We start from the raw sequence: 71681 nt of genomic DNA, 5'->3' as shown, positions 1-71681 counted from the left end.
CGACAATCCAAACTTGACAAGTCATAATCAATGATCTTCAGTATGGCTATGGCACAATATGTACTTGCCAAATGACTGCAATTGAGATTTTCCACCTACAGGTGGAAATAAGTGATCAACAAATAATCCTGAAAGAAACAAGAGGAACTCTGTCAATGTATGTTAGGTCTATTCAAGCTAACATACAGAAGTCTCTGCCGATTGAAATTGAGAACTTCTAGAACCGTTGAATCCATAGAATTGTCCTGTAGAAATTCATACATATGAAAACAAAATTCACAATATAAAGAACCATTTTCCTCAACAAACAGATCAATACACATACCATTTGTCAACTCTGCTTCATTTCTTGGATGATTTTGAAAGGATAAAACCCAACTAGCTACACATTTCTTGTCAACCTAAATAACAAACATGGTCAGCTTTCAAGAAACCCAAACTAAAAACATAAACTTTGAAAGGGACAAACCCCACTAATTACTGATTCTTCCTAAATATAAATGACAATCATTGTCAACTAAATAAAGTGGCTAGATTTGACAAAATATCAATTCAAATTCAAGTTATAAACAGATTAGTAAAACTAGTGGCGATGACTGAGAAAGGAAAAGCGATGGGGAAGGAATATTATGTACACGGTCGAGGGCACCAAGCATACTGAGGCCGGAGATGGTGAAGTAGGCGAGAGTGAGGCGATTGATCTCTTGATCCTCGTAAGGAGACGGCAATATGTGGTACATCATCTGGAGGAACTCTATGTGCAGATCCCGATCGAATTGTTGAACTGGGTCTGAATCACATCGATGACTAGGATTGGTTTTCATGTTCATGTTCGGATTCAAGATCAACTAATTCTATGTTCGAGGAGTTGCCTGAGCGTAATTGGAATTGTGTGCGTATAATGTATGACTGAGAGAGTAACTGCTACCAGTTTTGTCTGAGCTTTAGGTCATTTGTTTTATTTCGGTGGTTTATTTAAAATATATATATATATATAATAAAATTATTCCTATTAAATCATTTACTTTATTAATTAAAATATATATTTCTTATTTTTATGTATTGAATTTTTTATATTATTTTTTAAAAATAAAATTCTAAAAATATTTTAAATTTTGACGTAGAGTAGATCTTAGTGTCACATTATGAAACTCGACGACCCCGACCCGTGTGACACTATGCTAGATCGACTCAAATTCTAGCTAGTAAATATTTTTAGGGAATGCAAGAAGAACTTAAAGAGTTTGAGAATAAGAATTGTATTGACTGATTACTTGGTGTTTACAAATTAATACATTTAAAATATTTATAAAGAGTTAATTATAACTACTACATTCATGATATAGCCGACTACCATATTAATGATATAATGTTTCAATAGTAGGCTTAGACGATTGGGGCTCCCTTAAACTAGAAAGATTAGCGCGCACTATGAGGTCAAAACTTTAATGAACCTCGACTCCCTTGAATGAACCGTGACACCAATGGGCCGTAACACTAGACTCAATTTCATCCTATCATATAACAAAAATATAGGGAAAAATTTATTTTATTTAGATATTAATTTATATGAAATAATATTTTGAAATATACTTTAATTAAGTATATATTAATAAATTTAATAATATTTATATGTAAAACCTTACTAAAGTGGTTCAATAAAAAGAGTCGACCTACCTAAGAGACTAATATGTTACGAGCTCGATTCTTATCTAAAACGTTTAAAATAAACGCGGATGATTCATGTGTTTCTAAAGATGGGAACAACACTCAATAGCCCATCTTTAGTACTAGTTTAATTTTTAAAACAATCTTATCACTAGCGTTTGTAGTCCAACGGTTAGGATAATTGCCTTCCAAGCAATAGACCCGGGTTCGACTCCCGGCAGACGCATCTCATTTTTTGTTTTTTCTATAATTAATGCTATAAAATAAGCCCAATGTTTCAAAATCCTTAGGCCCACTGGCTCGCTCTATGGGCCGTTAGTACACCAAAGTCAGGTCCTAGAGAGCCCAAGCTCGAGGCATCCCCTATTTCTATAACTTTTTTAAAAAAAATAATTTTCTTTTTAAGGTTTGATCTTTTGACAAATAATTAGTTTGAAATAATAGTTAACTAGGTTAAATATTTTTGTTATTATTTAACATTTAAATATTACAAAAATAAATTAATTACAAAAAAATAATAAAACTTGATTAGGGTAGTTCTATTAAGTAAGAGATGACACTATAATGATAAAGCCAAACAAAAGAGCATACTCCCAACGACATCTCAACTATAATTTTATTTTTTAAATACTAAATATTTGTTGGTCACCAACTTTACTCTAAAACAATCCATTCTTTACTAATATAATAATAATTATATATATTAAACAATCTTTATTAGCATCTACACACTAGAAACACTTTTCAACTGCATTTTAAGCAATTTTAAATTATTTTTTTTATAAATATTTTATTTTATCACATCATTATCATTCTAATAATTAAATTATTCATTTTTATCAACTAAAATATTATTATTTTATTTTTAATACTAAAAAATATTTTAATAATTAAATAAATTAAAATTTCAAATAATTTATTATTTTTTTCTAACAAACTATTTTTAAAAACTCAAAAAACTTAGATCAAGCTTAGGGTGTTTTAGTTTCGTTTCAAACAACTCACTTAAATCTTTAATATGGTATTTAATAAAAATGGAACTTAAAAACTGATTAATAAAGTAATTGAAATAATTATAAGTTAAGAGTTTATTATTAAATCTTTCTATCAATGTAATGCAACGATGATAAATATACCTAACTAGAATTTTGTAAGGTTGGTTTTAAGTGTTCCCTTGTCAATTATATATAGGCCCTTTAATTTTGGACATTTTAATCACACAAATTCAAAAATAAGATAAAATGATGAAACACCATGATTTGGTCTAGTCATTGTCAACATGCATATCCCAATGCCAAAAATAAACACTCCGTAGACCGTATATGAGTGTTAAATAGTACGGTTTGAAGTTTGAACCATATATTCAGTCATTAATGGGTGAGACCGTCTCAAACGTATTGATTATTCATAAAAAAAAATATTATAAAATAAATCATTGAACTAATTATTCTTTTTTGAAAATGGTTGATTTTATTAAAAAAATATATATATTATAACAATTGTTTAATAAAAATAACATAAGATCGTGCTATAAATGTTGAAAATATTGATTATCTCTTTCACCGATTTCATCAACTTTCTATAAGGATTTAAAAATTAAACTAATTAGTCTTAAATAAAATTGAACATATATAATTCAAGTTAACTCTAAATAGTTGATAAATTTGAAAAAGTTAGCACGAGACTTGTAGTTATGGTCTTGTTTTAATTTAATGTATTTTTAATGAAAAATAAATTTAAAAATTTTGAGATCTTAATCAAGATTTTTGTCAATTTAATTTACCTAGAGTTATGATTATTTGTAACCAAGAAAGTTAATTAGAACATGATGATGAAATGGAGGTGACCCTATAATCTTGTTTATGTAACTTTTACTAAAATTATTTTATTTATTAATTTGTTCCACCACAAATTATGATATTCCAACAAAAATAATGAATTGTAATGTGTTAAATTTGATTTATTTAAATAATAATTTAAATTAATAAAACATTATTTCAATACCTTTTAATACATTACATTACATAATTTATTAAATAAGATGTCATTTATTTTATTATTAAATATTAATTCTTTTTAAATATTTATCCAAAAATATCCAACTCTCAAATCATCACTGACCATTATTATTTTTCTCTCATATTTAAAAATAAATAAAAACTCAAATTAAAAACATGACCATAATTTTTATATTAAAATAAAATAATAATAATTGAATGTTACATCAAAATTAAATTATTAAAGAAGTTGTTATCCATCCCAAATTGATCAAATCAAATGAGAGATAGAGGTCTTAATCAACGATAGCATGAACGAAATAATTTGTCGATAAACGAATTAATTAATTAATTAATTAAATAAAGATTAATTAATATGTGGTTTAGAGGGAGAGAGAATTAGTCGGTTAGGTAGAACACGAAAACCAAACATACCACATGGAAACATGTCCCCACTCATGTCTATCCTAAATTCCCAATTGCTTTCTCTAGAATTTTTTAACACACAAAAAAAAATTAATATATATATTTTAAATATATTTAGCACGTATTTAGATTACCAAACAAAATAAACTAATTATATATAGGTATCCTCTCAAATTTATAAATTTATTTTTACTGATATACATGAATACTATGATCCAGACCGGATATAGGTAAGCCTTTCGAGCCCACAACTCCACAACCTGGTTAGACAACTCATCCTCTAACGCAGTCTATTTAATAAAATAAATTAAGATAACATAATATACATTAGGATGGAAAATAATAATGTATATTTGGTTTACTTCAAATCTAAAATTAAAAAATTAGGGCAGCAAATTTTTTTTTTATAGGCATTAATATTGATGACGATGTGGTAACTAGTTAGTAAGCTACTACCACCTTATTAACTAGGTTTGAAACTATACAAATAATATAATTTTTAATAATAATTTTTAAATTTACACTCATATATATATATATATATATATATATATATATATATATATATATATATATTTATATATGGTTTTCTTATGGCTTCCAGATGAAGGTAGATGAGATGCAGATTGCAGACATCCAGGCCCCCCCATATGATAATAAAATAAAAACTCCAATTCACTAGTCAAAAGAGAAAAGGAAAGGTAAGAAAATAACAAATTAATTCTTGAAAATATTTATAACTCAGTTCTCAGTAGTACCATCACCACCAATCCATGACATTTTATTAATAATTTATTGAATAGGTGGTGTGACTATTTATTGAATAATAAATGTAAGCTCACTGAGGACCAAAATAATCGTCTGGGCTATCTGTCACTTTGTCAACAATACTGAAGTAGAGAAAGACATAACGTGGGAAAACACACTTTTGCCACAATTAAATCTTTTTATTTTAAAAAAATAACCCATTTCAAATTAACTATAAAAAAAAGTAAAAATAAAGAGTGTTAATGGCAGGCAAGTTCTGAGGTTAATTATTAATTAATTATTAGATTAAACTGTAATTTGTAGTGGAGCGCATACAAATAATTCACGTTTAGGCAGACAATTAATCAGATTGACAGCATTAATTAACTACTAAATTGTAGCTGGATTTCTCGGGAATAGTTGCTAGTGGCGTGGCTAATTTCATTAATTATTAATTAATTACTAATTAAGGTTGTAATAATATTTATAAAAATAGAATCATCATGTGTATTTAAGACAAAGATTACAGATCGATGTGTCCGTACTTTGTCTAGCTGGCTGCCTTGCTGGCTTGCAACTTCAGTCTGACTCATATCTGACGACTATACAAGCATGCTACATGATTCAGCTAACTTTTTTATTTTTTTTTTAAAAATAAATTAATCCAATATATTTGTTTAAGTCCTAACGGAAACTAATTAACAACCCAAGACCTTGAAAAAAAAAATCAATATATTTTTTTTAATATTTATGTTTTTTATTTTAAAATTTCTATGTGTTTATTTGAAAAATGTTATTTGATAACTATGTAAGTTATTTATGATTAAGGTAAATTAAGTTATTTGATGATTAAATTTTTAAAAGGATAATATTGTAATATAACCATTTAGAAAAAAAAAAAAAAAAACTTAAAAAAACCCAAAATATTCAAAAAAAATAAACCTTTTATGTGAAATTATTTATGGAACAATCCTTAAGATTTAATCCATAATCATTGCTATTTAATATAGGAGTAATGATAAAGGATTCATTTTTCTTTAAAATATTGGTGCATAAAATGAGCTATTCTTGTAGAACTCAATTAAAAAACAAAAAATATATAAATATGGAAAGATAATAAAATATAATTATCAATCTTGTTTTTCTTTTCTAATGTATTTTTAACCGAACGGACAAATCCAACTCATATTATGCACCTTTACTAGAAGGTCTCGAATTCAAAATACATGTTTTTAATCTCTTTAGTTTCTAAAATCAATTAATTATTTAACAAAATACTAAAAAAAAATTCTTTTATTATTATATTATATTAATACATTTTAAATATTTTTATCAAAATTATTTCATATCTCCTCAAAATCCTCACTAATAATTATTTTCAAATAACTCAGATTATAACAATAACCCCATTTCGAACAAACCCCAAATGTTGTGTCTTCTAATTAGTTATAACTATTTTTTTTAACAAATTAAGTTTATTACTTAATATAACGCAACACTTACATTTTTAAATATTTAAAAAAAAATACTTAATTACTAAAATTAAACTAAAATTGAACTTATAATTATAAATAATTTATGTTTACTTTATAAGTGAGAATAATACTATGTCACATTCTCTTTACCATTTTTTATTTTATCATTGTCTTCTATTCAATTTTTTTTATCATTTTTATATTTGTAATGTCTTCTATTTAAATTAAGCGTTTTATTAAAAATTGATTTTATTATCTAATCTACCACTATGCAATATATTTTTATTGTCTTAATTTTGACCACTATCCTCTCTTTTTTTTCAAATAAATAAATTAACTCAGTAACATATTGTTATGAACGCTTTACACAAATGTTTTAAAGATGTTCCCAACAAGCTCAATGGAAGAAAAGTAAAAAGAGATCAACTATATAAAAATAAAAAATAATTTTACCAAATATAAATGAATTAAAATCAAGTAACTGTAAGAGAAAAATATTATTTTAATTGCTTTTTTTAGATATTAGATTCACATATTATCAAATATGTTACATTCTTGAATTTAAAATATTTTTATTTAATTTATTGATAATTTATTTTTTCACACACTTAACTAATTTTAGGTAAGAAAATTTTGTAACTTAACCTAACCATGGGCTTGTTCAATTTTGGTTATTTAAATAACACAACATAATCAAATATTATTTCACTCATTTTCTCATTAATCAAATCACTAAATTAACCAAAATATTAAAATATATTTTTTTTAAATTCTTATTTTTTTCTCATTAATCAAATTACAAAATTAATTAATCAAAATACTAAAATATTATTTATTTTAAATTATTATTTTTTATTATATCATTAATACCATAAAAATATTTTTATTAAAAAAATCTTTCTCTCTTCAAAATAATCACCATCAATATTTTTAAAATAAAATAATTAACTTATGTTATTTAATTAAACACTCTAAATCAGCCCTATGTCATTTATTGACTAACCCATGCAGTATATGACAAGAGAAAATGAGCAGAATTTTATATATGTTTGTTTTATTTTTATTTTTTTTTAATAAAAGAAGCTATATAGTCATGTTTTGATCTTTTAGTTAGACACTATTTTTATCAATTAAATTATCTTAGTTGGTTAATAACGCTGGTTATTTTGTTGGGCTTAATTAATTATATATAATAATCAATTAAATTAATTAATACCTGAGTATGAATAGGCTAGGATTTGAGTATGTACAAATTAAGGAGCAATTAATATTCATGCTTGTTTGTATAAGAGATTAATTCTTCTTAATATGTTATAATAATAAGTGAATTGATGAGTTGATTAAAGATAGAGTCGGTCCAAATAGAAAAAGGCAAAAGAAAGAGACTAAACGGGAGGGAGGGAGGGAGCTAGGGTAAAAGAAGAGGAGGAAGACAAAGGAAGAGACAAAGGGCGGGAGACATCATGTCTCTACCATAGATTGATTAATTAGTTCTTCATTTAATTACCATATCATTCATACACTATTAATCGAGGCAGGCCCCATCTACCACTTATCATATATAATAAAAGAAAGAAACTCTCTGTTAATTCACTTTCATACTTTCTTAGCTTCTTCTTTATATATTACAATGTACATATATATATATGGTCCATCGATCGATCAGTCCTTCACTCTCAATCCACACCGTTCATCGAGAGAGATCTGTGTTTTTGTGGGACTTCAATGTCGTGGCTAACCCGGACACCCTATCCTCAATCCCATCCACCCACACTCATCCCTCTTATTGTTTTTTTTTTCAAAAAATCTTATGCATATAACTAGCTAGTTAGCTAGCTAACTAGTACAATAATAAAAAGGAAACAAAAACTTTTGAGTGCAAAAAAGTTTTGATTTGTGATATTCATCGTGATCTCCCACTTAAAACACATGAATTCAAATACCAATTATATACTGTTTTTACTTTTTGAAAAACAAATAATCTGATATTTTTATAAAATTGTTTCTTAAGAGATTAACTGTTAATGGGTTTATACTCATGGAAGTAAAAGTTATGTATATAATTATGATAACTTTCTATATTAATATATATAAAAAATAGATATAAGGCCTAGAAAACCCAAAAAAAATACTATTTTTTTTATTCTATGTTCTAACTTATTAAATATAGGTTGAAAACTATTTAGTTCATTTGAATGACTGTATTTCTTTCTTGGGATTATCTGGTTTATTCTATAAAGTATTGTAACATTTTATTAAAATTATAAATGTAGATATACAACTATCACATGAATTAATATTAAATAAAAATATTAGGTGAAAATAATAGTGGAATGGAGAAAGAGCACATGAAAATGGCAAGGACGGTTGAACAATGATCAAATGATGGGGCAAAGCACCAAACATGCCCCCACCTAAAATGACATTACTACCATACCATACTGCTCCTTTCTTTCTTTTATTTTTCTCTTTTATCATTAATACAAATATATATATATATATATATATATATATATATATATATATATATATATATATTCAAATTATATATACATCAAATCCATTTATTGCCACATATATATTTAATATATCATCAAAACTATTTCTTTTAAACAAAGTTGTTTTTCATAATATATATTGAGTTTTTAATAAAAATAATATATTTAATCATTTACCTAAATTATTTACCAGCATTGAGTTAGTTACCTATAAAATTTTGATATTTTGAATGATCAAATATTAGAGAGAGAAAATGTTTGTGTGTGGTGGAGATAGAAGATTAGGTGAATTAAGCAAAAATCACATCATCCTAACTAATATGTAAAATCAAAGTCCATTTGTAATGGCAACCTCCAACATGAATAATCTCATGGACCCTTTTTTTTAAATGTTTGTCCATTTTTAATATATATTTTTTAAAACTTAACATGATTATCAAACGTGACATTTGATCGATTAGATGTTGTTTGTATTGTACTTATAGTTAAGATAATGATGTTACAATGTTGAATTTGAAAAGTCATTTAAATTTTAACAATATATATTTTTAATATTAATATATTCGGGTATCAGGTAACGGGTTTGAATTTTTAACACTACTTATCCCGACCCCGAACCCAATCAGGTAACATTTTTTTCACTCTCATCTTCGATCCCGACCCCAAATCCGATTTTAAATACTCAAACTCGACAATTGGGTACTCACGGATATCGAGTATACGGGTACTCATGGTCGTTTTTCATCCTTAATTGTACATGCTCTCCTCATTACCCAAATTTTACTTATATAAATAAATGAAATATTCCCATGATTTAATTGAGATGTTTATTAGAAAAAAGTTGATTTTTTAACTATCAAATTAAAAATGAAGATATGGATAATGAGTAATGGCCTCAAATGTCAAAACTATTTCCTTTTTAAGTTAAAGCTAGATTACGTATGTAAGATAGGGTTAGCTTTCATAAATATAAAATAAATAATGAGGTATGACTATGCATAATAATATAGTTAGAAATCGATCAATCATCTTTGCCTAGCTACTAACTAGACACTCCACTTACAAAAAACAAAATGTCTACTTTTTTGGGTGGGGTTTTTATCAGACATATATATCATGTAATGTTTTAATACATTCAAGTTATTTATTTAATTAATTAATTACCATATGAATATAGTTAAATAATTAGTTGTAAAAAAAAGTAAGCAATAAAAAAAATAAGAAAAAAGGACAACTGAAACAGTGTATGCCCACATGTTATGTCCCTTCTCTCAAAGTCGGTCTTAGTCCCCCCATTTTCTTTTCTATGCACTATTCTATAATTTATTTATTTATTTATTTTGAATCCCCATAATTAAACCAACATATATGATGTTATTATTTAAATTTGATAAAAATAATATTAATGACACATGATCAAGTGGACTAAAATTCCTATATAAACACAGCCTGCTCTCAAGACAATTCCTCCCATCTTCATCTTCATCTTCATCTTCTCTCTAAACAAAAACAAGAAACTTTGAATCCAGCCATGGGATTTCCAGTTGGGTATACAGAGCTTCTACTTCCCAAGCTTCTTCTTCACACACTCTCTGTTTTGGGTTTTATAAGAACCCTAATTTCAACCATTTTTCAATCAATCGGATTTGGGGATTTCCTAAATCCAGAAGTGACATGGACAAATCGGTCGGAGGAATTCCCACCGGAGCCCCAACACAAATCTTTGTCGGCTGCCCTGATCAGGGAACTTCTTCCGGTGGTGAGATTCTCCGATCTGGAACACCCACCGGCGGCGGAGAGCTGTGCTGTCTGTTTGTACGAGTTTGATTGTTGTGACGAGATCCGACAACTGACGAACTGCCGACATATATTCCATCGGAGTTGCCTTGACCGTTGGATGGACCATGATCAACGGACATGTCCACTCTGTAGGACCCAGTTCGTGCCGGATGATATGCAGGAATCGTTTAATGAACGACTGTGGGCGGCTACCGGAGTTTCTGATTTCTACGGCGAGTATTCACCGGTTGCCGCCGGTTTGTAGCGGCGAGTGGGTAGTTGAAGATTTTAGTTTTTTTTTTTTTTTTTTTTTTTTTTGGTATGCTGGAATTGTGGAATGACAAAATAGTAGAGAGAGAGATAATAATTAAAAATATTATTAAAAATGTATATATTTGAAGAAAAATGGGAAAGAAGACAGACTAAAGTTGTATTTTAAGAAAAGAATGAAAAAGGTGCATCTACCAATCTTGTAAATACTATGAATCATGGATTTCAATTCAATGTTTTTGTTTGGATTTTTATAATGCCACTAAATCTCAAATCTCTGAAAAATGTTTTTAAGTGATCAAAATGTTGAGTAGGATAGTATCCAAAAGTTTAGATTCCCAATTCTAAATATTATTATTATTTAAGGATGAAAACTAATATAATCTTTGATTTAACATAAATTATTTTAAATGAGAATGAAATCGGTAACTTTTAGTTTATACAAATTATTTATGGCATTTAAACTAACTTATTTAGTTAATATTAATTTTTTTAAAATAAATAAAAAAAAGACAAATTAGATAGTTCATGTTATGATCATTATTATCTATCATAGGATTTCAATTTAATTTTAATTATAAATATATTAAGTTGAAGAAATAAAATTTAAATATTATAACTTAAATTTCATTTAAAATTATTATAAATTAAAATAAATTATATTACTTTCTTTTTAATAATGAGAACTAGTACGATACTCTACCGTCATTTCCCTTACTAAACTCAAAACGCTTCTAAATTGTATAAAAGTTGTGACATTTTTATATTTTAAGGCCGACTCTTACTATTAGGTTAATTATAAATGTATGATATTATTGTTAATTTAAGAACCAAACCCATGTTTTTTTTATGAATCATTTTTGAACTAGTTAGAACGAAAAAGACCTATCAATTGCATGATGATGATCATAATCAAATTAACTTACTATAAATATATAACACAAACATATATAGCCACTACAACAAGTAGAGATGGACTAATAGACCAACTCAATCAAAAACAAAATGTTTTTTTTTTTCTCACTTACACATACAGATACACACACTATGATACATTAATGTTATAAAATGGGGGCCATTAATGTTATGTTGAATATACATATAATGAAAGTTACAAAAAAAGGGGGAGGGGGGGATTATTTGAAAATGTGGGTAATTAAGTTGATGGAAACCAACAAGGCGGGGTCAGAGGAGATGGTGCGGTCTATAAATGGCGCCACCGGCCCACAAGAAGAAGAAGATCATGAATCTGTCAATCACTCACCGCTTTAATCGGATCTTGTCACTCTAATAAACCGCAAATCATCAATCATATACAAATTTCATTTTTCTTTTTTTTTCTTTCTTTAATTCAATTTATATGTTTTATAATTAAGGTCCCCATTTGTTTTTCTCTAATATATTAATAAAAAAGAGTGTGAAAGATGATATAAAGAGTGTGAAAGCTGAAAAGGGTGGTGATTAGAACATAATGATTATACTTACGGCGTTAATAATTAGTTATACTTATATGGATAGTTATGATGAGAAATTAATATTAATAAATATGACAATTCGTGTGAACTGTCTCATTGAATATGAATATGGGGACTAAATAATTAAAGTATTAATTAATTAATTACGCAATTAAATGAAAAAGGAAGCTTCTACGTTAGGACACTACCAGATGGCACCTATTAGGATGCTTCGTCTTTCTAGCATTTACATCTAATGGACCCTCCACGGCGGGGGCACATTTCTATTTTATTATTTGTGCCTTATATATATATATATATATATATATATATATATATATATATATATATATATATATTATTATTATTATTTATTTACTAAGTATACATTCTAATTACATTTTTAATATTCGTCCCAAAACTAGGCGAGGACGGTATTAGAATTAATCGTTATTTTTTAGGATCAACGAGTTCATTAATTTGTTGACTAACGTGCTTATTTTAAAACGTTTTAAGTGAAAAACGTACCTGTGGCATTCATTATCTTAAAAATGACTCGATATGTTTATTTTTTTTATGTTATACTTTCGTTTTACTTTAAAAATTTTTAGTCAATTTTAAATAGTTGAACCATTTTAAAAAAATAATAATTTACTAAGCACATCAAAACCTATTAAGTAGTTCATGTAAATAAAAAAATAGTTTGAAGAGACCAAAGTGACTAGTTCATTTTTTTTAAATTTAAAATGAATTAAATTTAAGCCTTCTATCGAAATAATTGTTATGTTTTTGTAGACTAGTTTAATTTTTATTTTAAATATAATAAAAAAAATGTATCTTTGTCAACTAGATATAATAGTAAGTTGGAATTAAAAAATATTATAAAAAATATAGGCATGTTGAGAATTTAATTTTAAGAAAATATATAAATAATTAAGACAGGCCAAATTAATGGCCAAAGTACGGACTAGCCAAAAGCAGCACGTTATGTGGGGGGCGGCGGACAAAATATAATTAGCTTGGAGATTATCCACTTAAAAAATATATTAAATAAGTTAATCAAATTATTATTATATTTATTGTATTAGTTTCAAATAATAAAAAATATGAAGCTTATACTATGAACGAATTATTGGAAAAAAATCTAATCTAAATACACAATAAATGAAGATATAAATATAAAACGGTAAAAAATAATAAATAACACAAGATATAACGAGGTTCGACAAAAAATGTCACTCGGGAAGTCGTTATTTCTATTGATTTTCCATGAAATAATGGTTCAAATAACCTTAAGTTAAAATGTCTCTATTTATAGGAGTACCTTAAAAGTCATAAAAAACTAAACAACTATTCCTAATCCTGATAAAAGTTTAAAACTCATTACAATAAAAAACTCATAAAATATGAGTCCAAAACCCAACAATCTCTATCTTGGGCGAATACAACGCTTATTGAAATGTGATAAATAAATTATAAATTCAACGATCTCCACCTTGACGAATTTCACGTGCCTTAGGAAATACACGAGTCGTACCCATCAATCTTCACCTTAACAAAAGTAAAGCCACTAATCGAGAAAGTGAAGAACTCAATTTTTGATTAGGCAACAAAGAAACTTACATACGCTGAAAGAATTGAGCTGGTCAAAAGCGTGGTAATAAGAATCATCGGTTACTAGTCGCAACAACTCGTGCTCCCGAAGAAGTTAATGAAAAAACTTGACATGCTAATGAAAAACTTTATTTGGAGAAACAACGGGAGAAGCGGGAAGAAGGTTAAGTGGACCGCACTTTGCAAACCAAAGGAAGAAGACAACATATGACTCAAGAACTATGTTGAATGGAATAAAGCGTTGACGTATAAACACCTATGGGTCATCGAGAGCAAACAAGAATCACTCTGGATCAAGTGGGTCCACACCAGGTTTATGAAACACAAATCAAACGTTTAGACAACTAAAATAAGTGAAGGTATGTAATGGTTGTTAAAGAAAATCTTTAAACTAAGAAACAACATTGCAGGACTATTTGACATTAGCTGGGGAGACAACAGAAACACAATGTTTTGGCATGATACCTGGTATGATCCCAACCGCTAATCAATAAAGAGAAATTCAGAAACGTGAGGATCATACGAGACTGCCTAGCCGCAAAGATCAGAGACATTAAGGATGAGCTATGGAATTCGCTCCTTAGGCGAATACTGGTGGGACTACGCATTCTCAAACATATCAGCAACATCCAATTCAATGAAAGAACAGACGTACACCGATGGAAAGCCGAGGAAAATAGGAAGATGATTTTAAGCAAAGTGTGAAATGCCATCCGGGAGAAAGAGAAAATAGTAGATTTGACTGATCTAGTCTGGTCATCAAAAGTCATCCCGAGACACCAATTTATCATATGCCTTGAATTTAGGAAAAGGCTAAACACAAGAGATTGGGTAAAGAAGTATATGGAGATCCTAAATACAAGTTGTCTGCTATGTGAAGGCAATGAAGAAATAACCGATCACTTATTTGGTTGTTGTCCTTTTGCATTGGATCTATGGAAGAAATTTGCCAGAAGCATGAAAATGGCTAGCCTACTTATGGAATGAAAATAGATAAAAAAAAATGGAATTCATACTTAAAGCAAAGGAGAAAAATTTCATGTCAAGTGTTTTCAAAAGCGACTTCGGTACAATAGTCTACCATATTTGGCGAGAAAGGAACGCAATGATACACTCGAAAATAAGAAGAAGTGTAGATGAGACATGGAAAAACATTGTATTTGACAACAACACAAATCTACAAGAACTTTTAATTGTTTGTGTGTTGTGTAATTTATTTACTTTTAGACTGTTTCGAACTAAATTTTCCTAGGCTTGTTTAGGAAAATACATAAACTCATTTGTTTTTTTTTCTTTATGGAAATTTTAATGAAATGACGTTAAGTTGTTTTTCCAAAAAAAAATAAAGATAACAATAAATAAGTGGGTTCAATACTTCCAATCTTCAACTTTGCTCGAGTCATTAATGAGATAACTTTTCGAACCTCCACTTCTACTCAAGAGCTCTTAGAATAATAACAATCTCCACCGTCACGTATATCGCGCCATCAAAAAATTTATGAGCCACAAATCAATCTTCACTACTCGAGTCATTCACGTGATAAATCAAAATATACATCCACTTCCGCTCAAAAACCCTTAGAAGATAAAGTCATAGAGTTTATGACACCAAGTAAATTTGGGTAACCACGCTATTTCAATGGCGAGAGACATTTAATAACTCTTCTCAATCTTTGTTCATACCCGTTGACATATGCGGAAACTAAATTAACAATTCTTTATTATGTCAAAATAATATTTATCATTTTTTGTCACAAACCGAGTGTCTTATTTTTCAAGTTCAACAATCAACTGAAACCAAAATACCGATTAGACCCAAGACAACTTTCATCGTCTACTTTTTCAAAATCAGATATCAATAAAAAACTGAGGACACCCAAAACGAACTGTCATCGTCTACTTCCTCAAAATAAGATATTGATTGAAAGCAAGAAGAACCAAGATAAAATTTTATTGCCCAATTCATAACAAATAAATTAGGCTATCACGACATCTTTTTTTTCTTCTCAAACTCTAGATCCGACAAAACATTTGTCACTCATCTTGCCTTGAATGTTGCTTACTTTTCTTTGAACAAATTAATTGTAATCTAATTTAAACACACGATAAAATATCTAATACCACTTGTTCTGATACCATTTATTGAGAAAATATCTAATTTAAACACACGATAAAAGGAGATATATAAATAAAGGGGTAAAGAATAATAAATAACACAAAATATAACGAAGTCCAGTCAACAATGTCTACATTTTTAGAGATTTGTCCATTATATTGATTTTCCATGGAAAAATGGTCCAAGTAACCATATGTTACAATTCTCTATTTATATGAGTACCTTAAAAGTCAAAACGACTAAACAACTACTCTTAAGCCCAATAAAGACCTAAAGCCCATTACAATTCTAATAAAATATGAGCCTAAAACCCAACACTGATGCAAACAACTATGAAGCTCAATAAGTTTTTGTTTTTAAATTCATCAAACTAGGATCATACATGTCAGGCAACTCCACCTATATACAAAGAAGAGTAGTAAATGGAGACGGGATCTGTTGTCCCAAAATCATGTCTCACTTGCTGTCCCAAGAGACAAAACGACATCATTTTATTATACATTTAAAAAAAATGATGCCTTAACTCCATCTCTCCACCGTTCTTCTCTTTTAGAAGATGAAACACACCTACAGTGTTACATTTTCTCCATAGTCGTTTCTTCTATTTCTTATTTTACTCATTAACTTATCTTCTTCTCACGAATCACAGCTCTAGGTTCTCCTTAAATCATTATGTACTAAATCTATTTGGGCTATCTGTGGATACAATTTTGATGGATGGATAGGATTAAGAAAAATGAGAATCGATTAGATTCAGTAAAGAAGTTAGAAAATATATATAAACCTCAAGAACGTTTTGCTTTGGGCCAGATATTGCCTTCCTAGACGATGATGGTGGCAAAGGTAAGATAGGAACCATTGATTTCGCACATAAGATGGTGATCTACATACATCTGCCACGACATCTTATTTGATTGAAAGAAGGGTCGAGAGAAATCAAATGAGATGTTGCAATTTTTAGCTTCAAAGAGAGAGAAACGGTGGAGAGATGGCGTTAAGGCATCAATTTTTTTTAAATGAATAATAAAACGACATCGTTTTGTCTCTGAGGACAGTAGATCCCATCTCTAGTAAATGAGAAGGTATACAGACACTGTCTATAAGGGTAGAATCGAACAAAACCAAATAAATATGTTAGGATCGGGATCGCCCTTGGAGGACCGGGGTCCGGTTTCTTAAGGGTGAACGCTTAACAACACAATACACACTGGTAATAGTCCGGTTAGAGACTAGAACTGCTTCTTAACACTACACAAGATGTCACAAACCTCTTCAACCGGGTTTAAGTGCGGAAGTGGTTTGTTTCAACTTGAAGCAACACACAGTTCGGTTTGGAAGGTATTTAGAAGATATCGATTTAAGGAGAAAGTCGGTTCGGTTTAGGAAGTTATTAGTTATTTCGGTTCGGTTTAGATGTTTCGGTTAAGTTTGAGTGAGTAAGCCGAAATATGAAAGTAAAGAACACGAGACAAGATTTTTATGGATGTTCGGAGTTTAATCTCCTATGTCACTCCTTTTTCTCAAACAGTGAGAAGGATATTCACTAAGGAATATTACACAACCACAACACACAATCTGAACGAGTCTTATTTACTGTTCGTCGGTTACACCACTCACAATGATGTAATACACACAAAACAAAAACACTTTCAGGAATTTCAATCACTATTTGAGGTCGTGCGTAAGATCTTTTGTAGTTACTTCTCTCTTGTATATGTTTTTCGTAATGATCTCACGCGTGTATTTCTTCGGCACCGTGAGCTTCTATTTATATGAAAAATATGACAACGGTCATAATTTTCTCTCTCCGCTGGATTGGTCATCTGAAGTCGTGCCAGTCAGGTTCAAAGGATTGTGTGCACGCTTTGTTATTTTGGACACTTGACAGTCATGCACTTAGGCCGACTTGCATTTTGGACACATGGCATACATGCACCAGGTCTGCCGCCTGAATCAGATGTTGCTTGTAGAGTTAGATAAACAGTTCATCATTGTTTTCGTTGCATACTTATGATCCAGATCTTTTCTTCTTGTATATTTTCGAGAAATCTTTATATCATCATATTACGTCATCTTCTCAGATTCATCACTTTTCAAAGTTTTCCGTTGAACTTTATGATCTTCAATAAAGAATGAGTCAGCCGGATGATGACACTTTTACTAGCCGATCTAGTTGAAGGAGTTCAGCCGGTTTCACAGATTATGACCCGATCATTGAGTAATGTACTTCAGCCGGTATGATGTGGCTTGATCTGTACCTGCTCAGGAAGATTGAAACTGATTAAGTTCTTTGGCCGGTTAAAATTAACTTCCTTAATTTTTCTAACAATTTCTCCATTTTTGATTATTTAGAATAAATATTCAAAACTTGTAATGTATGGCCGGTTTAAAAATTAACTTCTTTAATTTTTCTAACAAAATACTCTACATAAATATAAATACCTAAGTTTGATCAAATGAGTAAGCCCAATTCATATTATCCACCCATAACCAATCCAAATTAAATTTACTTAAATCTTAATTCAATCTATATTATTCACTAATATGAGTTGGGTATTAGTATGGGTTGGGTCAGGTATAGATGGGTAACCCAAACTATTTTTTTGTTCCGTTTAACACGTATTTGACTCATTTAACATATTTTTAACCAATTTAACATACTTTGTCTGGATAAAATACGTTTTTAATTGATTTAACAAGTATTCGACTCGTTACACACTATTTAACACATTTTAATCAATTTAACACGTTTTCGCTAATTTATTACATTTTGACTCATTTAATACTTTTTAATCTGTTTAACAAATATTTGACTCGTTTTTTTTTGTTATATTTAACATTCTTTTGAGTTGTTTAACATGTTTTTAACTCATTCAATTTAGTATTTGATCCATTTAAACTCGTTTAATACGTTTTTACATGTTTAATATTTTAAAATTCGTTTAATACATATTTTATTCATTCAATTTTTTAAAATTGATCACATCTAACTTTCTTAACTTTCTTTATCTCAAAATTAAATAAATTAATATTATATTTGTGAAAAGAGTTGAAAGGGAGATGAGAGCTTACAATGATACTTAATCAGGAACGAATTAGAAGGCTTGTTATAATTTTTTTAATTAAAATCTAGTTTGTTTGAATGATTTGGTAACCTTAATCCAATCTGAATTAAATCCTACTCATATTTAACCCAAATCAAAATATCTTACCCAAATTTATATTTGGGTTTAAGTTAAAATTGAGGTTTGGATCAACTCAAGATATACTCAACCCTGTACATAAGTCTAAGGTTTTCCATCAATATTTTCTACGATTTAGATTAGTGGTCGTTTGTATGATCTAAAATATATTAGGAAAAGAAGGAGAAAAAGGCCACAGGGACGCAACCGACTTATATGGAAATATACACCCTGATTTGAATAATAATTAGGAGCTGCTATTGATTATAATCTTTTAATTAATTTGTAACATTTGTTATATAGTTCTGTATTGTTACTAATTAATTATTTTAGGGTTTGTTGTCATTCTTTAATCATAATTATAATCCGTCTAACTATAATTCTTGATCCTTTCACTTTTATTTTTAAATTTTTTAATGAAATGGTATTAACTATTTTCCAGAAAAATATATTAAGAAGAGAAGTTTAAAACTATTACATACATACCACACTAACAAAACATAAGTATCGAAATACTCAGATTCAAAACATCAAATACATTAAAACAAGAACTAGAAAGCCTAGGATAAACAATCAAACGCTAGAACATTATCACCACAAAATGTTGTAAATGACGTCACCCTGACGACATATTAAATGATTAAGTTAAACATCAAAAACATCTTAATGATAGTAAAACATACCAAAATCATTATATAAAAAATCCAACCAAAATATGAGGGGCATGAACTGATCGAATCACAAAAATAGCAAAGCCAATCTATTAATTATCATATAAAACATTTTTTTGGACTGAACATTTTTTTAAAACAATTAAAAGTTATCCTTTATTAGATCCAACTGGGTTGAAGACATGTTCTTGAATTGGGCTAGAAGTGTCTGAAGGGTTTGTTTGATTGTTAAGGACTAGTTTGGAGTATATATGGGCCTTTTTGACAACTTATTTTGGTAATTTATAACAAATAAGATTTCCATAACAAATAATATTCGGTAAGATTTGACATAGGAATTAACAACATTTGAATCTTCAAAATTAAGGAAAAAATATGCATATTTGCCCATAAATCTTTAGAAATTGAACAGATCTATACGGTAATAGAAATGGAGCATCTTCAATCTGTGCAAACGTTATTCATTGATTTGGAAACATATATATATATTTCCCATGGGCCTCTTAATTTCAATGAGATGCATTATTTGTGACTAAAGATATCATTGAATAATCAATTGTTTAAAAATAATATCACATCATCTATTAGGATAGTTTAAGCTACTAAAATCTTATCTAAAAGACCTATCTTGAATTTTTAGATTTGATTCTTATTTAAAAAATGTTTTAAGTTGAATAAAAAAGGAAAAATGGAAAAAAAAGTAACCCAAATAATAAATATGCATGATACTTTTTCTCTTATTTTTTTCAAAAAATTGTCAATTTTAGATGGTCCTATTTTAAAATATTTTATTTTATTTTTATAATTAACTATTGATTTAATCAAAATTTTGATTTAAAAAAAAAAAGTGGGAGTAAATACATTACCATGATTGGAAAAACAAACTGATATTTCGTGTCATATTTTTCGGTCTTAATTGTTCCGTTACTGTGGACAATTTTTTTTTATTTGACCGGAAACATGGCGGAATTGTATTTGTGTTCCCGTCTCGATCTCATCCCGATAACACTATAAACATAATTAAATATAAAATTACCAATATATTTATTTATTTATTTTATTAAAAAATTAAGTTTATTTATTTATAAAATATGAATTTTTAACATATTATAATATATATAATATTGAAATTTTATTTTTATATATATTTTTTTAAGAGAATAGATTATAAATGGTGTGGCACGGAGATTTTTCAAAACCGAAGTGGGCAGAAAATGGGATAGTAAATGAATTCCTCGTTCCGATCCGTCTCATTATCATCTTTAACCATGATTATTTGGCCCTTATTCCGTTTGAGTTATTTAAATAACCCAAATTCAAAAAATATTTTTTCACTTATTAATTTCTTAATCACATATTCAATTTATTAAATAAAATACTAAAATACCATTTATTTTTAATTTTTTACTTTATTATTATATATTAATATTATTAAGTTTTTTTATAAAAATATTATAAATCTCCTTAAAATTATTACCGATCATTATTTTCAAAAGATAAGGTTATAACAATAACCCTAATTTGAATCTGTCCTTAATAATAATTCTACTAAGTTAGCACAAATGACATTCTTAATTCTGAAGGATTAAATAGATGTATAAGTAATGTGTTAGACGAGCTTGTTGATAATAAAAAAATAAAAAAAAAAAAATTTATTGTATTTTTTGTGTTAGGACGTGAGGCAGTTTAAAATCGCACCACATCATATCATCATTAAGTATAATGTTGTTGAGAAATTCAGATTTTTGTCATCTTTCTAAGTTGTCGATTTCTAACTTTATGAAAGTGAAAACTCATAACCCCAATTTATCGTCTCTTTATGTCTTTTTTTTCGATCTGCGTGCTGCAAACCCCAATTTGTATACATCGGACATATATGCAAGTATGCAACCCCCATCTCTTCTCTTATATTCATAAGTCTCCATAGCAGCACAAACCTCAAACAGACAACAAGAACAAGAAAAAAAAAAAAAAACACTTTCTTTTCCAATGTCTTCCGATGATCTCTTCCTCAGTTCTTTCTTCCCCGACCCATTCGATTGCATCCTAGATCTCGACATTCTCCAAGAAATCAAAGACACCCATTACACTTTCCAGCAAGAATCACCAAACCCACTCGATCAATCCGCCTCAATCGACCAAATCATCCATCCCCTTCCTCCACCCTCTTCCTCTTCATCATCTTCCCCACCAAATCCAATCGGACATGACCAATGTTTCATGCAGAGAAGCATCTCCTTAGATGAAAGACCAGCCAACCTCAACGGTGTTATGGAATCCCTAAACTTGAATCATGTTAAACCTCCGACCTTGAACTCCCCTGAAATGAACCCGACTTTATCCTTTACCCAATTCCAAATGAGAAGGGTATGCAGCACCGGAGACTTGGTTGAAGAAACGCGTTTCAGAATCGGTCCAGGGCGTTACACGCCGGAGGAGAAGAAAGAGAGGATTCATAAATACAGAGAGAAGAGAAACCAGAGGAATTTCAGTAAGAAGATTAAGGTAATTTTATTTAATTAACACTGGGATTTCAGATGATTTTGAAAAGTGTTTTATTGATTAATCAAAATTAAAACAGTATGCATGTAGAAAAACACTAGCCGACAGTCGACCGAGAGTACGTGGTAGATTTGCTAGAAATGACGAGCCATCTGATCACATGATTCCAAAGACTGCAACTTTTAACCGTTATGATGAACAAGACAATCTTTGGGTCTGTATTTATTTTTTATTTTTTCATTTATTTTAATGGATATGAGATTAATTATGAATATTTATGTAGATTAACAACAATTTGAATGGAAATGAAGGAACTGTAAGAGGAGGGAATGTGTTTGGTCTATGGAATTCAACCGGCGGACAGTTGCAAGATTGAAAATGGAAACTTTAATTGATAATGTTATAATAATGTCTCTTTCTATCTAAATTATGAATAAGAATCTCCATTGAAGAAGAAGAACAGAGGTAACTTAATTAGTTTATTTTGACATAATTGAAAGGCATCACATTCCTTTCTAAGTAGTGTTATTGATTGCATGTTTCTTTGTTTTATAGGGTTCAATTTGTAGTATTAGATTATCTCTTTAAGTTCTTTCTACCTAATTTTAAAATAAATTAATTATTTTTGCAAGAAAATAAAATAAAATAAAAATTGGGAACCAAAAGCTTGTCATGGGCATCTTAGATTATTCCCACAATTTGGATATTTAGGCTTTGGTTGGATTGAGATTTTTAAAAAAATTTAGAGAAGAAAAAAATAATAATTATTTATGATTTTGGAGGGTAATGATTATTTTTTTTTTTGTTTTTTTAAAAAGACTTAAAATATATTGAAAGATCTTCAAATGAAAGAAAGATATGTGAGTTTTTAAAAGTGATTAATTGAAAATTTAATTTTATTTTAATTATTTTAAAAATTCAAACCAAACAAGCCATAGTTTCATTATTATTATTTTTAAATGGTAAATTTATTGTGAAGTACAAAATAAAAAATAACAAAGTCAAACCAAGGAAATAGTTAAAAGTAAAATAATAAGACACAATTAATGAAACTTAGTTTCTCCTGCCATCATCTCCCGGGTCCAATAGTGGTCCTGCCTTATGTTTGGGTGGGAATTAACTCCCTAACTCTATCGATTTGCGGAACAATCTCATAAAGTCATAATAATATTATGAAATATGATAATTACAGTTATCAAGGGTGGACGATTTTTTTTTAAATTAGATAATTCATTAAAAAAATAATCATGATGGTAACCCAAATATGTAGGTATGATAGATCAGATATCTCAATTCAAACTTTTTAACAATTATATAAAGACTTAGAGCATCCCTATTAATAACCCATTTTTTTGTCATGATCATAGTCATAATCATGAAAAGAGCTTTATGACCAAGATTTTGGTCATTATGCTTATCTATGACCAACAAAATTTTGATCATGAATTAAAAAATATTATTTTTATTTTTAAATTAAAAAAATAATAAATAATTTTTAAAAATAATAATAATATTTAATTTCTAATTTTTATACATAATAATGTTTTTTAATTTTTAAAAATAATAAAAATTGGTCGTACGAATTTTGTGTCTCCGGGACTATAGTGTATGACTGGAAATAATTATCTTTGGAATTCTAGTAATTTTGTGGGTAAGTATCGAAATTTTGTTGGGAGTTTTGATAGAAGTTTTGAGGCGAATTCTGAGATATACCGTAATTATTTCCCGGCGACATCATATTTTGTCACCCGGTTGGATTATTACGCTTGAACTGTCGAAAACTTCCATATTTGAAATCAGCGGAAGTGTTTGGATTATTATTGTAGTTATCCATAATAATTTAGTATTAATTATGGATAATTATAAATAAAAGAGGATAATTAGTAAAAATGGAGAAATTGTGTTTTTTTTTGCTCCGAAATATAGCAAGAGTGGTCTCTATTTATAGATCTCGAAAAATTATAAATTTTGATATATTTTATTTATTTTTTAAAATTATAAATAATACTAAAATCGGGTTTTAAAGATAAGAGATAAAAAAAATTTGGGCAATTAATCAAATGCTGACAAACAAAAAAATAAGACCCAATGACCTGATTGTGGTTTTGGTCATTAAATGACCAACTATTTGGTCATAATAAATTCACAAAATCAACTATAACCGGCATCCTGACCCATTTTTGGGTCATGGATAGCCATGCTCTTAGACATTATATAGTAAATCTCATTAATATTTAGAAAAAAAACTCAAAATACTAACTAAAAGGAAAAAAAAAGTGAGGAAATCCCTAATTCATCTGTATTTAATCTAATTATTATTAGAATTATCCTCACTTTACTTCAACAACCTTAAAATTTTACTACTATTAATCTTTTAACATGTGGATAGCAGTGTCGACCCCAAATTTTGGGTTGCCCCAATCTAAAACAAACGTCAATTTTGGCAGCTAAAAAAATGATAAAAAAAAGTTTTGGTGAGAATAGAACTCATGACTCGATAATTTTTTTTTTTGTTTTTAAACTAAACCACTAAGTTAGATCTATTCATGTTTAAAAAATATTAAAATATCTTTTTTATTTTAATAAATGGGCTGCTCTAGCCCGGGGTTTGCTGGACTTACCACATGAACAACCCGTGGATAGTTATTATAAAGTAATGTAATCCAGTTTAAACAGATTTGAATAAACCTTGAATAAGCAATTAATAAAAACTTACAAAATTGTCTGAATATCCAACATACTTAAAATTGTATGCATACTTAAATATATTTTAATTATTATTTGGTGTTTATAATGAAAATTTGGTATTTTCTAATAGGAAATGGTTGTGTAATGGAGCTTCTTTCACAAGCAACTTAAGTACAGTTTTGTGGGGCACCTTAAATGATAGAAAAAACATAGGAGTGGTGTATTTGATTTTGTAAAGTACGGTATTATACTAGCTAGGATACTTAAACTAGCTAGCCTTGATTAGGTTAGGCCATTAGTTTGAAGAAGAGAATACTAGTGTTCTTAATTAATCAACATAATTCACAAGCTTAATTAAGGTGCTTCAGTCATGGATTTGTTGAATGTTTAATTTTGACCATATATTTTTAGTGGTGGGGATTGTTCATTGACTACAACAATAGTCATTTTAATTATATATTACCATTTTAGTTTTAAGATTCCCTACTGTCTTAATTTCATTTATTTAAGCACACAATGATGACCCTTTTAAAAATATATACATTTTTTTTTTTGTTAGATATTTCATTCCAGATTATTTAAAAAGAATACATAAATTAAAAAAATAAAATAAATATGGATCCAAATATCTAATTTAAGGATGTCAATGGCCATGATTGGGTGGAAATACCTATCACATTTTACTTAGGAGATTTGTTTTTACTACTATTCCTGATTCGTTCGGTTTCGAGAGAAATTTGAAAAAAAACATCCCTAACATGGCAATTTGGATCAAAAACCGCATGATAAATTATAATTATGATCCCTAATCTAATTATATCTATGAGATAAATTAAAAGTGTAAAAAAGATTAATTTTCAAAGCTACAACCTAAATGAATTATCTTAAATCATAATACATTGTACTATATATTAAATCTTAATTATTAAGATAGTTCAAATGAAAAAAATGTATATGTTAATAGTTTTATAGAGGAAATTGAGCTAACTTCCAAAAATAAAAAATAAAAACTTAGTTCTTAACAAATATCATTGCAATAGATTGAAAGAGCAAAATAAATATATTCAAGACTAAGCATAACCTAGCTAGTTATAGAGAAACATTAAAAAAGATAAATTGAGCATCTTTTTACATATAAAAAAAGTTGGTAAAGGAGATGCATCCGTTTTGTTCAGCTTCAATTTTGCCTTTTTCTATTGGTCCCATGCATTAATAATTATTCATTATTTAACACACTTAAGAGTTCCATGTTTAATGGGGGAGTAAACACAATATAATTAAATTGATCATACAACCAACAATGATGCCCAAGAATACTCTTTTGACCATTAATGGAGTTGAATCAAAGAATTCCATGTTTCTTTTTCCAATAATTAATTTAGTTAATTAATTATTAATAATGACATAATCATTGCCCAGATATAGTGTATTTGAATTTAAATGTAATGGACTTTATTTATTTATTTTTAATTCCTCTCCACTTTGGCACAATATAAAGAATCAACTCATATTCCCCTCCATGATCAAGCTTTTGATGATCAAGGACATAAATAAGATTAATTAATTATGATCATTCTTTTCTACCACACTATATAAATATATGCTGTCTGGCTAAATATTGCATAATATATCAAAATTTCTAAGAAAAAATCGAACTCAAATATAAAATTCACCAAAACACACAACTTTCCCTATTATTAATTATTAGAAGTAACACTATAAAAACTCAATATTTTAACATTCAAACTAGTCATTTTCTCAAAATCATGAATCTCCTACGTCTCGACATAATGTGTACATCAATCCAATTTCAGCGCACATTAATGTTGATTCGTCTGAGAAATTCTTACAATCAATAACCTTTAACATATACTCTATAAAAATGACGATAAATAAGTCACTAACCAAATCAAAAAATTGAGTCAAATAAACAGAAATACTATAGACCAGTAAGAAAATATTGAAAACTTCAATAATAGAGATCTAACTTAATACAAAGTAAGCAAAAATGACACAAAAAATGCAAATGATGAAGTTATGTTAGCTAGATTATAATCTATGGAAATGTATATAATGGTGATTTTAAAAATCACCCTAAAGTTAAATGAGTCAATTTGGATTATCTTCTCAAATTAAATTTGTTTTCAAAATCATGAATTTACTACCTCCCGATCATAATGTGTACAACGAACCAATTTCAGCTCTACATGATTCATCTTGGAAATATACTTCATAAAAATCACGATAAATAAGAGTCGAAATAAACGTAGATAAAAAATACTTAGTAAGAATATATTCAAAACTTCGATAATTGATATCTTACGTCTTGTTCGTTTCAGGTTATTTAAATAACATGGAAGGAGAAAATAATGATTATTAGTGATGGTTTTGAGAAAATGATTATGTTTTTTTAGTAAAAAGATCTAAAAGGTATTCATATATATAAATAAAATAAATAATAATAATTTAAAATAGAAGGTATTTTAGTATTTTAGTTAATGAATTCATTGATTTGATGAATGAGAGAGGGAGTAATGTGATAATTGATTTTGTTGGATTATTTGAAAAACCTGAATAAGAAACAGGCCTTAGTTAAAGTATGAAAAAAAATATATAAAAATAAAAATAAAATTATGAGGTTATGTAGGGAAATTTGACGAAATGACCTTGCAAATTTGTTTATTTGACCTGGTGGAATTTTATAATTTTTTTTGCGCTCGTGGTGTTATATTTTTTTTTTATACGATTTTGCCCTTGTCGCGAAACGCTAAGTCACTTAGCGTTTCGCGAAGTGGATCAGAGGTTTGTATAAATACCCAAATATTTTCATTTCACTAAATTTTTTTCTCTCTCTTCCTCCAATTCTCTCCTTCACTCACGGTGGCCGGCGGCGACGGCGGCCGACGGCGACGACATCTCCGTTTCCTCCAATATCCATACAAATCAAACCCGATCAGAGCTCTTCTAACCTAACTAATTCATTTATGTTTATCTATTGCCGATTTCTAACCCTAGATCTATTTTGCATGCAGGTTTCTTATACTAGGGTTTATGTGAGTTCTCCGATTCTAACTATTTGAACGGCGTCGAGGTAGATCTTCATTCTAACAGTTATGTTCTTGTTTACATTTTCTTCATTTCAAAAACTTTTTCATATTTCCTTTATGTCCATCATTTTCTCCGTTTTGGTTGATTCTTATTTCTTATATGGTTCATATTGGTTCATGTTTGAGCATTTCGTTAGGTTATTATTTGTTATCTGTTCATATTTGCAGAAAATCTCTGTCTGATAACAGCGTATGTGTTTCCGTTTCAGATCTGCTTAACGTTTCGCTACGGACTTACCGTTTCGCTACGGACTTACCGTTTCGCTACGGACTTACCGTTTCGCTAAGTATACCTCGCGATTCGCTAAGTATCAAGATTTTTTGTTATTTATAGTTAATCATGAACTTCATTTGACAAGGTATTTACATCACTTCATGGTTATGAAGAGAACATGTGTTAACAAAACAAACCTTCTAATTTTACATTGGAAACATTTAGATTCTTCAGAAAATGCCTTTGAAGAATCTATCATTGACCTCCAGATAAGCAAAGATTGGCTGACTTTGATTTCGTTAGTCGTTAAGCTAAAGAAATAAATTTCAAACAATTTTCTCTTATCTGGAGTTCAACGATCGCTTCTTCAAAGACTTTTTCTGAAGAATCTAAATGTTTCCATGTAAAATTATAGGGTTTGTTTTGCTAACACATGTTCTTTTCAAAACCATGACTTTGTTGTTGATACCTTGTCAAACGAGATAGATTACCTATGAAACCAATAAAAAATTTTGTACTTGACGATTCGCTAAGTACTACGAGCTCCAGCTAGGAGAATGGTTTGAATTCGATTTCGTTATTAAAATATAGTAGCGAAAACGTATTCAAACCATCTTCTCTTAGCTGGAGCTCGTTGACCTCTCGATTCGCTAAGTCCCTCCCGATTCGCTAAGTCCCTCCCGATTCGCTAAGTCCCTCCCGATTCGCTAAGTCCCTTCCGTTTCGCTAAGTCCCTCCCGATTCGCTAAGTCCCTCCCGATTCGCTAAGTGCCTCCCGACTCGCTATGGAAGTTGAAGAGACGCGCGTACTCACACGCGCTAGACCTTATATATTCAAAAAATTCATTACATTTCATTTCAACCGCCCGACTCTCTCTCTCTAACCCATTTTCTCTTCACTGAATCTTGTCAAGCCCGATCATTTCTGCTTTCTTCTCGTTCGTCATTAAGGTTAGTTCATTATCATTTTCTGCTTTTTTGTTCATTGGTGGTTTTTGCATGTTAGTGTAATGTTCAGTATATATTTTTTTGCCAGTAGGGTTTCTGTTCAGTATATTTTTGTTGCCATTAGGGTTTCATCAGGGTTTCGCTAGGTACCTTCCGATTCGGTAAGTACCTTCCGATTCGGTAAGGACCTAGCGATTCGCTAAATACCTAGTTGTGGTCGATCATTTTCTGGTTTCTTGCTTATGGATTTTGGTCTTTGCATGTTAAGTTTAAGTGTTTGTTTCAGATTTTTTGTTTAGGGTTTTTGCATGTTAAGTTTATTGTTTGTTTCTGATTAGTTTCGTATTGTTTCCGATTCGGTAATGCTGTCTTATGTTCAGTTAACGGTTTCGCTCGGTACCTCTCGATTCGCTAAGTGCCTCCCGATTCGCTAAGTGCCTAGCGATTCGCTAAGTACTTAGCGAATCGGGAGGCGCTTAGCGAATCGAGAGGTACCTCCCGATTCGTTAAGTTCCTACGTTGTATGTGTTTGTTCTAACATTTTTGATAATGTTGTTTCCTTTTGTAGATGGCAGAAACAACTGTTACTGAGTTTCCCGGTCGGATTTCGTGGAAAAGTGCCCTCACCCTGAAGAAGATTGTGAATAAGTTCGAGGAAATGGATCTTCTGGAGAGTGTGTACAATACCCAGTTCAGATCCTTATTCACAGCCCCCCTCCTGCAGTTCTCAGGAAGTATTGTACATCAAATGTTGTTGAGGAGGTTAAGCTCAAACTCCAAGGAGATAACTTTCACTGTGAATGGGCAAAAGCTTGTATTTGGTATGAAGGAGTATGCGTTGGTTACCGGCCTATGTTTCGGCGTTTATCCTGAGTTGGACCAAGAAAAATTGCGCTGTTGTCCACCTCTCTCGGTTAAATACTTTAAAGGGAGCATGAGTGTAAAAATGTGCGACTTCGAGAAGGCTTTTTTCAAATGCAAAGACAAGGAAGATGCATTTAAGATGGGGCTGGTAGTACTGATTTGCCAGTACCTATTCACATTTGACCCAAAAAGAGTTATATTTCCAAAAATACTCAACATGGTGGAAGACAAGGACACTTTCTTCCAATATCCATGGGGGAAGGTCACCTTTAGAGCCACCCTCAAGGGTTTAAACAAGAACATGAAACATCTCTGTACCTCATTTTTTGACAAGAAGGAGAAGGCTGAAGATCCTTATGCTCCTTTTGCATATAACATCTATGGGTTCGCATTGGCACTTCAAGTGTGGACGTATGAGGTCATCGAAAACTTTATCCCTAAATTCGCCAGAAGGAATCAGATTAATGACCCTCTACGCCCAAGGTTGTTACTCTATCATTCCAACAGGAAAAACACATCGATGGAGGTAAAGACTGCCCTAGAGACCACGGATGTGACTGAGATGGAAGAGTCCTCCATGGAGAAGAGGTTATACAGTGGTGATGTATTTGAGCAAATTGACGAGACAGCTGATGATTTTTTTGAGGGATTTACTGATGGGAAGGTAATAAAAGATGATTTTGCTGAAGATGATCAAAGTGAAGATGAAGAAGTTACTCCGATTCCCCCCAAACCTGCCACGAGGAAGAGAAAGGCTGATGCTACTCTTAAAGAAGCAGCCAACTTGAAGAAGAAGCTTGCTTATGAATCGATTCCGGCCCGCATTCTTACTCCCCCATCCGCGACCTCAAGTCCTCGGGCTGACACACCTTCTCCTCGGGCTCCAACACCTACTTTTGGATGTGATTTTAATGAGATGAAGGAGGAGCTGAAAATAGAGATGAAAGAGGAGATGAAAAAGATGAAAACAGAGCTCATCAAAGAGCTAAAAATCACAATCCAAGAAACTCAACAAACTCACGTTGAGTCGTTCAAGAAGATGGTTTTTAATATGTCCACACAGTTGTTAGAAAAATCCAACAAAAGGATGTCCATATTATTAACCAGATTAGATGATATGGAGGATAATATAAAGAAGAAGAAGAGTAAGAAGAAGGATTCTAAGAAGGCTGTGAAGGTCGAAGAGGAAAAGAATACTGAGGTATGGAGATATTTTACATTTCATTTCGCTAAGTACATATCTGATCTAACCAGTACATATTTTGCAGGTTAAGGATTCTAAGAAGGATGTCGAAGTTGAGAAGAGCAAGGTTGAACAGGAGGAGGAGAAGAAAGAGGTATTCTGCGAACTTTTCGTTTCGCAAAGTAGTTTCCGTTTCGCTAAGTTAGTATTTTTCGATTCGCAAAGTAGTTTCCGTTTCGCTAAGTTAGTATTTTTCGTTTCGCAAAGTAGTTTCCGTTTCGCTAAGTTAGTATTTTTCGTTTCGCAAAGTAGTTTCCGTTTCGCTAAGTTAGTATTTTTCGTTTCGCAAAGTAGTTTACGTTTCGCAAATTATTTATTGTCGATTCGCTAAGTGTGAATTTTGTCTATTTTGTAGGAGATGATAGCGATGCAGGAGACTGTGGGGGATGATGAGAAGGTGAATGATGAGACTGATGGGAAAGACGATGTAATGGAGGACAATGAGAAGGTGGAGGATGAAAAAAAAGAGGACGTTGAGAAGGTGGAGGACGCACAGAAGGTGGAGACCGATGAGAAGGTGGATGATGATGAAAAGATGGATGAGGATAAGGTGGAGAACGATGAGAAGGTCGATGATGAAGAGAAGGTGGAGGATGAAAGAAAAGACAACGATGAGAAGGTAGATGATGATGAGAAGGTGGAGGATGCGAAGGTGGAGGACGTAAAGATAGAGGTTGAGGCTAAATTGGAGGACGGTGAGAAGCTGGATGGTGTGGCTAGGGTGGATGATGTGGAGGTTGATCTGAAACTGAAGGATTTGAAAGTGAAGGTGAAGGATGAGAAGACTGTGGGGGATGTGAAGGCAAATGATGACAATGATGACAATGACGATTTCCAGTTATACAATACTCCTCCTAAAGGAAATTATGGGAGGAGAGTGAGGAAGCCGAAAAAAGATGACTCGTACACCAACCATTCCTTGTCAAAAATGCCCAAGACAAAGGATCCTATGAAAGTGAATCACCTTCAAAAATTTGATGATGAGCTACTTCATAAAGTAAAGGCGTGGTTGGATGATCCAAAAACCGATAATTCGACAACGGATTTACATACGGTTCAAGCAAAGAAGGAAGTGTTGGTTAGAGTTGTAACAAGGCTTACATGGATTGAAGACGAGGTAAGTCGTTCAAATCAATTCATTAATCTTCGTTTCGCAAAGTACTCTTCGTTTCGCAAAGTACTCTTCGTTTCGCAAAGTACTCTTCGTTTCGCAAAGTACTCTTCGTTTCGCAAAGTACTCTTCGTTTCGCAAAGTATGTTGTTTGATATGTACTCAATGTATGTTGTATGCTCCCATTGTGCAGGAAATCGATGCATTCTGCCATCTTCTGCGGAAAAGGATTTCCTGCTATCCCAAGACATATAAAAATACACATGCGGCAATTGGGGATTGCGTATTGTCGGATAGAATCAGGCGACTGCACAGGGATTTTATTAAGGATCCTGCCAAATTTCCAGTCGACGAATTCAAAGACTATTATATGGGCGCACCACATAGATATATGCCAGAGTGGTCAACAATTGACGACGTCTACATGCCAGTGAACATTAACCAGAAACACTGGATTTTATGTGTAGCACGTCTTCAAAAGTACCGCATTGACGTGTACGACTGTGACGCCTATCTTTATAAGAATCTGGATCCTTATTTGAAACCCTTCTGCGACATGATTCCATTTATATTTGCCAAAACAATCACTCCCGGTGAGAGGGTAAGGTATCCTAATTTCAACTTCGAAGGCCCCCTCCAACCAATGACATACAAACGGTTTCCACACCCCAAAGTGAAAACCGCTGCTGCTAAGGTTGGAGAAGTCCCGCGGGCAACAGAGAGCGGGGACTGTGGGGTCTTCACGCTAATGTACATGGAACACTTGACCGCTAATCAACCCGTGCATAATGTGACCTCAGAAAATATGGGATTTTTTAGGCAGAAGATGGCGGTCCGGTTATTCCATCAGATTATGGAACCTTAAACATTATTATTTGTAAATTGGATAACTTATTTTGATGTATTGTAAACCTTGATGAATATGTTGGAAGTTGGATTATGTATTGTAAATTATTTTGTGTAAATTGATGTATTGTAAATTCGCAAAGTACTCTTCGTTTCGCAAAGTACTCTTCGTTTCGCTAAGTCCCTCCCGTTTCGTTAAGTCCATCCCGTTTCGCCAAGTCCCTCCCGTTTCGCAAAGTACTCTACGTTTCGCTAAGTGCCCTCCCATCAGATTGATTATATGTTCCATCTGTTTCTTTAGCAACCTTAATTCATTTCTCAATTGAGATTGGTTTGGTCGGTGGATGGATATATTTGAAATCAAGATTGAACAATTTTGTAATTTGTTAAGGTTGAATTCAAAGATTTATAACGATGGGATTAAGTAGAACAAGGATTATATAATGCCAATTGACAATATTTTAAACAAGCATTAAACCTCAATTAACAACATACCAGTACCATAGTTCAATTAACAACATATATTACAACATAGTATCTATCAAGCTAAAGGTTCATATTGTTGAGATGATGAGTCATGCTGCTTAGATGATGAGTCATGCTGCTTAGATGATGAAGCTCGTGCAGTAGATGGTGCAGGCATCACTGCTTTGCATGTTGCCCTATTATGTCCAAGCCCATCACATGAGCTGCATCGTCTCGGGATCTTACGGACCTCACCCTGGGATGACCTACGCTTTGTTTGTGGCCTGCCTTTCTTAACCTTCACATTTGGTTTAAGACATGAACGTTGCTTGATATTTTCGGGAACATCCCAATTTTCTTCATCACCGGGAGGATAACATGTCTCGGCATATGAATTTATCCAACACTCAGTTGTGTAATACCTGTGTGTAGGGAAAATATAACGAATTATTAATTGGTTAAACAGAATGAACACGTGAGCTAGATATTAATACCTTGAACAGAAGTCATAAGAAACCAAATTCCGACTACGGGCAGCAGCCATTGCATGCGTACAAGGAAGACCCGAAACTTCGAATACTCTACAAGTGCAGTTCATGTCTTTCAAATTGACTTTGAAATGGGACTGATTGTCATGCACATAAAACTCGAATCGGTTAAGCGATTGGACTGTATAGAATCTGGCCTTCTCGAATCCCTCACGTAACACCTTCTCATAATTTGGAGATAAAACTTCTTCGTGATTAGACGCTCTTTCTCTTCTATCGTTAAACCATTGTTGTATTGTGAATCTTAAATACTCAGCCATTTCTGAAATGGGATACTTTCTGGCTTCCCTGCTCTGACTATTGAAACTCTCAGCATAATTGCTTGTCAGTTGATTGTATCGCTTACCGGGAAAAAATGCTCTACTCCATCTTGGGAACCCAATTTCTTCCAAATAGGCAGCAATCCTGTGATCTTTAACCTTGATTTTCTCAAACCACCGATTAAATTCGTGGACAGTGTATGCCCTTGAAGCCGAATCAAACTCCGCATGACACTTATCACTTTTAAATTTGGCCACAATATTCATCTTTATGTGATATGTGCACGCGCCGTGGTCTGCTTCTGGGAAAACAGCGCACAAGGCATTAGCGATGCTTGGGTGTCTGTCGGATACGAAGACGAGATCATCAACTAATCCAATTGCGTCTCTCAGTTTTTGCATGAAATAAGTCCAGGAGTTATTATTCTCTGAATCAACAACGCCGAATGCGACAGGATATAGTTGCTCATTCGCATCCAATGCAATAGCCACCAATAATTGACCACCCACCTTGTGCTTAAGAAAACTAGCATCAACACATAATACAGGACGGCAAAAGGATTTGAAACCCCTAATTGAGAGGCCTAGGGACATGAACATATACTTGAAGTGACCGAGCTCGTCTGTCTGTATGTCGGTTATGGTACCAGGATTACACTTCTCCAACATGTAAAGGTATGATGGCAGTATTCCATAAGAATCCTCTACCGTTCCTCGCACCGCTATTAAAGCATTTTCCCTTGCCCTCCATGCCTTATTATAAGTCAAAAATATCTCATAAGTTGTCTGCATGTCTTCAATTATTTTCTTAGGCAAGTGGTTATGATGATGGTCCATGTACTTGCTCTTCACGCACTGCCCAATAACCCATGCTGGTGTTTGCATTTTTTTCTTGGGCCTCGACAAAGTTGAGCATGAGTGTTGATGCTCAAATGTCCGGATCTCAAACATCTCAGAAAACTTACTTTTCACAGCCCGCAAGCTCCACTTGCATGTCTCATCCAAACATTTGAGTTCCCAAAGATTTTTCCTTGACTTCTCCACTTTGAATTCAAAATGATTGGCCATCGCATATTTATATAGAGCAAGTTGAAGTTCTTTTTTATTTTCAAACAACGAACCGACTTCCAATACGGTTTCACTAGTTAATGCCATCGCAAATGTGGGGTCTGGCGGTGATGTGTTTGTCGGGTCTGTCGATGGTGTACCCATTGAAGATCGTCTTGCACTAGATGGTGTACCCATTGATGATCTTCTTGCACTTGTTGGTGTACCATTTGATGCCTTTCTTGCACTAGTTGGTGTACCCAATGATGATCTTCTTGCACTTGGTTGTATAGGTATTGATGCTTTCTCACCACTATTAACATGCAAGTCCTGAGTAAGTGGGATGTGAGGCAAAGAGGTTTCTCCGGCTTCATTTTGACTTTCAACAAAGAATTCCAAGGGTACAACAGGTGGAACAAATTTCTGAGTAAGTTGTGGTGGTAGTATACTTTCTTGAGTTGGGTATGTAAGTAGTTGTATCTTTTCTTTAGTAAACGCTGACTTCTCCACTACAGATACACACAATGGTGACACTGTTCGACCCAAAATCAAGCGTGATAGATATGTGTTCAAATCCCCATCATTATCAATAAAAACAGGTTTTGGATTTCTGATATTCGGAATATCATACTTCACTTGGAGCACTAAATCGTATGCTGATAACTGGAGATTAAGTCTATCGTAGAGTATATCAAGTAATTCAGCATAACGAGTACTTTGGGGTAGATCAAATGTTTTGATTGAAGATGCATCAAAATACAGTATTCCATCAGCATCAAGTTTCCACTCTCCATTATAGAAAACGAAAACTTCAGCTGCAATATAAAAACATGATTTGATTTAGAGACGTATAATTAATACTTCGCGAATCGAAAGGCACTTAGCGAAACGGGAAGGGCTTCGCGAATCGAAAGGCACTTAGCGAAACGGGAAGGGCTTCGCGAATCGTAAGGCACTTAGCGAAACGGGAAGTCCTTCGCGAATCGCCAGGCACTGAGCGAAACAGGAGGTAAACCCTAACCAATCTCAGAAACCGAACATCAATAAAACATGCTTCAAATAGACGTACCTATTGGAACAGTGCTCGTGCACGTCGTCGAGCTCATAGTGGATTTCGAATGAACTTCGCCGCCGAGATCTCCGCCGAGTTCGTCGCCGCCGCCGGAGTTTAGAGAGAAGGAGGAGAAGAGCGGGAAGAGAGAGAAGGAGAAGAAAAGAAATGAAAAAAAAGTACGGAGGTTATATTAAATAGTAAGGGCAATCTGGACATTTCACATATCGTCACTTCGCGAAACGCTAAGTGACTTAGCGTTTCGCGACGAGGGCAAAATCGTCCAAAAAAAATAAAATCACCACGAGCGCAATTAAATTATCAAAATTCCACCAGGTCAAATAACCCGGTTTGCAAGGTCATTTCGTCAAATTTCCCGTTATGTATTAACTAGATTCTACTCCATGAAAAGTATAAAAGTGCTAAATATGACCCTAAAGTTAAAGCCAGTTTGGATTATCTGCTTAGTGTTTTAAAATAGATTATATACAATTTTTAGAAAAGAATTAAATACTTATTACAAATTACAACTCAACCGGACCGGTTCGGAGTGAGCCGTCACCAGTCAGTCTCCATTGACTACAGGAAGTTCTCGCCGGCGTCTTTCACTTTTCATCTTCTCCGATTGTCCCGTCGCCTGATCGGTCCTAGAGCGAGAGACCAAAAATCTGCAGATATGAGCGGCCACGATTCCAAGTACTTCTCTACAACTAAGAAGGGCGAGATCCCCGAGCTCAAAGAAGAACTCAATTCACAGTACAAGGTTCCTCTTCCTCTATCTTTCTACTTCATTTTAGATGCTCATAAACACGGTTCTTTGTCTTCTAGAAAACATACACTATGGAATCAGTTCAGATTCTGATTGTTGATAACGTATATATATGGAATTCCTTAATTATTGATAATGAACTTGATTATAGATATCTAGAGCGGATATGCACAAATAATTTAGCTCAATGTCTCTGAGTTCAGTCCTGTATATGATATTCATGATTCATCTCAACTTCTTCAGAGTCTGAAACCTAGATCTATCAAGTATCTACAATAGTTGATTAGCATCGTTTGATCATCAAATAAGGTAGTATTCATGCTGTTAAGCCAAATTTCATCATCAATTGGTACTAATACTCATCTATGCAAACCAAAGTACATCAATATGTACCTATTTATAGTCTTTTGTTCTCAATGTCTACATTCTTGTACTAAGGAACCACTACTGATTTAACATGGCATTTTAACGATGTTAATTCCAGTTATCTATCTGTTTAGACTAAAGTTTTGTGTTTGTTTTGTTTTTACTTTGACTTCAGGATAAGAGAAAAGATGCTGTTAAAAAGGTTATTGCTGCCATGACTGTTGGCAAGGATGTTTCTTCACTTTTCACGGATGTTGTGAACTGCATGCAAACTGAAAATCTGGAGCTTAAGAAGCTTGTATATTTGTATCTCATAAACTATGCAAAAAGCCAACCTGATCTTGCGATACTTGCTGTAAACACTTTTGTCAAGGTAAGATTTAATAATTGCTGCTTTTGCAACAATTGTTTCATTAGCTCTGCTCCTATAGTCTGTGTGCTCTAGAGTTTCAACCATTGTACATGTTCTCTTGAATCAAATGTCAACCTGAAGTCTCATCTTAATGATAAATGTTTAACTGTGGTACTTCATTTGGACCATATACATACAGATTTGTTTTGATGCGTCATAATAGCATAATGACTTACTACTTGGAACAAAATCAGTGCCATTTTCACGTTTTTTATTTTGTTTATTTATCAACCTTCACCTCTTTGAAGAAAGGTAATTTCTGATGCCAAACTGATTTTATTGTATTAAGGAGGAACCCCTGAGAGTGTCTTTAAAGTTAACAAGGGGTGACCCTTTCCTGAGAAACCTGAGAGTGTCTTCTAAGTCAATAATGGATTACCGTTTTTTTTTGAGAAACCCGTTTCTGCTCCATGTTATAGCGTATGAAGCATGGAGAAGGCCAATCAACTTCTTTAGCCAACAAGGTGGAAGTTGTGTGGAGTATTCCCAGCCAAAAGGTTTCTGAAACAACATAAAAACTGGACAAGTATAAAAAATGTGTCAATTTATATATCAGATGAAAGAGCTTAAAACATTTTTGGACATCCCAGTCCTATGATTTCATTTTGTTTCCAGAATAGATTTGTTAATGTCTTTAAATCATCTATTTATTTGTTGTCCTGTTTGAGAAAAACTCAAATGTTTTCCAGGTTTTTATTTGAAAATCAGAAGTCATACTTTCATTATTTGAACATGCTTTCCAGAACTTCTTAGGGATTTTTATGGTAATGAATACAAAATTGAAAACTATCTTGTGAGGGATTTCTTTTTTGCTTTCTTGTTGTTTAAGCATGATCTGTATCCCCTACATTTACTAAATCTCTTTATCTCTACTATATCTTATTCCATTGAAACTCTTAAACTGTAGACCCTAGATGAGAGTATCAAGTGTGTTACAATTCGATTGAAGCTGTAAAACCATATTATCTTTCTGGTTCTACCTTGGCAGTTAGTCTAAATGCAATATGGGTTATTTTTTTCACTAATAGTCTGTTATGCTGTATAAACTTTTGAATGATCTTTTACAGGACTCACAGGATCCAAATCCTTTAATCCGTGCATTGGCTGTGCGCACCATGGGATGCATTCGTGTGGATAAGATCACAGAGTATTTGTGTGATCCTCTCCAGAGATGCCTTAAGGTTAAATTCAATGGTGCCTGTTGAATCATTGTTTAGCATTCAAGGACTTTTGTCACGTCTTTACAAATAATTTTAGTTTGCAGTAATATTTTGTAGCACTTCTTTTAACCTATTCTTTGTGGGAAATTAATAAATCTGCATGAAGATTTTGTTTTAAACTTTTTTACTGTTCAACCCTTCATCAGGATGACGATCCTTATGTTCGCAAGACAGCTGCTGTTTGTGTTGCTAAACTCTATGACATAAACGCTGAGCTTGTTGAAGATAGGGGGTTTCTGGACGGTCTCAAAGATTTGATTTCCGACAACAATCCCATGGTTGTGGCAAATGCTGTGGCTGCACTCGCAGAGATCCAAGAAAGTAGCATAAAACCCATTTTTGAGATCACTAGCCACACACTGGCAAAGCTGCTTACTGCTATGAATGAATGTACTGAGTGAGTTTCTTGCTAATGGACTTTACTAAGGGGTTGATTTTCCTGTTGGTTCTTCTTGACTTGAGTTCCATTGCTTCTATCATAAAGAAATGTACTGAATCACATTTCCTGCGTTTCCAAAATCTGCATATGTGTCACGCCATATTATCACTAGTTTTAGCATTTGACACTAAAATTGTTGTTCAATATCAAGCTTTCAAAACACTTTTTACTGATTTATTGTGGTTCAATTACAAGCTTGTTAACTGGAAATAGTAGACTTACTTATTAAACCAGAGATGGATGCCATTATTAGATATTTGCAGTATTGGTCATTTATTTTCAAGGTTCTTTGAAATTAAAGCATGTTTTTACTTATTTATTTCCTTTATTTTGATTAAAAAATCTCAGGTGGGGACAAGTGTTCATACTAGATGCGCTTTCCAAGTACAAGGCAGTGGATGCCCGTGAAGCAGAAAATATTGTGGAGCGTGTTACACCTCGTCTGCAGCATGCTAATTGTGCAGTTGTGCTGTCAGCTGTTAAGGTAGGACCTATGTCTTGAAAGGTGTGTTTGGAAGCCCTCGGCCAACTGAATATTTCACAGAGAGCTGATAACATTCGAGATTATGCAGAGTTATGCACAAAAGATCCCTTTTTGGCTCTCTCTTTAGCCATATGTCTCTTATCCCTAGCTACTTTTTAAACACCCTATCTGTTTTTTAAATCCAAAAACTTGATTTGAATTGAAAATTATGTACAGACAATTGTACACCAGAACTCTAGTGCTAAATATGTTAAATGAGTAAACATGAAACATTAAAAAGCATAAATTTCAATTTTATTTTAGTTATGATTCATATTTAATGAAGTAATTGATTCAGTAATGTTATCAAATCTATGTATCAAGAAAGTGGCAAGTATATTCAGATTAAGTTCTAAATGGAGTCACTAAACATAGCAAGTTTAGTGATATGTAACTTGATGTGAATTAACCTTCCCTTACAGCTTGCTCTATTTTATGCCCTTATTGATACATTTTGTAATTAAACAAGATTGTTCGTGATCTCATTAGGGATTTGTTGCCTTTGCAGATGATTCTCATACAAATGGAACTTATTACCAGCACTGATGTGGTCCGGAATCTCTGCAAGAAAATGGCTCCTCCCCTTGTGACTCTACTATCTGCAGAATCTGAGATTCAGTATGTTGCACTGCGAAACATCAACCTCATTGTGCAAAGACGGCCAACAATTCTCGCACATGAGATCAAGGTGCCTTGATTTTGTATTGATCCTTTCTTTTGTTTCCTTTCTTCTTGCTTCCCATTATTAATAATTTAATAAATAGGGGTGGCTTGCCTATTTTTTTATTTACTATAGGTATTCTTTTGCAAGTACAACGATCCAATTTATGTGAAGTTGGAAAAGTTAGAGATCATGATTAAGCTGGCTTCTGATCGCAATATTGATCAGGTAGTAGAACTTGATTTTCTTATCCTTGACCATAAATATTGGATGGCATTGTGATTTTCCTTATCCATGGCTGTATCTATGCAGGTCCTCTTAGAGTTTAAAGAGTATGCTACAGAAGTAGATGTAGACTTTGTAAGGAAAGCTGTGCGAGCTATTGGACGTTGTGCCATCAAGTTAGAGAGAGCAGCTGAGCGTTGCATTAGTGTTTTGCTTGAGCTGATCAAGATAAAAGTAAACTATGTCGTTCAAGAAGCTATTATAGTCATCAAAGACATTTTTAGAAGATATCCTAACACGTAAGCATCGTTCAGTTTTATATTTATGCATTCGATTCTTGTTAGTTTCTTTAATAAGTGATTGCACGTATTTCATTTTATTTTCTTGCATGACCTCGTTCCTCCCTCTTTGGCAGCTATGAATCTATCATTGCTACGTTGTGTGAGAGCCTAGATACTCTAGATGAGCCTGAGGCTAAGGTAGTTTGAGAAAAGCAAGAATTGTAAAGAAACTGTATTCTCCTTTTGGTATTTTTGACTTTTATTTTATAACATATGAGTGGTTGTTAACTATAGTTACTTTGATTGCCAGGCTTCAATGATTTGGATAATTGGTGAATATGCAGAAAGAATTGACAATGCTGATGAGCTTCTTGAGAGCTTTTTAGAGAGTTTCCCTGAAGAGCCTGCACAAGTACAACTGCAGTTGCTGACCGCAACAGTCAAGCTTTTTCTCAAGAAGCCAACTGAAGGCCCACAGCAGATGATTCAGGTACATGTTTTGGACCGCGTGTTCCTTTTGTACTGGCAATGAGAACTCTTACTCATATAATGCTTCTCCGATATTTTATTGTCTTGGTGATATTACTGAAAATTTTCATATACTGCAAACTGTTGGCAGAAAGAGACAACATAAAGGTGTTCACTTTGTTTACTTTGTAGGCTGTGTTGAACAATGCCACAGTAGAGACTGACAATCCAGATTTGCGGGACCGTGCTTATATATATTGGCGCCTACTTTCAACTGACCCGGAGGTGTGTACTTTTTGGCACAATATGTAACCTTTCCTTTTTCCCAGACCCTTCAGACACAAACACCAAGAAAATGGTAGAGAGCATGGTTTTGAGATTGAAATTTATTTATAATATTAAAATTAAACTAGTGTTGTTGTTCTATTAATTTTATAATAAATTAAATTCAGGGTTAATAAAATCCATTTAATAATATGATTTTTGGGATAGGTGGATTTTCCCCAAACAAGGCCTATACATCTTGCAGATGACCACTTGTTTGTGAACTTAAATGGTTTTGGGTAGAATTGAGCAAATGGGCATATTAGAACTTTAGATCCATAAACAGTAATCCGTTAATGTCAATTTTCTCCTGTCAGGCTGCCAAGGATGTTGTGCTGACTGAGAAGCCTGTGATCTCTGATGACTCAAACCAACTTGATTCTTCTCTTCTTGATGAATTGCTTTCAAATATTGGCACTCTTTCTTCAGTATTTCACAAAACACCAGAAGCATTTGTAACTCGTGTGAAGACTGTCCAGAATACTGAGGATGATGATTCTGTAGAAGGTACTGAAACAGGGTACTCCGAGTCACCTTCTCATGGTGTTGATAGTGGCGCATCAAGCAATGCCCAATATGGTTCAACAAAATCACCCGCACCTGCTCCAGTGCCAGACTTACTTGGTGATTTGATAGGACTGGACAATAATAGCAACAATGCTAATGCTATTGTTTCTGTTGATCAGCCCACTGAACCTTCCGGGTATGCATACATTCTGTTTCACGTTTGTTCAAATTGTGCCTATAAAGTTAATAAACAAAATTTTAGATATTGCCTTCTTGTTAAGCCTTGTTTGATGAAATCATCAACTAAATAATAAAATATCCTTAAAACACAAAGAATCCATTTTCTCATCAGAGGAGTTTTTTGCAAAAAAAATAAAAATACATCAAAGAAACTCTTTAATTGATGAGGTACTGAGATATGGAGATTTCTTTTGCAGACCCCCATTGCCTGTTTTATTACCTGCATCTACGGGACAAGGTTTACAGATAAGTGCACAACTTGTGCGGAGAGATGGAGAAATATTTTATAGCATGCTGTTCGAGAACAATTCACAGAATATCCTTGATGGATTTATGATTCAATTCAACAAGAACACATTTGGTCTTGCTGCTGGAGGTCCACTCCAGGTATAATAAATCAAATCCCAGATGTTGGATGGCCTTTAATCTAATTACTTGTAACTTTTGTTTCTGCTATCAGATTCCCCAATTGTTACCTGGATCATCGTCAAAGACCCTTCTACCCATGGTCGCATTCCAAAATATAGCTCCAGGTCCTCCAAACACCGTTCTACAAGTTGCTGTAAAAAATAACCAACAACCTGTCTGGTACTTCAGTGATAAAATATCTCCGTTGGTGTTCTTCACTGAGGACGGAAGGATGGAGCGTTCTTCTTTTCTTGAGGTAAACGAGTCTAATTTCTTTACAAATCCTTTTATTAATGCAAATTGAACTCAATTAGTTTACATTGTTTTGTCTCTCGACAGATATGGAAATCACTCCCGGATACCAATGAAGTCTCGAAGGACTTGGTAGGCTCGATTATGAACAGCGTGGATCTAACTGTGGATCGGTTTGGAGCAGCAAACGTTTTCTTCATTGCAAAACGTAAGAATGCAAATCAGGACGTGTTGTATCTGTCTGCTAAGATCCCTCGAGGGACACCTTTCTTGATTGAGCTGACAGCCGCAATTGGAATCCCTGGAATCAAGTGTGCAATCAAAAGTCCAAGTCCAGAAATGGCTCCTCTTTTATTCGAAGCCATTGAAGCTCTCCTCAAGGTCTGATTATTCTAATATCTACATATTTAGGATAATCTTCGGGATTTTCATTTATAAATAGTAGTTAAAAGTATACGGTTGAGTTGAATTTTGTCGGTTTTGGTGTATGTAATTGTAATGTATCTTATATAACTCTATCCTTCTTCACCTACACACATAAAATGATTTAACGATTTGCTTGGGACATGCGTTTTTAGGAGATTTTTAATGTCTTGAGATGTGGGTTTTATGTCTACAAGAAAATAAATTAGTTGAAAGTTTCATACTAATTAATGTATTATAATATAATTTTAATGTAAGTGGACTTGAAAATTCAACTCAATTCCCAACAACAACCTTAGCAATACGCTGCACGTCATGTTTGTTTGTCTATTTTTAGGCAGGTAGTTAGTTTGCCGCCTCCACCAACTTCAAACTAAAAAAATCAACTCTTTCTAATTTTTCATTCAAGTCCCTAAAGAATCATAACGCATTTAAATAGAATACCCATCATTTTAAACACAACAGATTCTACTCAAATTAAATTAATCAAGAAATTTATTTTCAAGCTGTTCAAAAAAAAGGTCTAATTATATATTTAAGAGTGTTTTTTTGTTTGATTATTCTTAATGGATAAAATGCAGAATAATCTGCTTTATAGCTAGGTAGAAAATTAATTAATAATGTTAGGCATCTTATTAATTAGGATAGACAACCATTGTTATATTCTTCCCTGAAGGGCAGGCGCTAATTAATTAATTAATTAAATACCTTTCTCTAAGATGTTTCCTAGAATAATAATACATGTAAACAAAAAGAAAAGTCATAATGACTTTAACACTTCGAGGGTAAAATTGTAAATTCAGCATTTTCAATAGATTAGGACAGGTCATTTTCAATCTAATTAGTTAAATTATCATAAATGAACTGTTTTTTTTTAGTTAAGATTGAATTGTAAAAAAATTATTTAAAAACAATAATAATTATTTAATTTATAAATATAAATTCATTTTATTTATGTAAAATTATAAAAATAATGAAATTGAAATAGTTTTTAAATTCATACAATCTTGTAAATTTAAAATTAGATTTTTATTTTTAATTTATAACTTTCTTTACAATTGTAAAATAATACAATTTTAAGTACCTTAGATATAGGTGTCTACATTCCTTTTCTATTTAGAATTTTTTATACTATTATATCATATTAAAAAATTGTATTATTATAAAAATAAACTTCAAAATTATATTAAAAAATATATTAAATTTACTCAATCTCGGGTCAATTAAATCAAATAGAAAATTTTGAGAAGGATTGTACTGTAGATGTGAATCTTTGATATATTTAATTTACAGCATTATGTATTTTATGTTTATTTGTAGCTCTGGTTGTTTTTAAACCACTAATATTAAAAATAAATAAATAAATAAATATACATTTTGATTTTTGAGTGTAAAAAATCATTACTTTATAGAAATGAAATATTAAGATATTATTTTGGTATATAGATATGCACACGCTAACTTATTATTATTATTCTGAATTAAATTTATATTTATTTTCCATTATTATTTCATCAGCGCAAAGTCCGTTCTCACACTATACGCCCACAAGGAAGCATTTCTCTCTCTTCTCTCTCTTCTCTCTCTCATCTCTCTCTGGCTTTTCTCTTCGATTAACGCTGGAAAGCTGAGAAGAGAGGTGAAAAGGCTCAAGAGCCTTACAACTGCAGCTCTCTTCATTTTCACTTTGATTCACTTCCTTCATTCTACACAGGTATCACTCCGATTCTCTATCTTCAATCCACCTTTCTTTGATTGCTTTCTTTTCCTGCTTTTTCACTGCGTTTATGGTGCTTTTTCTGGACTTAAACTCTTCAAATACGCTTCTCTTTACTTGTTTAGGGTTTATCGATCGATTTCTTTGTTCTACGCTTATGGAATTTTGTTACTTCTGCTTGTAGTTCTGGTTAACATGATTACTGATTATTGATTGCTGCTTTAATCTGATCCAGAATCTGGAGTTATAGAGTATGTTGAATTGTAGATTGTTTGTCTTACAGATGTGTAGTGTTGTTGTTGATTCATCTTTATGTTTATTTGTGTTCTTGTTACTTTGGATGGAATTGCAGAGATGTAATTTGATGCAAAGTTTTCGATTCCATCTCAATTTTGGTGGTTTTATTGATTTTATTATTCGTTGTGCCTGCTCCTTAATGTTGAGATGGTGTGTGGGAATGGGAAGAGTAGTCACCAGACTCTTTCAGTGGAGATTATGTCTATAATTGGATGGAACTGTATTTAATGATTTTACAATGTTTAAATCTTCAGTAATTGTTTTATAGTTTTTCTGACATTTTGTTTAACAATATAAGAGGTATCCTTTACTTTTTGGATCGGGCTTGAACTTGGAATTATTGTGTGATTAATGGTTTATCCTCTCCCTTAACCTCCAATAACCTTTACTTGTTGAATAGCTGCATATGTTATGACAGTAACTATTTCTTAATTTGTTGAAGGCTTACTTCCATAGGAAGTTATAAACTTGATTATTCAAAACCAATTGGAATGTTGCATTGTTGTAGCTGGGAAGTAAAATTTTAATATACAACTTTTGCAAGAAAGGTTGTAAACTCTTTGAAGATCTAAGGGATAAAATAGTTGCATTTTCCACATTCATCTTAAAAGGCCATTAATGGCCTTTCCTTAGTTATTTGTTATTGAAGTTATTAAACTCAGCATGCAAGTCTTTAGTGGGGGGTCATAATTCTGTAAAACACTTTTAGAGAATTTGCATGTATTTTGTTGCTTTTATTGTGGTACCACTGTTTCATGTTAATGAAATTCCAATTGATTCTTTTTTGATAGAATGTCCAAATCTCTGTGCAAAAGGAGGGAGATCTAATGACTCAAAAACCAGTAACTTCAGGTGGTTAGCTGGTCTTTGCTTATAAATGGGGGGTTGCTGCTGTTGTGCTTCCAGAGGAGTTGAACTTAACCATACACCATCATTTTATCATGTTAGTGTTCTTATACTTTTTGGAGATGCTAATTTCGCACTTGTGAGCCTTTTTACTTCATCATACAACCTTGTGTGTTTTTGGTATAAGTTTATGGTTTGTCAATAAAGCACATAATAATATTTTTTCTTCTTTATTTTTTCTGGCCTGCCGTGTAAAACACATGGTAAACATTAGAATGACATATGTTGTAAATATCACGTTACTCAGTTTCTACAGCATAGTATTCCCTTCATGATGATGATGGCAGAAACTTTCAATTGTATGTTTATTAAGAAAAAAATAAAACTTTCAATTATTTGCTTAATTATCATAAAGAAAGGGGAAAACTGTCAATTATTTGATTGCAGCAGGGAATTCAATTCATGCTATAATATGTTTTCTTCATATTATAGTATTATGGTCGGTTTGTAGATGATGTCAAAATGTTTCCACCATAGTTTGGTGAAATGATATAGTGACATCCTAATTTACTTTATGCTTGCTAAATCACTTTTAGAGTTGGTTAATACTCAAGTACTTATAAATAAGTGTTAAATTTTCATTTACACAAGATTATGACTGATTTATTTGTATTCTTCCATACTCTTTATGAATTGAGTACCAAGTGTAACTTGTACCAAACCAGATGTCTATTTTTAAGTGTTGATTCTGTTGAATGAACATGAAGCCTCAAGTGATTAGTTAATATCATGATCTTGGGTCTTGTTTGATGTAGGGTTATTTGAATGATCAAGTGGTTATTTCCAAATAACTTTGTTTGATGTTAGGTTATTGAAAATTGTTTAGTAAAAAGATATTAGGGGTATAAATATATAATGTTTTTGTATTTTAAATAGAAAATATTTTGGCTGATAATTTGAAAAATGTAATAAATTGTTGATTGGATATTGAGTTATTTGAAATTAATCTCAAATAACCCACATCAAACAAGGCCTTTGATGTTTTTGTCCATGTGATCTTCATATTTTGGCAGTATCAATTATCATCAGAGGAACATGAACCCTTGTCAGCAAACCTCGGTCCCGCCTCTTCATTCTCCACAGGGGTTTTGGTTGACACAAACTTGGACATGTCAAGTCCCGATACTTATAGACCTCCTCCAGCGCCTCTTCCTTATGAAGCAAACATAATGCATAATAGCCGAAGTCCACCAAACAACCAGGACCGCGGTGGAAATAAAGATGATGCAGCTACAGAGACAACTGATGGTGGAAATTCTGTAGATGCGTCCGGGAAGGACCTAAAGAACACCGAACACCAAGAGAAAAGTGATCCCGGACTGATATCAGAAGAGAAGGAAGTCCAACTTGAGAAATCCGGTGACCTTAAGAAGTCAGTTGATCCTCTTTTTGAGAAACTGGAAGAGGAAGATTGTTGCCCTACATGTCTTGAAGGTAAAATTTATCATCAAACCAAACTGTAGTTGTTTTCTAAACACTTAATAATCTTGTTGCAGAGTACGATGCTGAAAATCCCAAAATTATCACAAAATGCGAGCATCATTTTCACCTGGCTTGCATACTTGAATGGATGGAAAGAAGCGATACCTGCCCTGTTTGTGACCAGGTATCTATCATGTTAGATGTTCTATTTTAAAAGTATCAAAATTGTTATTTCTATTTTATAACCAGCTAAAGGAGATTATGATGTATGATGGTGCAGGAAATGGTATTCAGCCCTAATATCAACGGTTAGGCATCTGGTACACTTCATTGTTGAATCATACATGAAAAAAGGTAAAGAAAAGTTGTGGGTGCAGGAATTTTTGAAGGCTATATCATGAGCATTTGTAATAAAAAAAATTAAAAAAATTAAAAGAAAACAGAGTCCTAGGTCTTATTTCTTTTCTGTGTATATCATCATCCCTTCATCCTTTTTGGAGTCTCAATGGTTTATGGTCAAATTGATGGAAAGAGTTTGAGGTTATTTTGCTTGTCAAATTTAAGGGCGGTATGTTTCTTCCACTCTTTCCTTTCAATCTCTCGTATATAATTTGCTGTCATTCATGCATGCGGTCGGTCAATACTATCATCATCATCATCATTGAAGTATTGACTGCACCCTTTACCCTTTTTTTTTATATAAATATGATGTGTAAACATGTCCAATTACAAAGTTCAATCTCATGGCTGAATCTTGAGCTGAGAAATCAGGTCAGTTTGACCCCTTTTTATATGTCATAATTACTAAGATTCCTATTTTTTTTGCTAGTATTATTATATGTAAAAATCTAAATATAGAATGTTCTTAAACAGTTTAGTCTAAAAGGATTTTGCTTATTGAACTACATATAACGAGATAGCGAGACATTAAACATTTCTCTCAATCTATGCCTCTTTACAAATAACAAGTTCAAATAAATGTTAGTTAAGCTAAGCTTTTCAATCCAATTGTCATCCCATAATCTAATCAAGTTGCCATATTCTATCACATAAAGATTGATCTCAAAAATCTTTCAAAGCCTCAAAATACTTCCCCAAATGCTACAAAAGAATCGAGACAATTTGGCAATTTAGAGAACTATAGACTATTTTGGGTTCATACTTGTTCTAATAACGGTTTGCATTTCATTATAAAATATATTATTATAAGAATTAATATTAATAATAGTAGACGGAATTGAGAAGGGTGGGTTTTGAAGGGTTATTTGAAAATCGTTGAATTGAGAGAGACGGAATGAGAGAAGGGTGGGTTTTGTTTCTACATATTGGATGCGACATCAAATTTCAGATTGAAAGAGGAAAAGAAGGGTGTATCGAAATTTTCAATAAATTCCAATTACAGATGGAATCATTTTAGTAGAGCATTGAAAGCTTGATTTTTTTCCATTTACAAATAATGTCCTCAGATTACAACAAATATTAGGTCAAACCAAAAGCTGCCAACATCCCCTTCTAACCATAGATCCAAACGAAACCTAGTCTAGTTAAAAGGGTGCATGTCTTTCAAGTTCCATCACTAATCTTTATTATCTACTCTAATTTAAATTTTAGAAATTGGTTTTTCAATTCCTTTATACTTTGTTTACACTAAATTTTTAATTTTAGAAGTTGGTTATTCAATTTTGTTACACTTTGTTTCTGCGAAATTTAAAAACCAGTTTGCAAGATCAACTCTTTAACAATTATTTTATTCCCGCGAAATTATAAAATATGTAGATTCGTAGCACCGACTCTATACCTGTTTTTTATTTTTTATTCGTTCTTGACCACGCGCAAATAAAATATATTAGGAAACAACTCAAACTAAATAAATAAATTGAAACTAATATTTGCTTGTAATCTTTCTTTTTTAGAAAATTCAACATAATATTAAAAATTTGGGATATGAAGATCGTAATTTGAAACCATTTATTATCCATTTAAATTATTCTAAGGTTGAATTTAATAAAAAAAACATATTTAAATAAAATTAAATATTATTAATCTAATCAAGATTATCTTACCCATAATGAATTTATTTCATTAACACCAATTTTAGAAAATAAAATTTTGTAATTGAAATTAGTGTTAATTATTGAAATGTTTAAATACTTGCATTTTTCCTATTTTATATATATTAATATAAATTTTAAAACTAAATATTATTAATCTATAGTCATAATCTTGAAAATATTGAAGTGAATTTATTATTTTATTAAGAAAAAATTATCATAATTTTTCTTATTTCTGTTCAAGGTTATTATTTTTGTTTATTCCACGATATATTCACTATCAGTTTTTTTGAACGTTTTTATAGATCAATATTATGATTTTAGATGTTTTTTCTCGATAATTATTAAAGTTTTAAAATAATATATTTAAAAAATATATTTTTTTTAAATTAAAAACTTCAAATATATTATTGTTTTTTATTTAGAAAATATATATTATTATTTTTTATTTTGAAAATATTTTTTTTATTTTTATTTTCAAATATTTTATTTTTGAATATATTTACAAACAAAATATTTAAAAAATAAATAAGAAAATATTTTCCAAATAATATTTTTCAAATAATATTTTTAAATAAAAAATCAATAATATATATATTTGAAATTTTTATTTGGAAAATATTTTCTAAATAAAAAATAATAATATATTTGAAGTTAAAAATATATTTTTGTTTTTATTTTAAAGAGGGTAAAAAACAAGCTCATAATAAAGGAGGATACAGTAGTAATATTTTTATTTTTTAAATTTAAATAAATAAATAAATAAATAAGATAATATTTTTCAAATAATATATTTAAAAAAATAACAGTACTAATATACTTTTTTTAAAATAAATAAATAAGAAAATATTTTTCAAATAATATATTTAAAAAAAAATCTTATTTTTTAAAAAAAAAAATTCTTTTAATTATATTAAAAAAAATATTTGAAAAAAAAAAAAAGACAATATGATACAGTTTTATATTGAATAGTAAAAAAACAGTTTTTTTATATGGAAAATATTTTATTTTTAAATCTATTTGAAAAATATTTTAATTTTTAAATATATTATTTGGGAAAAAAATTCTTATTTTTTTTTAAATATTTTTAAAATTATATTATATATATATATATATCATATTTTTTTTTAAATGCATTTTAAGTATGTTATAATTTAATAAAATATTAACATTTAATAAAATATTAACATTTAATATTTTTTTATATTAATTTTATTTTTTTAAAATATATTATTATAACAAATAAAATTGAATGACTAATTTTTTATTAATTATAAATAAAAAATTATCTATTAAACCTAAATAATATAAAAATATTTTAAAATATTATATAATAATAGTGGATAAATTTTTTAATTAAATATAATTTTTTATTTAATAATATATAACATGATATAATATTTTTTATAATAATTTTACTTAAATATTTCATATTTATATAAAATTGTTATTTTAATTTTAGTTTTAATATTTTATATTTTAATTAGTTTATTATAATTTTATTATTAATATATAATATTTAAAATTAATTATATAAAAATATTATATCATTATTAGTTATTATAATTATTATTAAAATTTTATTTATTAATTATATTTTAAATAATTCATTAATATTATTTAAATAATTGAAATCATTTCTTTTAATAAATTAATTAAAATTTTATTATTATTTTAATTATTAAATAACGAATAACGTGTAATATAATTATAAAAATAAAAATATATATAATATTATAATTAAGTACGATAGAGAAATAATATGAAAGTAAATATAATGTGAGAGAATGTGAGAAATAATTCTTAAATATATATTAAGTATATAGAAATCAAATCAATAAATATCCGAAAATTAAAACTATTAACCAAAACAATTTATTTTATTTCCTTTACTATTGTCGAATTCAAAAAACACATACTAAGCATTCCCTAACATATAATAAAACTAATAAAATATAAAAAATGCAAGTATTAAAAATGGAATTTATTCAAATTTCTTCAAGGATTTAAACAACTCAATAATTAACACTAATTTCAATTACAAAATTTTATTTTCTAAAATTCGTGTTAATGAAATTAATTCACTTCAAGATTATGTCTAAGATAATTTTAATTAGATTAATAATATTTAATTTTATTTAAAATCAACCTTAGAATAATTTAAATGGATAATAAATGGTTTCAAATTATGATCTTCATACCCTAAATTTTTAATATTTTGTTGAATTTTCTAAAAAAGGAAAAATTATAAGTAAATAGTAATCTAATTAAGTTTGAATTGTTTCATAATATTTTTTATTTGTGTTAAGAATCTATATATTCTTTAATTTGGTAGGAACAAAATAATTGTTAAAAAGTTGGTCTTGCAAATAGATTTTTTAATTTTGCAGAATCAAAGTGTAACGAGATTGAATAATCAACTTCTAAAATAAAAAATTTAGTGTAAACAAAGTATAAAGGATTGAAAAAATAATTTTAAAATTTTAATTAGAGTAGCTAATAAAGATTCATGATGGAACTTGAAAGACATACACCCTTTTAACTAGACTAGGTTTCGTTTGGATCTATGGTTAGAAGGGGACGTTGGCCTTAGCCTTTAAACACAAACCATCTTTTGGTTTGACCTAATATTTGTTGTAATCTAAGGACATTATTTGTAAATAGGAAAAAATCAAGACTTTCAATGGTCTACTAAAATGATTCCATCTGTATTTGGAATTTATTGAAAATTTCGATACACCCATTAACCCTTTTTTTCCTCTTTCAATCTGAAATTTGATGTCGCGTCCAATCTGAAGAAACAAAACCCACCCTTCTCTCATTCCGTCTCTCTCAATTCAACGATTTTCAAATAACCCTTCAAACCCTCCCGCAGCAGTAGCACTTTCACCTTTTTAAAATTTCTCTTAGCATTTCTCTCTGTATCTATCGCCTTCTTGTAAAGGAGAAGCTCTTGCTGGCGTCGGAATCAAAAAATAGTTTGTGTGCATGGAGGTATCTTTTCTTCTTTTTTGTTTAACTTGAACCCTGATGTAAACTACTATATCTGTTGATTTTACTTTTTGATTCTGTTGGATGTTTTTATTGATAAAATTTTCATGTCATTGATCCGGAAAACTTAATAGAGGGAAACCCAATTGAAGTTAATGGAAGAATGTGCAGTTGAAAATGGATCAGCTGCACATTTAGTACAAAAATCTGAAGAAAAAGAAGAACCGTTGAAGGGAACTATAAATGATGTTTGTAAACTCAAGAACTTGTTTGATCACGTTCTTACTGTGTTCTTAGATGTCTGTTCCAATGATTTCCCACGGCCACTACCAGTTATGCTTGGAGATGGCCGGCAGTTGGATCTGTTTGCACTTTTCTGGTCAGTCAGGAAACTGGGTGGCTATTACATAGTTTCAAAGAATACTTTGTGGGATTTCGTCGCAGAAGAATGCGGCTTACATGGTAGAACGAGGGCTTTTGTAAAACTGATCCATGTGAAATACCTTAGAGAGTTCGATAGGAGTTTAAAAGGAGACTTTACCAAGAAGGAATTGGTGAATGAGGAATTAAACTCATTGTTGAAAGAGCTAGAGTTTGATCTTCATTGTTTCATGACCAATGAAGGAAAAGACCCGATAAAGAAGAAAAAAACTCATACTGAAGAACTCGAAGAAAATGGCGATGCTGAAGAGGTAAAAGAAATCGTTTTGAATGAGATTAGCCGTAAGAAAGGAGGAGGATTATCTGGAATGCTTAATTGGCTACTAATGGTGGCAAAGATGCCGAATGATTCTAGTATTGGGAGAATTCCTCCGCCTTCAAACTGGAAGGATTGCAAGAATGAAGAATTATGGTTTCAGGCTTTGTCTGCAAAAGAGGCATTGGTGATAAAAAGAGATATCCGCCCCATCGTAGGTCAATCTCTATCACAGGTACTTGCTTAGATTCCTGATTTTGAACTGAATATTATTATTATTATTATTAGAAACAAATATAGACATGTTGTTCTATCGTCAACTTTGAACTTCGGTATTCTGATTCTACCTACCTGTTTTGATGTTTGATTGCTTTAGTAGTACTTTTCGAACGAAGTTCATATGAAATCATTCAAAGAAACTGTTTAAACAAAACGACAAAAGTATCGAGAAAAGGAAACAAGAATAGAAGTAAATGAACTGTTTAGTTGAATACTAGGAAAAGAGATTGCTTTAGTAGTACTATGGATATTTAGTTGCATTAAATAGTTATTCGGGTAATTCGAATCTTGGTTTGCGTCTAGTATGACACAATACATATGAAGCTCTTACATGTGTATATATCCAAGCTTAGTCATAAATACAGCTTCAAGATCATATATCAAAATGGAGCAATAATCACACTAAATGTGTGGTTGCTAATTGCTATACATTAATTACTTTCTTTTTTTTTAAAGTTAAACTTGTGGTCAAGATCATAACCTTCCAAAAATTTACTCCAAACACATAAATCTCATGTTGATCCAATTCCAAATGCTAACTTACTCTACTAATTGCCATATCTAATTAGCATACTAGCCTTGTACTACTAATATATCCCACTGCTATCGTAAAAAGGACAAATTAATAGTGTTTAATATATTTAATTATTGTTATTTATTTGCATTAGTTGATTAGGATAATTATTATTGCATTATAGTGATTATGTGTTAGAATTATAATTATATTTGGATTTGGATTAGGATTGCCCAATTATATATAGAGGACTTCACTTAGGTTATCATGTAATTATTCAATACCATTACGAAAGGACTTCATTTTTTAGATTGTTTAAACCCTAGAGTTTGAACTCTTATCAAAATATTACCTTGACACAACTGCGCGGAATGAGGAAAGAGACCTCTTATTAGGTCTATCCGCTATTCAATATCCTTCTATTTCCTTTCCAACCACATGAAACATGTTGGATCTAGAATCCAAGCCTTCTTCTGAACTCACTCTTCTGTGATCAAACAATGTACAACCAGGAAAAACGTTAGGAATATCAAATGGTGCAAGTTATTTATGACTAGGTTCTTCAAAGAATCTTAGTAAGAAAACATAACAAGTATAGAAAAAAGAACATGATTATCTCCATATATAAAAAGATTTTCTTGGCACATACAGAACTCATTGACTGATCAATAGCAAGTAGTAAGTCCATATTTTATATTCAGCTAGATCCATAATAAGATAATATATAGAAGAGGATAATTGCTTTCATTACTTACTTGGAAGATTTGTCTAAAAGCTGGAAACACACATTTGAAGTTCGTTTTGTTGCTCTTAGAGAAGATTTTCAAATTTTAATCTTTAAAACACACAACTTTCCTAAACCAGAATATAAATATAACATAAATATTAAAAACTAAAAGTTAAAAAATAGAACAATTTCATGTGCGTGCTTGCATTAGCGTTGCTTCTAGTAGATATTAACCCAATTATTTCTGTAACTTATAATTTTTTCACTTCCTAGTAATGTAAATCTGAATGTTATTTTCTATACCTGCAGAAGAAGCAGAAAATCCTTCCATCAATGTATGAGGACAGTGTAGGTCACAGTCACAGACTAAAGGAGAAGCATAGATGCAATGATAGGCTTCCTTCTTTCAAAAAATGTCGTTTTTATCCAGATTGTATCTCGTGCACATGCCCTGAAGACAATGTCAGTCTCCAAAATGGAGAACTGGAGAACACCTCAAAATTGGTAAGTTGTGATGAGAACCCGAAAGCAGTTGCTTCAAGGAAGAGAAAGCAGAAAGAGACCAATAATGAGAAAGATCTAGACAGTGCCGATGACTTGTTAAGCGATGATCTTCATCTTAAGGAAGTAATGGTGGGTCCACTCTTCCAGGCCGAAATTCCTGAGTGTACTGGTATTAGAACTGATTCCGATCCAAAATGGCTGGGAATAACAATGTGTCTGCCTCAGAATGGAGATGATTCTTTCACTTCAATGGATTCCACTGATAAAAGAAAGGAGAATCCATGTATCTGTCAAAGTCCTGGTTCGGTTCAATGTACTAGGTTTCACATTGCTGAGAAAAGGATAAATCTGAAGATGCAAATTGGCTCTTTGTTTTATGATTGGAGATTTGACCGCACAGGTGAGGATGTCGCGCTTTCATGGACCATTAAGCAAGAAAATAGGTTCAAAGGTATTATAGGACGGAGGAACCTGTCCCTGAGAAAGCAGTTGTGGAATAACACCTCCAAATTCTTCCCCAACAAAACTAGAGAAGATCTGGTGAGATATTATTTTAATGTGTTCACTCTTCGGTGCAGAAGATACCAGAACCGGGTGACTCCTGAGGATATTGACAGCAGTGACGATGAACATGATTTTGGTAGTATAGATGATCGTTATGGCCTGGACGATCATAATTCGTCTATCTGCCGGGAGAATAAAGAGTTCATTGATTTTTAGTAGAATATTATCTACATTCATCTTTCAAGGATCTGCAAGGTTTTTCCTTTGCAATTTTTCTAATTAAACTTAGACTTCTAGTGGATTGAGGTTATTTTTTATTTGCCAGAATTCTTTAATTTTTATTTTCTTATTTTATTCTAGAATGAACTTGAATTTTTATAAAATTTATTTGGGTTGTACATTATCTTCTTTTTTCCAGTTGAGATTGGAGATATTATTTGTTTTGCCTTTCAAATTTCCTTCCATATTGCTGGCATTTCTTGGTTAACCATTCTCCCCAATTATAATGTTTTTTGTTTAGTAGTAATGACAGGACCAAATATATTTTTTAAGCTTACTGCTTAAACAAGCATCTTTACATATGAAATTTCTAGGGATTTCATTTGAAACATGCATGCTCTAGTTGCTTGTGTTGCAGCAGTTGAGTTTTTATGGGAATTTTTTAGGGATTCTGTTTTCCATTTGTATTGAAGATTCTCTACTAACAACCATACATTTATTTCTTTCTTTAATTGTATATTTCTTTCTTTCTTTGTGAAATAAATGCTTTATCCTCTCAACCACTCCCACAACATTTCTCTCTGTATACATTCCATAATCTTAAAGTATTTTTCCATTTTTCTATATCCTGCTGTGTTCTTCCCCATATTTCTCTAATCAATCATTGATGCCCAAATACAATCTCTAATTCTTTTTGTAAATCTATCAAACCAAGGGCTATATATTAAAATGCCTTATTATTTATTCCTCCTGCCATTGTTACATGCCCAAATGTTGATTTTGTCGATCTCCACAAGAATCCCTTTGCATCTGTCATTAGCTACCAATGGGTAAACCTAGGTAAGACCCTTTCCTTAATCTCTAATTTCTCCATTTTTTTTCAATCCATAACCAAAATAAAATTAAGACATTATGTGTATTTGTAAATATGATCTCATCTGAATATTTCTTGTTCATTCATAATATAATTCAATTTGAATCCTAATATAACAGAATTCTCTTTTTAGCTCTGCAAAACATAGTCTTGTAAGTGAACCAAAATATTGAATTGATCAATAAAAACTAAACACTGATCAAAAGTAAAAATTAAACTAAGTCTTGGTGGGGTGCGCCAGGCCTAGGCGATAGTGCAAAGCCCAGGCGACACGTGAGTAACCCCAATAGCAAGCTACTGTGTTGGGCCACTCCCCCTAAAAAAATTAATTTAATATCATGTGGACCGATGGCCCACGTATCAGATATTAAACTGATAAGAACAGATACTACACTTGATCTTAGCCAAAAGGCCGAGAAAGGTATGATTTGTTAAGTTACAGGCCACCAATTTTATAATGGTTTCATCTTCTTTCCCCAGTCTAATGTTCCGATGTGGGACGATTTTAAACCATCTTATTTTTGAAGGTGCAAGGCAAAACACAAAATGCAAACTTAATTAACAAACCAAATAATATATTTTTTGTTTTATAAGTTATAACTAACAGTAGTTTTATTTTATAACTAACTAATTAACTAATAGCAGTTTTACTTATCTGTTGGTTAAATAATCAGTTGATAGTCTGTAATGTACATATATAAATAAACCTCCATAAAGAAGTAAAGAACACTAGCTAGAAGAAGGCTCTTTTTTCATCCTTTCTCTGAATCAATCATGGCGGGGTCTTCTTCTTCATCGTCGACGTCGTTAAATAAACAAAAAGAAGCCGTGTCGCCTTCCCCAAGCAAGCGCAAACATCTTGACGTGATGAACCTGTAAGCATCTTCAAATTAATTTTAAAATCTCACCATGATCATGTCTTGTAACTACTAATCTTGAATTACTATCTGTTGCATTTTCAATATATAGGATTGATAAATTTAATGTGAAGCTTGACAATAAAGATACGATGACCGAATTACTCGTTGAATTCCATGGACCAAAAGAAAGTATATACATTCATCATTCATTCTTCATTATATATAATATTCTGAAATTGGGTTGATTCTTGATTATATTATAATAATTCATTCACTTGATCAGGTCTTTATGAAGGAGGTGTATGGAGAATTAGCTTAGAGTTGCCATTTGATTATCCTTACAGACCTCCTTCTGTTATCTTTTTGAACCAGATTTACCATCCAAATATTGATATGTTGTGAGTAATTTAATTATTTTATCATACATATTTATATATATGAATTGGTTATTTTCTAAAGAAATTAATAACATTTCATTTCAGATCAGGTACAGTTTGTTTGGATGTGATTGATAAAAAATGGTCTCCTTTATTCAGTGAGTTGAAATGAATTTATTTATTTTTGTATGATTATGATGATGTTTAATTTGAAATATTTGATGAATAATTGTGTTAATTTGTAGATCTGGTGAATATATTCGAAGCGTTTATTCCTGATCTTCTTCAAAATCCTAACCCAGATGATCCGTTTAATAAGGAGGCAGCTGAACTGATGATTTCTGACAAACCTGCATATGATCTAATGGTGAAATGTAAGTAATTTTTTTAAATTACTAAAAAAAAACTATTTCATATATATATATATCACAAATTAAATAAATAAATTATATTATTATTAATTTCTTGATCAGACCATGTCAAGCAATGTGCCGGGGCGCCGCCTGTGGAGAAATCTAGTGAGAAGGATGAGACTGATACTGATGATGATGATGATAATAATATTCCACCCTCTGTTGATCCAACGGTTGACGATCTTCCACCTGTCTGAAAGGTTGATGAATTTTGTAGTTGTTCAAAAGCTACATGAATTGTGTCTATTCATTTCTTGAACCCGTTTTAAATTTTCTTTAATTCTTTTTTTTTTTTAGTTTGATACAAATATTATTGTTGCTGCAACATTAAAGGATTTGATTCAAATAGTTTTGGGGATGAGAATACCATCATGACTATATTCCATTAGTAAATATATTTCTTTTGAATCCATACTTCAATGTTCTTTATACTATATATGAAATCAACTCAAAAATGATATTTATTTTGAATGAGAAAGTTAGAAGGATCCTAGAAGTGATAATATTTTTCTCTACTTAAAATGATAATGAAATTCGTGATAATAAAAAGTTATTTCTTGAAATTTTAATTAAATGGAGCCCAATTAACTTATAATTTCAGTACAAATTTTTTAAGTCTCGTCACAATTTTATGAGTAATGAATAAGCGCATGTAAGACTAGTACTACTAGTATGTTTCTGGAATTCGGGGAGTATGTTTGTTTGTTAATAATTAATTTTTGTTTATTTTTTATTGTTGCTCCCGAATGGTTAATCTCGTTATGTTTTGGGTGTGTATAGTGACAGTATGAATACTCGTATTTTTATTTTTATATTTTCGTTATGTGTAAACTACCCTTATTTATATGATATTTCATTATTTTTTTATACTAATTTATGTTATAATCTCTTAACAATAATCCATATAAATACTATCTAAAAAATATAAAAAGTGATGTTTTGATTAGACATATGAATGACCACATAACAATGAGTTCAAAAAGTTATTTGGAGGTCTGATTATTTTGTATTGTCTCGACTTAATCGAACTCAATAAAAATTCGATACCAATTATAAAGTATAAATTAGTTATGTGAATTAATTTGACAGATATATATATGTTTATTTGGTGTGGTTAAAATTTTCTTATAAAAAATAAGTTAATTGATTCAAATTAATATATTTATGGATTAATAAATTGAATATATATATATATATATATATTATATCATTATCATTAATTCCTATTTATTTTAACAAAAGAAATACAAATTTATATTTTTTAGGTAAAACAAATAAAAAAAATCTTACATTCATAATTATTACTTAAACTTAAAACGTTTTTTTAAAAGAGAATTCAACTTGTAAACTTTAATCTATTTAACTATTTATTAAAATAATTCATAAATTAAGAAAAAATAATAACCAATGATTATGGGTTATTGTGACCCATTGGATTAGAGTCTCTTGAAATCGACGACAAAGAGACGCAACAAAATCTTAAGCCCATTAAGGGTAAACTGAAAAAAATTAATGAAGGGATTCTGGGATATTGTGAGCCGTTGGATTAGAGACCCTTGAAATCAATGACGAAGAGACACAGAGAAACCCTAAGCCCATTAGTATAAGGCTATGTGAAAATCCCAATAACATAACACATTATAAGAGTTTAGTTAATTTTAGCGTGAGATTGTTAATTATTTGAAAAAAGTTTTTGGTGTCAAATCAAGAAGAAACCTAGCCACCGTCAACTAGGGTTTTTATTTGGTGACCTTGTTTTCATCTGGATCTATTTTAGAAAGGTATCGATTTCTAAACATCTATGTTTTTGTATGTGATAACAAATCTAAGATTAGTTTGTAAAAGTTTAATATTTTCTCTTCAGACTTGTTTTCCCAACACATGGTATAATCCTAGGAGTCTACTCTTGTTATCCAAATTTTGTATTTTATAATTTTGTTTTCGAAAATTAAGATTCAGTACAAATTTTTTACTAAGGCATTTTTAGTGAGAATCGAACATGAAACACACGAGAACATATTATAAGGTATTATTGTCGTCCAACAAATCCATCGAAAGACAAGTTATATGCAACAAAGTTAGTCTCCAGAAGGGCGAACTCGTGAACACCTCAAAATTGATAACTTGTACAAGGAAAGAAGTTACTTCAAGGAAGAGAAAAAGGAAAGATATCAAAGACGAGAAAGATCCAATTAGCATCGATGAATTCTTTGGCGATGATCTTCATCGTATGGATGTACCGATTGGTCCATTCTTCCAAGCAGAAGTTCCAGAATGGACCGGCATTATCACTGAATCAGATTCAAAATGGTTAGGCATCACAATGTGGCTGCCTGAAAATGGAGATGATTCTCTCATTGATAAAGGAATGGATGATTCATGTAGGTGTGAACATTCGGGTTCGGTTTCATGTACTAGGTTTCACATTGCTGACAAAAGGATAAAATTGAAACTGGAAATCGGTTCTATGTTCTATCATTGGAGATTTGACCGTATGGGTGAAGAAGTTTCACTTGCATGGACAAGTAAGCAAGAGAAGAGATTCAAAGGTCTTGTAGGGTCAAGGAACATGTCCCAAAGAAAGGCATTGTGGAATAACATTCCTAAATTCTTCCCCAACAAAACTAGGGAAAACTTGGTAAGTTATTACTTCAACGTGTTCATTCTTCGGTGTAGAAGATATCAAAACCGAATGACTCCTCAAGATGTTGACACAAGTGATGATGAGGAAAACGAATTTGGTCTTATTGATGATCGTTATGGCCTCGATTCACTTGAGTTTACATTGAATGATCTTTAAGAATGTACAAGGTTATTTTTTTCTTCTATTTGACTATCTAATTTGAGAGAAATCGATAAACTTTTAATTATCATAGTCGATACATATTATAATGTTATTATTTTGGTAATGTGTTTATATTATTTTCTTATTTTCATGTTTTGTGTTTTTTTTCTTATGTCATTTTTGTTGTTGTGCTTAAACGATTTTTATTATTTTTAATATACATGACATAAAAATAGAATGTACAAAGTTTTCATCGTCACAATATAGTGTGTTTGAGTTTTTATTATTATTTAAAATATAAATGAATAAAATGTACAATTGATACAAGATTCTATGTGGATAGTTTTTACGTGGGGTATTGCTACAAGTTGTTCGCTAAGATGATTGCATATAATTTTTGTTGGGAGAACTTTTGAGAGTAAAAAATTTCATCCAAGATCTCGTTTTTTGGATGAAACGCTATTGATGGTGGAATTCTTACGGATTATATATGAATGAAAAAATATTGTATTATGATTAATTGTTGTCGTATGTGTCACGGGGAGATTGAATTAACAACTCACTAACTTGTGCATTGTCTAGGGGTGACTAGTATCTGAAGTTTTTTGTGAGATTCATTGAATAATGCCCGAGTCTTTGGGGTTATTGAGAAATTTAGATTGATGCAACTAATATGACAAACCTACATATTTGAGTTACCATATCAATTATTTTTGGTGGACTATCTGGTTGAGAGAATTCGTCAAACTTTCAATGATCGTGTAATATTTATAATGTTATTATTATGACACTTTCTAAGTTTCGTTCCGAAAAGTTATTAGAATCCGTCGAGTGAACTCAAGTTCAGTCATACATGCATGCATTTAAAAGTAGTTATATGCTTTTTTTTGTTGCGTAAAAAGCTAAAAAAACCCGTTAGTTGTTAGATGAACCGTTGATGGTAACCATTCGAGAATGAAGTCAAGAACCCTAACTCTTTTCTCCTAGACCGAAAGGCCTCTGGATTCAAGATCAAGAGTGAAAAACATTCATCTATTCTCTTCAATTCGAACTTCTGAAAGCGCGACACTCAATTAGAAAGTGACAAAAGAATCAATCATGTTGACCCTTTCACCAAATAACACAGTGGAAAACAAGCACAGAGATTACGACGTGAAGAGTATGTAAGCATCTTTGTAAATTATTAAACTGAAAAGTAATGACTATAAATAGCCTTACAGGAATACAAATGGAATAGTTTAAAACAAACTAAAAACTGGGAAACATACTCCACTACACACTACTTCAACCCCTTGACTCTAATACATGATCTCCGAAAGAACTTGACACGTATTGATGGTTACAAAACAACTAATGACTTATTCAAACTCCAACATACTCTTCCTTAAGCTAATTCCTCTGAATTTAGCTTACTTCAAACAAACTAACTACTCTAACCAATCCACACAGTTTCTCGAATTGCTCCAGCTTCAACGGTTTGGTAAAAATGTCTACGACTTGATTCTGTGCAACCTGTTGCACAGTTCTAGTTTGACAGTTTCTACATTCACCAACTCCATTAGATAATGAAATCTTACTTCGATGTGCTTGCTTTTCCCGTGAAGAATCAGATGCTTGACAGTTGTATGGTGGAATTGTTGTCACAATTAATCACAGTTGTCGATTCTTTCTCAGCTCCGATCTTCTCTAAAATTCTTCCAAGCTAAATGCACTGACAAGCACAGAATGCAACTGCTATGTATTCCACCTCGGTGGTAGAAAGTACAACAACCGACTGTTTCTTTGATGCCCAAGATATTGCACCTGATGCCATCACGAACGCACATCCGGTTGTGCTCTTGTGATCATCTAAGTCGCCAGCGTAATCACTATTTGTGAAAGCCAAGAGCCTTGGACTGCTGCTTTTGCTTCTCATGTAGAAAATACCAAGTTCAGTTGTACCTTTCAAGTATTGTAGAATCCTTTTTAAAGCAAGCCAATGTGACATCATTGAACTTGCCATGAATCGACTTATGAGGCACACTCTATACATCAAATCGGGTCTGGTCATTGTTAAATATATGAGGCTCTCAACCAATTGTTTGAACATGTTTCATCTACTTTCTCGCCATTTTCATCTTTTGTGAGTTTCGTTCCCGACACGATGAGATTTCTAACTGCGTTGCTTTCCTCCATCCCAAATTTTGCTAACCTCATGAACATATCGTCTTTGGCAAATAAAAATTTCTGCATCACTTTATTTCACTTCAATCCAAGAAAATGCTTCATTTTTCCTAAATATGATATTTCGAATTCCAGCATCATTGATTTTTTAAACTTTTCACACATTGTCTTATCATTTACGGTAAATATTAAAACATTGACATATAAGCTGACAATGAGAATATTACCTCCTTTTGTCTTAGTAAACTCTAGAAAGATGATTTGGGAATCCATGAGAAAGAAGTACAAAAGATCCACAAAGGTGAAGAGGGTGCAATTGCAAACATTGAGGAGAGAGTTAGAGTTGCTAGCCATGAAAGAAATGGGAAGAAGAAAAGGTGTATAAGCTGAGGAAGGAATTGTATGAGCTTAAACAGGTCCCGCGAGCGTGGTATAGCCGAATTGAAGGATATTTTCTGAAGGAGGAGTTTAAAAGATGTCCTAACGAACACACTTTGTTTGTCTTTGAGCATAGATCGGACTACGTAATGATCGTCCAGTTATTTCTCTCTACGACGCCGTTCTGATGTGGTGTGAATGCTCTTGTTAATTGACAATTAATGCCGTGAGATTTACAAAATTTTCCAAATTCATTAGATGTAAACTCTCCACCTCGATCTGTCCTCAAGCAAGCTATTAATCCATGAATTTCCTTTTCTACGCTCGCTTTGAGAAACTTGAAAGTAGCGAGAACTTCAAATTTTTCATGGAGGAAATAGACTCATGTTTTTCGAGAAAAATCGTCAATGAAACTCAATATATACCTCTTTACACTATGCAAAATTAGAGTGATAGGTCCACATATATCTGAATGAACTAGTTGAAGCTACCTCAATGCTTGCCATGAATATTTTCTCGACATCGTCTCTTTTTTGGTTGTTTTCCGATCAGGCAAACATCGCAAATCTCCTTCGTGGGCTTCAGATTAGGCAACACAATAACCATCTTCTTTTGTGACAACAATTTTAATCCTTCCTGGTTTAGATGCCCAAGCCGACAATGTCACAGATTCATTTTATTCTCAACCATTTCTTCCGTTTATAAGCACATCGAATTTTTCTGTACTTTGGTGGGTAGAAGAAAAACATCATGTTTCTACTCATGTTGGTCTCCATGATTACACATTTGCTAGGGTGATATACCTTACATGTTCCATCACATATCATAATTGATAAGCCCTTTTCTTGTAATTGTCTAAGGCTTAACAAATTGTTCTTCTGCTCCGGAATGTAATAAACATCGGGTATGATCTTTCACACTGTCTTTTCCCACCACCAACATCATCATGTCATTTCCAAGCTTAACTGATAGATTGATTTCTTCGTCCATATCAAAAAACCATTCTTTACTCCCATACATATGGTTACTACATTCCGAGTCTAGAAACCAAACATCTTCTTTGTTTGTTTGGTGTTGCTCCACATAGGCCATCAAGAGCAATTCTTCTTTCTCTTCTAATTTCATAATTTGCCTTCTTCTCCAAATCTGAACATTTGTTTTGGTAATGTCTCCGCGACCTCGTCCTCTACTTGGTCTCTCATCTTGAGACACTTTTAACGCATGTTCTTCTTACACAGGTCCATTCAGTCGATGCTCATGAACAAGTAAACTCCCATGTAACTCATCAATGCTCAACGTTCTTAGATCGTTTGACTCTTCAATCGAACACACCACATAATTAAATTCCAGAGACAAGGATATGAGAATTTTTCTCACAATTGTGCTCTGCTCCATCGTTTCTCATTCGCCTTCATCTTGTTTACTAGTGCCAATGTTCTTCTCAGGAAATTAACTTTCTCCCCTTTTTTCATGGCTAGCAACTCAAACTCTCTCATCAATGCTTGTAGTTGAGCCCTCTTCACCTTTATGGATCCTTATTACTCCTTTCTCATGGATTCCCAAATCATCTTAGAGTTTTTTTTTGTGAATAACCTTCCGTATCTCTCTTTCAATTGACTGGAAAATAAAATTATTGACCTTCAAATTCTTCAGCTTCCCATTTCTCACATATTTTATCTACGTCTCATTCGCTCCGATGGCATCTTCGGAATTCCTTCTTCCACCAAACTCCATAGCTCTCTACTTCTGAGAAAGTTTTCTATCGTCATGAACCAAAAGTGATAATGACCGTGACTGGCTGCACAAACTTTTCATATTTCTTAGACATCTTTCTCTATTTTTCGTAAATGGCTTTGATACCAAATGTAAATGGTTAAAAAAATAAATTTTAAACGTATTACCTTGTACCAAACCATATTTTACATGTAGTTATTCACCTCAAATTGATTTAATAATTAATATAATTTGTTAACGCTAAATGATTCATAGTTATTCACCTTTAGAATTTTTTTATCAATTGTCTTTGTGTTTGAAGACTAACCTTGAGGTCTATCACTGAACTGTCTTATAATTCTTAACAATAGAATAGTTTTCTAAATTATATGTTTTATTTAATTTCTGTTTTCATTAATAACTTAATTAAAGTAATAGTTGGTAGTGATTTCTTGATTAGTTGATAATTTCTAAAGACTATTTAGAAGTCTTTTAATATTCTATATTTATGCTTGTTAATTTGTACCATCATTGCTATATTCCATTAGCAATGTACTTGTCATGAAATCAACTCATAAGGGTGGTCATAATGTTATTAATTATTAATACATGTTTTCAAATGACCTTTTAATTTATTTATTTTCTAATGATTTTGAGGCATATGAAATGATACTTTCAAAAAGTTAAAAAGTATGTAATAATTGAGTTAAAAAGTGTGACACGCACGAGCTCAGAATTTATAGTTACTAAAGTTAACTGTCCCCTTTAATCCAAAAGATCAAATTCTAGATTCTCTCTAGCTTTTAAAATATAATTTATATTTTGATACCATTTATTTTATGAGATAATATAAATTAATTTTGTTAGTGAAAAAAAATGTAAATCATCTTATAAAGTTAGCGCGTGGGGCCATAAAAAGAGAGAGTTGGACCTTTAATACTTCTTTTAGTGGCGATTGCGCACGATAGCGCCAATAAGAAGTCGGATTGGCCACACGTGCAGACATTGACAAAAGTAAAATTAATTAGTCATCAAAAGTCTCTTTTCATTTCCTTTTCTCGGTAAAATCAAATTTACTTTTTTTAATTAATCCAAACCCCACCCACTAATACTCTCATTCTTTCATTTGGACCAAACTACCCCTTCCATATACTTTCTTACTTTTTTTTTTTGATTATTTATGTAAGATTTGTTTTTAGATTTTATAAATATATTTAAGTAGTATGGTATTTAATGAATAGACAAATAAGGAAACATGAGGACATTCTCATTGGGGAACAAAATGAGAATGGTTGTGTAAAAGGTGCTATCATTTTTCTTTAATTTATTTATTACTATTACTTTGGAGAATAGTAGGACTACATTCATGATATTAGAGTTGTCTAGCCGAGCTCAAGTAAACTTGATTTGAGCTCGACTCGATTATGTATACATTCATAATAGCCGAGTTCAAGTAAACTTGATTTGAGCTCGACTCGATTATGTATACATTCATGATATTAGAGTTGCCCAGCCGAGCTCAAGGTAAGCTTGATTTGAGCTCGACTCGATTCTGTATTTATTAGCTGAATTTGAACTCGAACAAATTTATAAGTTTGAGCTCGAGTTCAACTATTTACCTGCAAACTCGGTTCGACTTGAAAACCTTGAACTAAAATTAATTTTTTAAATATTAATTTGTGAAAAAAATAATATTTATTTTAAATTTTATGTTTTAGTAATAAAAAAAATATATTATATATTATCAAACTCGACAAACCATCGAGCAAGTATTATATTAACTCGAGCTCGACTCGAATATTAAACGAGCCGGTTCGAGCTCGACTCAAACTTGATCAAAGTCAAGCTCTAGTCGAGTTTTGACCGAACGACTCACGAACAGTTTGACTCATTTACAGCTCTACATGATAACCACTTCAACTTAAACATTTTAAGTGAGATCTCACAATCAGGTCCGACCCTAAGGAAAGTTCAGTAAACCCATGAGTTAAGACAATCCATTTAATAAAACAAAGCAAGATAATTAATTAAATTTACTAGTTGTTTTAAACCTAAAAGATTTAGCCTAGCCATTCATAATGGCAACCCAAAACTCGACGTCAGCTCTGCCTATAATCATACCCACTCTAACTTGAAATTTAATTTCATAGAAATTACTCTTAACACTTAACCTATCTTATGACGGCATTTAATGACTAAACGATAAGGAAACATGAGACAATTCTAATTGTAGAACAAAATGAGAATTGTTATAAGTATAAAAAGTGGTATTATTTGATTAAAAAAAATAAAATAAGAAAAGGGTCTAGATATAGATAAAGTTGTTCATTGAATACATGTGATTGGCAGCTAACCAATTAAAAGAATCACATGATGAGTATTATTATTTTACCTATCCCAAAAAGGATTGATTGTACAATACAATTGTATGAGAGAGTAATAAAGGATGCAATACCTTTTTATGTGAAGGGTGTGGGAAAATGAAATAAAAAAGAAAGGGAAAGCGCATGTTTATCATTAAATGCTACAGAGGTAAATTTCAGGTGTGTCTGTCTATCACACAAATTATCATACTTACATTCAATACAAACACGAAAGGTTAATATAGTCATTTCATCACCTCCACCACTATATCCCACATTATATATATACAATTGTTATTTAACCAATCAATTAATCAATTCATCCATCTTGCTCGTGCTCATGTCCTTGTTAGAGAGAAATCAACTTCGTGTTTGACCTCACATTTGATACAGATTACAGATTCTGATTGATATATATAGAGAGAGATCTTCTTTTACTGATATAGCTATTCATCACTGTTTGTTCTTCATATCGGGATCGGAAGCGGTTGGAGTTTCTGATTTGATTCAGTATTTGTCAGATTCTGTCGTGGAAAGAACCAATTGCTGATGAAACTTGGAGTTTAATTCTTTGATTTTAGAATGATGAACAGAGAAACTAGAGGTTCAGATAGCAACGCGTTGGATACGATAAGCGCTGCCGCTACGGCGATCGCATCGGCGGAGAGTCGTGCTCCTCAAGCTTTTGTTCAGGTATACATTGTTAATCATTCGATTTGTTCATGATCGTTTTATCTGGTGGAGATAATTGTTGTTATCTAGTTATAGAAGCTGTTGTTATTTGGATTCTGGATCTGTTTGATTAATATATGTTGTTCAATTTGTTTGTTCTTAGTTTTCTATCTTGATCTCATATGATTTTGTTTTTTTTAGTTCAATATCATGATATTATGCAATTAGTGGTGGCTGATTAGCTGTAAAATGATTGATTCTATACAGCCTAGTTAGCTTCCCAATTATTGTTAGTAAACTAGTAAGAACTAGATCTAGGGCATAACATTTGATAATGAGACTGTTCGTGTTAAGTGAATGACTGAATGTCATATGATTTGATGCAGAAAAAAAGATGGAGAAGCTTTTGGAATGTATACTGGTGTTTCGGATCACAAAAACAGAGTAAGAAAATCGGGCATGCTGTACTCGTCCCGGAAACTGTATCTTCAGTAACAGAGGTGTCTGCATCTCAAAACCTAATCCAATCATCAAGTATAGTGCTTCCATTTGCAGCACCTCCTTCATCCCCTGCATCATTCCTTCCATCAGAACCTCATTCAGCTATTCAATCACCAGCAGGATTCATGTCTCTTTCATCCATATCTGCTAATATGTATTCACCCGGGCCTGCTAACATTTTCGCTATAGGCCCTTATGCCCACGAGACGCAGTTGGTTTCGCCGCCAGTTTTCTCTACCTTTACCACTGAACCGTCCACTGCCCCTTATACACCACCTCCTGAATCAGTTCAGCTGACCACACCTTCCTCACCCGAGGTTCCATTTGCTAGGCTTCTTGATCCTTATCCTATGAGCCAATATGAATTCCAGAATTATCAGTTTCAACCTGGAAGCCCTGTGAGCCATTTAATATCACCTATATCAGGATCAGGCACTTCGTCGCCTCTGAAACTAATGAATCTTGAAAAGCAATACGGTCGTTATTGGGGGTCTGGTACAATGACCCCTGATTCTTGTTTTCATCTTTACAGACAAAATTCAGATATTGCCCCTCTTCCTCCTAGAATGGTGGAAACAGTTGTATTGGATCATAGGGTGTCGTTTGAAGTGACTGCTGAAGATGTGGTTAGATGTCTTGCGAAGGAATCATTAGCTAATAAGGCTGCGGCTGCTGCTGCTGCTGCTGGAGTAATGGCCACACTTCCTCCTCGGACAGTTGAAACTTGTGGTGAAGGAGATGATTTTCATAGGGGGCCGAGACATCGATCTATAACTCTTGGCTCGTCGAAGGAGTTCAATTTCGATAATATTGATGACGGAAGAGGTTCAGATAAGATGATGATTGGTTCTGATTGGTGGGCAGCTGATGAGAAGGTCAGCAGCAGTCCTGGCAATGACTGGTCCTTCTTCCCCATCATGCATCATCCAGGAGTCAGCTGACCAATCAATCGCGAAACCCGACAGGCACAAGTTAGTTGGAACTATCTCATTCTCTTTGTTTCTTTCTGTTAATGGAACTTTTGAGTTATAGAGGTAGAATTGAATTGAATTGAATAGATCTGAGAATTTCAGTCTCTGATGAAGAAAGAAAGAATTTCAGTCCCATTTGTGGTCCAAATCTTTTAAAGTAGTTTTTAGTTACTTACACATCATGTAATATTTGTTCCACACAGAACATCTAGAGTTGTTTTAGACTAGATTAAATGCTGGGTTTTGTTTTGAAGTGAATCAATCTTAACTGTCACTGACCACCTACCTAATCCATAAATAAGCAAGAATTAATAACGAGCTGGAAGAGTTTTATTTGCATTGCTAAGATGCAAAAGTCAATGAATCATAGCTGTAAAATAAACCACAATCATTAAATTTAGCTAACAATAATAATGGCTTGCCAGCTAAAGATAGAAAGGCAGTTAGTTCTCTATTGTTTCTTTTTCTCATACC

General features: G+C 31.6%; 8 protein-coding genes and 2 non-coding genes across 10 annotated transcripts in view; 8 read left to right on the top strand and 2 right to left on the bottom strand.

The window, feature by feature from the left end:
- LOC124945993 (geranylgeranyl transferase type-1 subunit beta-like) overlaps positions 1-931 on the bottom strand; it is a 3068-nt gene extending 2137 nt beyond the window's left edge. Inside the window, exons 1-4 of the mRNA XM_047486538.1 lie at positions 636-931; positions 326-401; positions 187-245; positions 1-95 (exon numbers count right to left, since the gene is read on the bottom strand). The exon at positions 1-95 is cut by the window's left edge and continues 45 nt beyond it. Coding sequence (XP_047342494.1) covers positions 1-95; positions 187-245; positions 326-401; positions 636-830 — 425 coding nt within the window. The 5' untranslated portion in view covers positions 831-931. The remainder of the gene's footprint in view (positions 96-186; positions 246-325; positions 402-635) is intronic.
- An 891-nt stretch (positions 932-1822) lies between these two features.
- Positions 1823-1894, top strand: TRNAG-UCC. Its single transcript has one exon. It is a non-coding gene; the product is annotated as a tRNA-Gly (tRNA).
- Positions 1895-10281: 8387 nt separating this feature from the next.
- LOC124945506 (brassinosteroid-responsive RING protein 1-like) lies at positions 10282-11127 on the top strand. The gene has a single exon (XM_047485951.1). The coding sequence runs from the start codon at positions 10343-10345 to the stop codon at positions 10853-10855; it is 513 nt and encodes a 170-aa protein (XP_047341907.1). The 5' UTR covers positions 10282-10342; the 3' UTR covers positions 10856-11127.
- Positions 11128-21832: 10705 nt separating this feature from the next.
- On the top strand, positions 21833-22810 carry LOC124944431 (putative zinc finger protein CONSTANS-LIKE 11). Its single transcript, XM_047484682.1, has 3 exons — positions 21833-22402; positions 22479-22613; positions 22683-22810. The coding sequence occupies exons 1-3, from the start codon at positions 21887-21889 to the stop codon at positions 22773-22775; spliced, it is 744 nt and encodes a 247-aa protein (XP_047340638.1). The 5' UTR covers positions 21833-21886; the 3' UTR covers positions 22776-22810.
- Positions 22811-31830: 9020 nt separating this feature from the next.
- LOC124910130 lies at positions 31831-33439 on the top strand. The gene is made up of 3 exons (XM_047450746.1): positions 31831-31980; positions 32050-32580; positions 32768-33439. Exons 1-3 carry the CDS (start codon positions 31831-31833, stop codon positions 33437-33439), a joined length of 1353 nt encoding a protein of 450 aa, XP_047306702.1.
- Positions 33440-37349: 3910 nt separating this feature from the next.
- Positions 37350-44505, top strand: LOC124944767 (beta-adaptin-like protein C). Its single transcript, XM_047485105.1, has 15 exons — positions 37350-37554; positions 38102-38299; positions 39406-39519; positions 39705-39955; positions 40346-40481; positions 41029-41208; positions 41317-41409; positions 41494-41705; positions 41822-41885; positions 41998-42177; positions 42348-42440; positions 42797-43182; positions 43424-43613; positions 43687-43890; positions 43974-44505. Exons 1-15 carry the CDS (start codon positions 37468-37470, stop codon positions 44271-44273), a joined length of 2688 nt encoding a protein of 895 aa, XP_047341061.1. The 5' UTR covers positions 37350-37467; the 3' UTR covers positions 44274-44505.
- A 1326-nt stretch (positions 44506-45831) lies between these two features.
- LOC124910474 (probable E3 ubiquitin-protein ligase RHB1A) lies at positions 45832-49233 on the top strand. Its single transcript, XM_047451117.1, has 5 exons — positions 45832-46023; positions 47115-47266; positions 48243-48663; positions 48726-48835; positions 48932-49233. The coding sequence occupies exons 2-5, from the start codon at positions 47201-47203 to the stop codon at positions 48962-48964; spliced, it is 630 nt and encodes a 209-aa protein (XP_047307073.1). The 5' UTR covers positions 45832-46023; positions 47115-47200; the 3' UTR covers positions 48965-49233.
- A 4185-nt stretch (positions 49234-53418) lies between these two features.
- On the top strand, positions 53419-62461 carry LOC124910129 (AT-rich interactive domain-containing protein 2-like). The gene is made up of 10 exons (XM_047450745.1): positions 53419-53696; positions 53828-54625; positions 56220-57133; positions 57216-57224; positions 58981-59060; positions 59155-59269; positions 59354-59406; positions 59494-59622; positions 59722-59852; positions 61688-62461. Exons 1-10 carry the CDS (start codon positions 53691-53693, stop codon positions 62459-62461), a joined length of 3009 nt encoding a protein of 1002 aa, XP_047306701.1. The 5' UTR covers positions 53419-53690.
- LOC124910937 lies at positions 58239-58436 on the bottom strand. The gene has a single exon (XR_007096539.1). It is a non-coding gene; the product is annotated as a U2 spliceosomal RNA (small nuclear RNA).
- Positions 62462-69377: 6916 nt separating the features above from the next.
- LOC124910125 (uncharacterized protein At1g76660-like) lies at positions 69378-71463 on the top strand. Its single transcript, XM_047450742.1, has 2 exons — positions 69378-69756; positions 70122-71463. Exons 1-2 carry the CDS (start codon positions 69646-69648, stop codon positions 71175-71177), a joined length of 1167 nt encoding a protein of 388 aa, XP_047306698.1. The 5' UTR covers positions 69378-69645; the 3' UTR covers positions 71178-71463.
- Positions 71464-71681: the final 218 nt, after the last annotated feature.

This window comes from Impatiens glandulifera, chromosome 7, assembly GCF_907164915.1.
Source record: "Impatiens glandulifera chromosome 7, dImpGla2.1, whole genome shotgun sequence".
In the NCBI taxonomy this organism is placed as follows: Eukaryota; Viridiplantae; Streptophyta; class Magnoliopsida; order Ericales; family Balsaminaceae; genus Impatiens; species Impatiens glandulifera.
This window is presented reverse-complemented; position numbering and strand designations above follow the sequence as displayed.

What these genes read in the sequence shown, in the direction of transcription:
- LOC124945506 (XM_047485951.1), top strand. Translation starts at nt 10,343, where the DNA reads ATGGGATTTCCAGTTGGGTATACAGAGCTTCTACTTCCCAAGCTTCTT.
- LOC124944431 (XM_047484682.1), top strand. Translation starts at nt 21,887, where the DNA reads ATGTCTTCCGATGATCTCTTCCTCAGTTCTTTCTTCCCCGACCCATTC. An exon ending in ATTTCAGTAAGAAGATTAAG is followed by an intron (nt 22,403 to 22,478) that starts GTAATTTTATTT and finishes AAATTAAAACAG; the next exon opens with TATGCATGTAGAAAAACACT. An exon ending in ATGAACAAGACAATCTTTGG is followed by an intron (nt 22,614 to 22,682) that starts GTCTGTATTTAT and finishes ATATTTATGTAG; the next exon opens with ATTAACAACAATTTGAATGG.
- LOC124910130 (XM_047450746.1), top strand. Translation starts at nt 31,831, where the DNA reads ATGCAGGAGACTGTGGGGGATGATGAGAAGGTGAATGATGAGACTGAT. An exon ending in AGGTGGAGACCGATGAGAAG is followed by an intron (nt 31,981 to 32,049) that starts GTGGATGATGAT and finishes GATGAAGAGAAG; the next exon opens with GTGGAGGATGAAAGAAAAGA. An exon ending in TTACATGGATTGAAGACGAG is followed by an intron (nt 32,581 to 32,767) that starts GTAAGTCGTTCA and finishes CCCATTGTGCAG; the next exon opens with GAAATCGATGCATTCTGCCA.
- LOC124944767 (XM_047485105.1), top strand. Translation starts at nt 37,468, where the DNA reads ATGAGCGGCCACGATTCCAAGTACTTCTCTACAACTAAGAAGGGCGAG. An exon ending in GCTATGAATGAATGTACTGA is followed by an intron (nt 39,956 to 40,345) that starts GTGAGTTTCTTG and finishes AAAAAATCTCAG; the next exon opens with GTGGGGACAAGTGTTCATAC. An exon ending in GCCCACAGCAGATGATTCAG is followed by an intron (nt 42,178 to 42,347) that starts GTACATGTTTTG and finishes TTTACTTTGTAG; the next exon opens with GCTGTGTTGAACAATGCCAC.
- LOC124910474 (XM_047451117.1), top strand. Translation starts at nt 47,201, where the DNA reads ATGGGGGGTTGCTGCTGTTGTGCTTCCAGAGGAGTTGAACTTAACCAT. An exon ending in ATACACCATCATTTTATCAT is followed by an intron (nt 47,267 to 48,242) that starts GTTAGTGTTCTT and finishes ATATTTTGGCAG; the next exon opens with TATCAATTATCATCAGAGGA. An exon ending in TTGCCCTACATGTCTTGAAG is followed by an intron (nt 48,664 to 48,725) that starts GTAAAATTTATC and finishes ATCTTGTTGCAG; the next exon opens with AGTACGATGCTGAAAATCCC.
- LOC124910129 (XM_047450745.1), top strand. An exon ending in TAGGTCAATCTCTATCACAG is followed by an intron (nt 54,626 to 56,219) that starts GTACTTGCTTAG and finishes CTATACCTGCAG; the next exon opens with AAGAAGCAGAAAATCCTTCC. An exon ending in AAAATGGTCTCCTTTATTCA is followed by an intron (nt 59,407 to 59,493) that starts GTGAGTTGAAAT and finishes GTTAATTTGTAG; the next exon opens with ATCTGGTGAATATATTCGAA.
- LOC124910125 (XM_047450742.1), top strand. Translation starts at nt 69,646, where the DNA reads ATGATGAACAGAGAAACTAGAGGTTCAGATAGCAACGCGTTGGATACG. An exon ending in CTCCTCAAGCTTTTGTTCAG is followed by an intron (nt 69,757 to 70,121) that starts GTATACATTGTT and finishes GATTTGATGCAG; the next exon opens with AAAAAAAGATGGAGAAGCTT.